This window comes from Acipenser ruthenus, chromosome 9, assembly GCF_902713425.1.
Source record: "Acipenser ruthenus chromosome 9, fAciRut3.2 maternal haplotype, whole genome shotgun sequence".
Lineage (NCBI taxonomy): Eukaryota > Metazoa > Chordata > Actinopteri > Acipenseriformes > Acipenseridae > Acipenser > Acipenser ruthenus.
In genome coordinates this window covers 22,319,745-22,391,833 of record NC_081197.1, presented here as the reverse complement: position 1 = coordinate 22,391,833, position 72,089 = coordinate 22,319,745, and the positions used below count along the sequence as shown (strand labels likewise).

General features: G+C 41.0%; 1 protein-coding gene across 1 annotated transcript; it reads right to left on the bottom strand.

Moving 5' to 3' along the window:
- Positions 1 to 22,528: 22,528 nt before the first annotated feature.
- On the bottom strand, positions 22,529 to 59,082 carry LOC117405871 (protein eva-1 homolog C-like). Its single transcript, XM_059029711.1, has 7 exons — positions 57,878 to 59,082; positions 57,649 to 57,772; positions 55,235 to 55,384; positions 27,604 to 27,747; positions 26,980 to 27,057; positions 24,697 to 24,786; positions 22,529 to 24,064 (listed from the first exon to the last, which is right to left on the bottom strand). Exons 1-7 carry the CDS (start codon positions 57,899 to 57,901, stop codon positions 23,703 to 23,705), a joined length of 972 nt encoding a protein of 323 aa, XP_058885694.1. The 5' UTR covers positions 57,902 to 59,082; the 3' UTR covers positions 22,529 to 23,702.
- Between the last annotated feature and the right edge of the window lie 13,007 nt (positions 59,083 to 72,089).

Below are 72,089 nucleotides of genomic sequence, written 5' to 3'. Positions count from 1 at the left end.
CTTAGTTAATCTTGGTTTTAATCGCATATTAAATTGTTACAATTACTACATCCATTGAATTTTAATTTGTTTTATTACTGATGCTATTGTTTTTATTGCCCTTAACTGTAAATAAAATTGTTTAAAATGTGTTTATTTATGTATTTATTTAACCAGGAAATGTACTCGGGGCAATAATTTAGAAATTACAATTACAACCAACACAATAAAATGTGCGGTTCAAGCTTGATCAGCAGCATACAGAGATCAGAAAACATAATACATAGGATATATATTTTAAAATGTGATTGGTCTGAAATAAACTAGTTTTTTGCAAATAAAATTATAAATATCTAGCTATAGTAAGCACTTCAATGAAATGAACTGTTAATTGTGAAGAGAACATACAAAAAAAGAGCTGCTAGTGTATTTTGAGAGATGAAGGCGTGTTCAGCACGCAGCAGACTAGATGTACTCGTGTTTGATACTGGAACTCACAGTAGACAAGTAGGCGTCTTTCTGTCCAGTGAGCCCGTCAAAAAAGCCCGTTGCTGCATTTTTTCTCAAAAGTCCTAAGGGAGATATTTCTAAGTGCCTTTTTATTAAATTAAGGTGCTTTCACACAGAGGAGTTATGACGGTTCAGAACCGCCACTGTAGCGGCTTATAGGTCTGTGTGAATTGCTTATACCGCCACAGAACCGTCATATTTTATGCCAACATGCCACGTCACTATAGCGTAGTGCCTAATTTGTGCCAGAGCTTGAGTCATAGTGCCGGTACCTCTAGTTAAAAATCTCATAAAATGCTTTATTTTTAAAATCTCAACACAATTGCATTAAGTTTACAAGTTCTTGCGTGCGCATTAAAGAGAGACAGTCCGCTGCCACGTTTGCAGCCTACTTTAAATTACTTTACAATTTCAGCTTGAGTGCCTTTAAGTAAGATGACACTGGCTGCAACTCTGTTCTCGTTTTTTATACACAAATAAGTTTACTTGATTTGAAAAACGTCATGAACGATACAAGCAACTTCTTACACTACTTGGTTTGATTAAATGAGTAGTATACAACAAAATATGAAAGCTCAACATTAATTTCAACAAAGAACAACGGCAACTTTTTAATGAAAAAAAAGAAATTGTAGCCTACTTCAATAGGAACATTAGCCTGCTATATTATTGTAGCGTTTTCGTCAGGTTTATGAAGCAGGACTCACGAAGACAGTGTGGAATTCTCGGTCTCGAATTTTTATTTGAATAAACAGAGAATTTCTGTCAGGGGCCGGAATTCACGCCACTAAAACAACAAACCCTTATTTATCCTCTATTGCTATATCTCTCACTTTCTGTCAAGTCGCTGTCACTCTCTCTCCCTCACAGTCTCTCATCCACCACCTTATAACCTCCCTTCATCTCCCGCCGCTGTCCGGCTCAACCAATCGACCCATGGTCTGCAGTCTCCCTTTTCCCGCTGCTAACTAACGGCGTGACGCGTTCCCCTTACAATACACAACATAAAAGATAAACAAGACAAACGGGACAGACAACAAGTCCTGCAACAATACAATTGTCCGGGTCGTTACATTATATTAAACCAAAACAATAAAAATAATAACAATCTGGTTCCCTTGCCTTTTTCAATGAATATAATTTAATTAAGAGAATAAAACATACTAAGTTAACAACTACCTAGCCTAAATTAAATTAATCGTTTTTGTAATCTACCAGCAGCTTCTGTTGCTTACACATCGCTGATAATAGTGCAAACTGTGGGTCAAACCAGTGTTCGTGTTGGGGCGTGTTTTTTCGTCAATATCGTCCTTCTGGACTTTTTTTATTTTTAATGTAGAATACGTGATTGTAAACACCTAACACAAGTACGTACAATACTCTTTCAAATAAACGTGTTATGATTTTGAATATGCTCTTCTTAGGGTCAGTATTATTGCACTATGTAACACAATTTTTGTTCCTGGGTAGTAAGTGTTATTTCCTAATTGCTTATGCCTCAGAAGTATAGAAAATGGCTATTATTCCCCACAAACTTTGCTTTTGTGACCAGGACAGTGATATTTTGAAATTTACCTATTTCCAATGAGAAAACGGGCGAATTTGTGTCTTTTCGTTCACATAAAGTCAGAAAAAAACAACATATGAATCCAAATTCACATGTATTTATACTAAAGTAATACAAAAATGACTACAAAAGATTTAGAAGTGAGTAGTTTTTCGAGATTTACGATTATACTGTAAATCACTTTCACGAATCAGCCCCCAAATGTAGTCTCCCATCATGTTCTCGTTATGGTAGCGGCGTTCAAAGTCCAGTATATCCTGGTGGAAGCGCTCGCCTTGCTCCTCCGAGTACGCTCCCATGTTCTCCTTGAATTTATCAAGATGAGCATCAAGGATATGGACTTTGAGGGACATCCTACAGCCCATTGTGCCGTAGTTCTTCACCAGAGTCTCAACCAGCTCCACATAGTTTTCGGCCTTGTGATTGCCCAGGAAGCCCCGAACCACTGCGACAAAGCTGTTCCAAGCCGCTTTCTCCTTACTCGTGAGCTTCTTGGGGAATTCATTGCACTCCAGGATCTTCTTTATCTGTGGTCTGACGAAGACACCGGCTTTGACCTTTGCCTCAGACAGCTTAGGGAAGAAGTCTTGAAGGTACTTGAAGGCTGCCGACTTCTTATCTAGAGCTCTGACAAATTGTTTCATAAAGCCCAATTTGATGTGCAGTGGTGGCATCAGCACCTTCCGGGGGTCCACCAGTGGCTCCCACTTGACGTTGTTCCTCCCCACAGAGAACTCGGTCCGCTTGGAAGGGTCCACCATGCAGAAGTAGCAGTTGCTTGAGTGGTCAGTGGGTTCCCGCCAAATTCTTGGGATAGCGAACTTCATGGCTCTTTTTTCCCCTCTGTACCATCCTACAAAAATACATTTATTTCACCCATGACTAATGTGCAAGAGATTCTCGCAACATTTTTCATATATGATATATTTTTTCAATAACATTGAAAATTGGAAAACATTTTAAAATTAAAAACTTTTACAATTTAAAAATTTTTAACAAATTTTATAACATAAAATTCCGAGCAACAATTGTCCATCTTACCTTCCAGAGTTTTTTTGCAGTGCTCGCAGGTGAAATGAGGTGCCCAGGGTTTGTCTTGATCCCCGACAGGCATGCCGAAATATGCCTTGTAGGCCTCACACATCTTAGCAGATGCTTCCACGGAGTACTTTTTCGCTCTTGTCTTGATAAATTGGCCGCAGACATAGCAAAATGCGTCTGCCGGATGCTTGCAGCCTCTTTATGCCATCTCAGAAAAATGCAGATATGTATCCACTTATGCAGCTGGAACTAAACTGAACTGGTGGGCTTAAGGCCCCTGTATTTATACTAATATTTATATTACTGGAAAGTTCTAGAAAGTTCTAGAAGTTACTCCAAGTTTACTCAGCACTGAATCATTCTGGAATGTTCTGGTAAATAGGTAAATTTCAAAATATCACTGTCCTGGTCACAAAAGCAGAGTTTGTGGGGAATAATAGCCATTTTCTATACTTTTGAGGCATAAGCAATTAAGAAATAACACTTACTACCCAGGAACCAAAAAAAAAAAAAAAATTGTTACACGGTGTTGTCATTTCTTGCGTCCCGGCACCTCTTTCTTTACAAATTAAGCACTGCGTGCATGTGTTAGATCTTGTCAGTGAACAGTCTGTTGTTGCCACGAGAACAATCTGTTGATTGACAGGTTTGAAAGTTGTACTCGCGCGTTCCCTTTCAAGTTGAAAATAACCATCAAGGTATGGGATATCGCCGTCAGGCAGTAGGAATTGGCCGAGTTTTATAGCAAAGCTGCCGATAGGCCTCTGCGCGAGCTGACGTGTAAGCCCGCCCCTCAGGAAGCTTACATTACGTAGCGCGCAGAACGCCCTTCCTCTTTTGCCTTCAGCCTTGTCACAAAGACGGCCGGAGTGGGTGGCGTCAGACCAGAAGCAGGGACTAAACAGACAGAGACTTGGAGTTTGGTGGAGCTGAGCGAATGGTTTCGCTCAGCATTTAATAAAACAGCACAGAAAATAAAAGGTTTGAAACACAAAAACACGGGACACGGCACTATAGCCAAAATAAACAGACATACAAAACGACTAAACACTAAACAGACGGTGCAGGACAGACAGACGAACACGGTGAGTACAAACAACTATTATTACGTTTAATGATTTTAACTCTCCTCTCTCTCTCTCTCACCCGTTCTCCTCTTCCGAACACCTAACCCCGACTGCATGCTACGTGTCTCTATATATACTGTTGTGCTGGGATTCAATTACTAATTAATTATTCACTTGAATCCCAGCACGTGAATTAATTACGTGAAACCCCGTGTTCACATATTATATTTTAAATGCACGTGCGTGATGTGCAATCCCGTGCCTAAATACAAATATACAATTTAAACACACATGAAACACAGACCTGTTTATATCCCGTGTACCAATCTATACACCAACATTAACATACGCACCCATACATACATACACAGAACACACAAATGCACACAGGGGCGGGGCACTTTGCCACAAGCCTATGTAGGACATTAAGCTGGTAAATTTTTTCTCTGAGATTACATCACTGATTGTACTCGTCAGGCTTTAGCTTGAGAAGCTGGCTACCGCCCCTTCTGTGAGTTGATTCAGTGTTCGGTCCTTCGGCATTGCGTTCTTTCCGCGTTGGCTCTTCGCCGCCCGTCTTTCTTATATATTAATATTTTATTAATATTGTTACATAAAATATAAATAAATAGAGTTTAGAGGACACGTTGTGCGCCTGGCTTTGGCCGCGCAATTCTTTGCAGCTTCGGTCTCGCCTGCGGCTAGACCCAGTGTGGAGCCTGCTGCCGCAGCCAATCCAACAAATACCACGGGCGGATTGTAACATCACACCGCGTGGTAGCTGCAGGGCTGTAGCCCACATTACAGCTATTTTTTGCACTATTAGTGCTGCTGCAGTTCCTCTAAAATAAAAATAAAAAAATAAATAAATAAATAAATATTTTTTTCCCCATACAATATACAAGGAAGACCACTGCCAAGTGCACTTTTCAGTTGCCCCTTTTAACACAGGTAAGTATAGCACAACACCATTGTCTTTTAGACTGAGACACTGTACTAGCACTTAGCGTCTCCACTCTGCGGGTCAGCTGACGTTTCGGCGTCTAGTGCATAGCGTCTTGACGCTCAGTACGCTTCGGCGTTTTTCAGTGTCAGCGCTTTGGTGTAGCGCTTCAGCGCTCGGCGCTCGGTGCACGCATCTCGACGCTCGACGCATCAGCCCTCGGTGCATGCACCTCAACGCTCGACGCGTCAGCCCTCGGTGCACGCACCTTGACGCTCGGTGCACGCACCTCGACGCTCGAAGCTTCGACACTCGACGCTTCGGTGCTTGACACTCGGGGGTTGGCGCAACCCATCGACACACGACGCTTCGGCGATCGGGGTGTTTAAATATGTCTGGGTTCCATCGTTACGTCACCTGCGAGGCAAAATTGCCAACGTACGACCACCATGAAGACTGTGTAGCGTGCCTGGTACCAGAGCATGCTGCGTCTGCCTTGGCAGACAGGTCATTCTGCGCACTGTGCACTAATTTTCAGCCGCACACTCTTCGCCAGAGGGCGAGGAAAGCAGTTGGGAGTCACTCCCCCTTCTCAGGGTTGTTTCACACCCTGTCTGCCCCGCCGTCGTCTACAGCGACTCTGCCCGTCAGACTGCAGATATCCAGGGGTCCCTCCCAGCTTACAGCTGGTCAGAGATCTCCAGACCATAGACATGCCCGGGAACGTTCTTGTAGCCCGTCTATACAGCCGCGAGTTCCCTCCCCTCGCAGGGAACGCTCTCGCCGGTAACGGTCTTGCTCCGTGTCACCCCTCCGTAGGGGACCCTCCCGTTCCCCTCGTCGGGACAGGCTTTACAGGGAGAAGTCGGGCGTGGCGGAACTCACGTCGAAAATGTCCCAGTTTATGGACATGATGATGGGTCAGCAGTCGCTGCCCATTTCCCTGGCAAACATGGCACCACAAGCCACTGACGCACTGGTCGGGCCGATTGCCAACCAGCCGGCGTTTCCTCCACAGCCTCTGGCCGCCCCGGTCGTCCAACAACCCCAAGGGGTGTGGGACGTAGATGCCATCTCAAGGGATGCTTCGGAAAGGGGAGCCTCTCCTTGAGGAGGACAGTGGAGGCTGAACTAACCTCCCAGCACTCAGAGCAAGACACGGACATTCACTTAAAAAAGGCATACTCAGCGGCTACAGAGGCGGTTAGGTTGTCCAACGTGGCCAGCCTCCTCTCAGTTTACCAGGCGACGCTTGTGAAAGATCTTCCGGAGCACCCATCGGTGTCTCTTAGAGCTGAATTAGCGCTGGTTGCTCAACTCCTTGTTAAAATAGCCCAGCTAAATGCACAGGCTCAAGGCAGGAGCATTGCGTCCCTAGTAGTGGCCAGAAGGCAGCTCTGGCTCTCGCAGGCGAGAGTTCAGGAGCCTGACAAGGCCCCATTACTAGATGCTTCTGTTACACCGGGGCACACGTTTGGCCCAGCGGTTGAGGAGATGCTGCAGCGTTCTGCTAAAACCCGGAAGGCATCTCAACAGATGGCAAACATGTGGCCGCATAAGCCCTTTCAGCCTAAATGTCGACAAGAGCACCAGTGGCGTAGAACACCACCACAGCACCAGCCGCGCCTAGGGGGCACTAAGATCTCTCATTCAAGTACAGCAGCGCGCGGCCAACCTCCATTTGTAAGACCGCAGCGCGTGGGGTGGCGACCTATAGGAGTGGTGGTAACTGCAGTTCAGTTCTCAGCTCTGAATGTGGAAATACAGGCATTGCTCAGGAAGTGTGCCATTCAACAAGTAGACCCTGCTCTGATCGATCAGGGGTTCTATTCCAAATACTTCCTGGTGCCGAAGGAGGACGGCGGGCTCCGTCCTATTTTAGATCTGCGAGTACCTAACAAATACCTACGGGTGTTATCGTTCAGGATGCTTACGCACAGGCACATCATCCAGTCAGTCTGACACGGCAACTGGTTCACCACCGTGGACCTGACAGATGTGTACTTTCACGTTCCCATCTGTCCGGGTCACAGGAAGTATTTGCGGTTCGTATTTCAGAGCAGGGTATACGAGTTTTGTGTCCTTCCATTCGGTCTGTCACTAGCTCCTCGAACCTTTTCGAAATGTATGGATGCCATTCTAGCTCCTTTGCGGGCTCAAGGCGTCTGACTGCTGAACTATCTGGACGACTGGCTCGTCTGCGCGCAGTCGAAGGAGCAGTTGGCACAGCACACAGTGATGGTTACAGACCATCTTCAGCGGCTAGGTCTGAAGGTCAATTCAGAAAAGAGCCGCATCGTGCCAAGCCAACAGACCGAATTCTTGGGTCTGCATCTGGACTCAGTGCTCATGGAAGCGACCCTGTCGACACAAAGAGTTGCCTCGATGGAGCAATGTCTCTCCCTATTCAGGTTGAGAGAAACAGTCAGCATGGAGCTGTGTCAGCGCATGCTGGGGTTGATGGCTGCTGCCTCCAAGCCCTTCCTTTGGGCTGACTACACCAGAGACCTCTGCAGGCCTGGTTCAATGCCTTTGCGTTGCATCCGCAGAGAGACAAACACCGCAGGTTGAGGGTATCCCGAACCTGCTGGGAAGCGCTACGCTGGTGGAAAGTTCTGTTGAACATCCGCCAGGGCGTACGCTTGGGTCCCATCTTCCGGAGGGAGGTCATCACGACCGACGCTTCCAACCAAGGTTGGGGAGCAGTCTGGAACGGGACAGCGACCTGTGGAGTGTGGTCAGGACCCTGGAGGTCAGCCCACATCAATGCTCTGGAACTCAGTCTACGGTCCCCCGGTCTTCACCGGATGGTAGCACGGTTGTTGCTATGGGCACAACCGCGGTTAATCTCTCTTCGAGCGGTTCATCTACTGGGCAGAGCCAATCACGCAGCAGATCTCCTATCCAGAGGAGGCCCCCTTGCGGGCGAATGGAGTCTTCACCCTCAGGTGGTAGAGTGCATCTGGGAATGGTTCAGCACAGCGCAGGTAGATCTCTTTGCTTTGCGAGAGACCACGCACTGCCCACTATGGTTCTCGGTGAAGGACCTCGACAGCCCCCTAGGAGTCTATGCACTGGTTCACGAATGGCCGCCATGGTTCCTATATGCATTTCCACCAATTCTGATGCTCCCCGCCTTAGGTCAGGGTAGAGCAAGCGACAGTGATCCTGATCGCTCCTTGGTGGCCTCGGAGAATATGGTTCCCGAGTCTGCGAGCGGACCTATTGTCCCAAGCCCAAGGAGGGCTATGGCATCCGAACCCCAAGCTCATGCAGCTATGGGCTTGGCCCCTGAACAGGAGCACCTGTCAACCTTAGGGCTTTCGACGGCGGTGATTTCAACCATTCAGAGTGCCAGAGCACCCTCTACTAGGTCGCAATATACGTACAAATGGCAGTTGTTTCAAGATTGGTGTCTGACTGAGGGCCATGACCCAATATCCTGCCCTATGGCAGTAATATTACAGTTTCTACAGAAACTGTTAGATGAAGGGAAATCTCCCTCTACACTTAAGGTGTATTTAGCCGCCATATCGGCTTGCCATGTACACATTGACGGTCTATCACCAGGTTGCCATTTTCTGGCATCTCAATTCCTAAAAGCGCAAGATGCCTGCAACCTCCTAGGATGACCAGTTTACCGTCATGGAGCCTTGACGTGATGCTAGAAGCCCTTACCAAGGCACCGTTTGAGCCTCTCCACAGTGTGGATATGAAGCTCGTTTCTATGAAAACTGTGTTTTTGCTATCAGTGGTATCAGCCAAATGCGTGGGCGAGTTACATGCACTTTCAGTGCATTCATCATGTACTCGTTTCGCAGGAGACAGTTCTAAAGTCTCCATGCGTCCAAATCCAGCCTTTTTACCCAAGGTCATATCCCTGTTTCATATGAACCAACCAGTCGAGTTGATGACGTTCCACCCTCCTCCTTTTTCTGCCCCATGCGGGCATTGAGGTGTTATATTGACCGTACAATGACTGTGAGGCAAACAGAACAGTTGATCATATGCCATGCTTCTATGACTTTGGGTCAGCTGTTGTCTAAACAACGCCTTTCCCACTGGATAGTGGATGCTATTAAATTAGCGTATGAATCTGCAGGCCTTCCACCACCAGGGCAGTTGAAGGCGCATTCCACTAGGGGTATGGCGACATCCTGGGCCCTCTTTAGAGGGGTGCCGGTGTCTGACATTTGCGCTGCAGCCAGTTGGGCTACACCGCATACATTTACAAGGTTTTACCGGTTGAATGTACTGGATTCCTCTGCTCCACTATTTGGAGCATCTGTGCTATACTCTATGACGCCTCAGGATGCGGACATATAGAGTGGTTGATAAGATGGTGTTGACTACTCCACCTTAGGACAGGTGTCATTGCGAGCATAGACGCTGAGGCGCAGCTCCACATATGCGTAGATGTATTGCCTACGCAGTTGCGTTATGACGTAAGTCTGTCCTACTGCCGAGAATCCTCCCTCGCGACGGCTTGGGTACACTGTTCCCATACCTTGATGGTTATTTTCGACTTGAAAGGGAATGATAGGTTGCGGATGCAACCCCGGTTCCCTGAAAGAGAAAATAACCATCTAGCCGCGAGGTCGCTCCGGAAGCCTTCACGGCCTGAAGCAAAAGAGGAAGGGCGTTCTGCGCGCTGCGTAATGTAAGCTTCCAGGGGGGCAGGCTTACACGTCAGCTCGCACAGAGGCCTATCGGCAGCTTTGCTATAAAGCTCAGCCAATTCCTACTGTCTGACGGCGATATCCCATACCTTGATGGTTATTTTCTCTTTCAGGGAACCGGGGTTGCATCCGCAACCTATCGTTCTCTTTGGCTGTGTGAAAGGGTTATGACGGTATTACACCGGCATAGATTGCGCAATTTCATGCTGTGTGAAAGGGTATTTTACACACTCGTTAAAACGTTTCAGAGACGGCACAGTAGCTGCATTTCTGTGTGAAAATGGTATTGGAATCAATCAAAATATGTAGGCTTTTATTTACATGGTCATTAATTATTAATGGAAAACATTAAATCTATTTTGAAATGTTATAGTTCAGCTTGTGTTGAAAAGAAACTACTAAAAAAGCCTACATTTTGATTTTTAATTTACAATATTCCTAGTTTGTTTCTATTACATTGTGCCAATTTGTACCCATTTTTTTCTGAAATCACATTGATTTAAACCGTTTAGAAAGTTTTTTTGTCATATATTTTCATGCATTTCTAGCTTCATCATTGCTGTCAATGTATCAGACACTTGTGGTTATAAAAAACAAACAAACTAACAAATTACAGATTTTTAAAACCGAAAAATCCGAAATCAGGAATAAATAAATCCGAAAATTCAAAATAATAAAACGGATTTCTAGGGCTCTATGTTTGGTCTAAACCCGAACTTTGTTTAGAACAAGTGTTGGGTTGTCTTGAACAAAGCACAGGTACAGCAGATGCAGATGTGATTTAAGACGCCCTGTTTACCCTGTAATCCCATGTCAGTATTAACAAAACTACTGAATGTAATCGGCAGTGTCTTGTGTAGATTTAATCCATTGCATTACATTTTTTCTGTGTGTTGGAGCCACCCAAATGTTTTGCCATTCATTGATTTTATGGGAAAGGGACTTGGTGGCATTGTAAATAAACACAATTCATCTTGAATATTACAGATTCAGCAGCACAGTGAATAGGCAGTGAACTGTGACCCCCTCACATTGTACATGAGATATTTCAATTGCTGTGACTAAAGCAGGGATATTGGAGGCTCAGAGGAATCAGGAAACTCAACGTGGTTTTAACGTGTCTCAAGTACTTCAAGAGCAGGTATATTTTAAAAATAGTATTGTTCATTTCACAGTAACGTGTCCTAGTGTTCATTCTCAAGTTACACTGTACGCAGTCCCTATGTTTTATTAATTTACTTAGCATAGCCAGCATTGTATACCAGACCCTCCATTCTTAGAAGAAAAAAAACCCATATATTTATACCTTCCCATTATTTTGTAAAAAATATACCCAGTTGTTAATGTTTCCAGTTTATTAGGCTCCAGAAGCATTCTTCATTATTACCTTTCTTGCTGATGTATTTAAATGTTACATGAACACACACTTCTTTATAATCTTATTTCCTTCTTTGGAAATGCTCAAGGTTGCCAGCTCAGTGGAGGCTGCTGGGAATATGACGTAAACATATCCTTCCCTTCCTGATATTAATTAGCACAAGGTGACATGAATGTACATGTTTGATTATATTGTTGTCTCAAACATTTGTCATGGGAAACTTTAACAATTGGGTATAAACTCAGTTTTCGGTGAACCCTGTGCATGTACTGAACAGTTTCAACTTGTATTGGAAGGAGGATGTGACACTTTTCCTCCCTTTGTCAAATTGAATTTATATTGATGGCGATTACAATCGTGGAAATGATTTTCTGTTTATAGAGAGGAAAGCACTGCTTTGTGAACTTCTTTATAGATTAAACTAGAAGCTGTACTACTCGAGTCAGTAAGGTTATCTAAACATAAGGGAGGCGATTAAAGAATTTCACCGCATCTGTGTCTGCAAAAATACTTTTATCCAAGGTTTAGCCAATTAGAACAATGTGTATGGACTCACCCTTAGCACAGACTGATTTATTACAGGCCAGTAACTCAAAACAGCAGCTTTTAATATTTCAAAAGTGTTCAGCAGATTTACCTCTGTTTTAATCCATCATTATCATGATAGACTAGTATTTTATGAAATGTGCTAGCTTGTATTAATCCATGTATGGTGTAAATTTTAAAAGTGTGTAAAATCCAATTAGAAGAAATATTTGGACAAAGTATTATCATAGTTTAGCTTTTATAAAATAGCGTACACTTAACACACACAATACATTCTATGACCCTGGACAGTTCCCTTTCAAGTATGAAATTGAGAGGAAGGGTAGTTCCTCACGCCAAGTTATCATTGAGAAGTGCCAGACTCTATACAGCAAGGATAGTTTATGTGTTTTCAGGGTATTGGAGCAGCAAAAGTAAATCAACCAAAAGCACCATTTCACTTTTAATTTGTAGTTCCCAACACACTTAGGTGAAATGCAGAAAAAAAAGTCAATCCCTGTATGGCAGGGCAGGAGAAAAGCGCTGCACATAATTATAGGAGGCAGGGCAAAGCCTTGCGTGTAAATAAATATATTGTTTGGTGATGTGAAAATATGGGGTTTATTTATTTAATTAAAACGGGTGTTTGTATTTTGTGTTGTTTAAAAAGTATTTTGTGTTTAGGTAAAACAGAATGTATTATGATTTAAAAATGTATGGGGTTGTGCATTTAAAACAAGTATATTGTTATTGGTGTATGATTTAAATGCATTTTGGGTTAATTTAAAAACACAACATTTTTTTTATTGTGTATGGCAGCGTGGATGGGATTAGAAACCCATCCACTAAAACTCGTGCAGATTGTGAGCATCTCCGGAGTAATTAATTTATTGTTAATCCGGAGATGCTCGCATGCAAGGGCGTAACTTTCTTTTGAACATTGGGGGGGGGACAATTCTTGAAACCAGCTAGCCATCCTCGTGGGGGAAAAATGCGTCTGGAATAGTATTACTAGTATTATAGAGTTATGTAATAAAGAAATTAGTATTATAGAATAGAATTAATATTACGTAATGAAAAAGGTTCAATCATATGCAGATACCAGGTGCTATGACTTATGAGCAAAACCCATATAGGAACTCTACTAACAAAATATAGTCAAGCAAACGTAAAATCATACTTCTGCTATACTATTAAAAGAACATGTTTCAATACACCATTTCAATGTTCTGAAACCCCAAAAGTGAGGTGTTAAAAGTGATAAATGGATATGTTATGGATGTGTTTCAAAACACTACTTTTGTCCAAGTGAACTTGTAAATGATGTACGAAACACCAGATCAGGTGTATGTAAGGAACTGGTGGCTGCCAATATAAATGCATAACTTTATAATATGCACATATCCCAGCATGCATTGCAATAGAACAACTGAAATGTCTAATATTGAAGTTTTTTGGGGTTTAAGTGAGTACAGGTAAACTAATGTTGTATTTGTATCCCACATTATCAGTGTAACAATAAATAGTCAAATGAAGTAGTGTTTCAGTAGTTTGCATCATTCACATCTATATGGATGTAAAGTGGCTGGTAACTTATGTAAAAACATATCCTACAATTGAAATTGAACAATAAACAAATGCATAAAAGACTAGGAGATGTTAAGTAGAGTTTAATGCCATTGCCAAGGGGCATTTTGTTTACTCAATGAACAGACTAACCTGGAGGGTTGGATGGAGTGCTAAATAATAATAAACCTCACTAATGTTATGACTGTGATCTATAACTCATTCCAATCTCTCCTTCCAGTCTCTCTACATTCTCCTCCCAAATGAGCTGTCCCACTGTTCCCTAAAATTGGCTCCTCCCCTTGTACCGTTTTACCTCAATAATGCTGAGCTAGATTTTATTCTGTTTACCAACATATTTACATAAAACAGCATTATGCAGTATGGCTCTCACAAAAGCAATAACTACACTACTTTTGGCTGTCTGAGGTTAAGTGAGTTAAATAATTCAAAGAATTGATCCAAAAACATTCTTGCAACGCTTCGTTGGCATCGATGAATCTCTGACAGATTGCATTTCTATCCAACTCATCCAGTTTCTCTTGGTGCACATGGCATACAGCCACACTGTTCAGCCGAATTTGGGTCACTGCGGTGCGAAGCCAGGTCTTCAGCCTTCTCAGGGCATTGAAGCTCCTCTCAGCCTCAGCAGAGGAGGCAGGGACGACTGGCAATAGCCTCACAAGGGCCTCAATTTGACTAAAAAGCACACGAACCTCAGGCAACATGCTCCTCATAATGCTAGCTACCTCTGTGCTAGAATTGTAGGTGTAATTTGACATGAACATGGCCAACTGCACCTGTAAGGAATTGCGTTGCAATTCAGGATACTGGTCCATAACATTGTCGACCTCTCCAAAAAGAAGAACTTTTTGTAGGTTGTGCAGGCCTTCCTGGTCAAATCTCTCTCTGAACTGTATATTAACAGTGTCTAGGACGTTTCAAGTACAATATTCTGTAGTACTCCTGAGAGGTGGGGGGTGCATAGGGCACAGCCGGACCTAGTGTTTGAGTGCTTTCTCACGTGAGGCATCTGAATTGGTTGGATGCCAATGGAATGAATTACTCCTGTTGCCCTCTCATACAATGCAGTGAAGTTTTCTTTTGTTCTTTTCCCCTCAAGGCTGATTTTAACATGTTCCACTGCAGCTAACATTCCTGCTATGGTTTGGCATCTCTTCTGCAAAGAGATGTTCAGACCCTCCAACTCCCCCATCACATCTGTAGCAAGGATAAGCCCAAGGACTGTAGTTCCCTTCTGAAATCTTTCAAGAAGGCCATTAGGTTTTGAAGCTGAATCAGAGGAACTAGATGAGGCAATTTCCTCCAAACCAATCAACACCAACTCGTATTGGTTGAGGACAGACTGAATGGCTGGGATGTGAACTGTCCACCTAGTGGGGCACAGAGGTTTGAGAGAAGTGAAATTTTCGCTTTCTGATTTTGCTACTTCTGTAAAGATTGTTTTGAATTTGCCAGACTGTCTGAATAAGCGCCCCAACTCGTGAACCCACTGCATGGAAACTCTAACTACTGGACAGGCTGAGCAGGCTGCTTGAGTAATCAAATTAACACAGTGAGGACCACAATGGAGATACATTGCTAGTGGTTGCTCTTTCCTTAGAAAAGCCTGTGCTCCTGAGCAGTGCCCAGACATATTTGCAGCGCCATCATAGGTTTGCCCATGCAGTCCTGAGAGAGGTAGATTGAGACGTAGTAACACGTCAGTTGCAACTTTGGCAATTCTTTCCCCCGTTGTTGATGATACTTCATAAAGATCCACAAACTTCGCATGGTTGCAGGTTGTCATCCACAAAGCGCAAGCAGATGGATTCTTGTTTTACAGTGGACATATCCTGTGTCCCATCTATAATCACTGAGTACTGTAGCAATGGCAGAGAAATTATTTGCTTTGCAATGTTTCTCACAATGGAGTTGCTCATTATACTCAAGATTTCGTTTTGACTCTTGGGGCTAGTGTAATCGTGATTACACTTTAGCCATGCTGACAGCTTTTGATCATCCTCTGCTCTGTTTTAACAGCTCGTGCATGTTACCCTCTTTATTTTCATGGCCTCTGAAAGCCAAACCCTGTCGAGCCAAAAACTGCACTGAGCTGACTATCTTCAAAAGGCAAGATCTGGCTGCTGCTTGTTGTTTTAAAAATGCACTAGAGAGCTGGGTGTTAACAGGTTTTACCTCCTGGATGTGTGTGGTCACTGCTTTGTGACACTGACTTTCACTATTTTTTCCAAATCTCTCAGTGACTTTTTTCCAGTTGCAAAACCCAGATGAAACAAAAGCAGGGTCTGCTTTGCTGGCCAGAGGGGATTTTTTGGCATGGAAATATTTTGAACAATAGAAGCAGAGCACTCCTTTCAACAAGGGACTGTAGTGGAGCCAGGTGTAATCTTTAAACCATCTATCTTGAAAAGTCTTACTCGATAACCTTTGGGAAACTATCACTTTTGAGTTTGGCTGATTTGGGCTTATTTCAAGATCATCCCCTTCCTCTGTCAGCTTCTGCTGATGCTCAGTCTCTCTAGTCTCACTGCTGCCCTCTCTTTCACTCTCTCTGTCTGTTCTTAAGCTATCATTAATAGCCAGCATCTGCACTTCCTAAAATACAGTATGATGTCAAATTTTAATTCAGGTACTGCATTTTAAATTTTAATTCAGGTACAATACTAAAGTCAATTCATTTGTGAGTCATGGCTACATGTTTATAAATAAACAAGTTCATAGAAAAATAGAATTAACTACATTGACCTTAAATGCATTCTTATTTAAACATGTATATAAAGGAATATTTTTACAATTACAACAGCATTTGTAATGTTCAATCAGAAATAGGCCATGTGATCATATGCTCTCCAATACTCAAAAGTGTGTGTGATGTGCATAAAACCCCACTCAAAGTGTGTGTGACGTGCATAAATCCTCACCTGAGAAACTGGACTACTGCCTGCTCGTTCATCTCTCTCTCTGTTTCTAGCATTACCGGGTTGCTTTGGTTGGTATCGGCGGAACTCGGAGCTTGCCGGTCACCCCGAGCGCTAACCGATACAGAGGAGAGTCTTCCAGATGACGTGACAACAAAAAATAAAATAATACTATCTCGTATCTACACTAAAACAAGGGGGATTTAACAAGGGTATGTACAGGGGAATATAAAAATAAATTAGAATTTATAACCATGTTGGCTATATTAGAAATCACACCTATTTCGTTACACTAATTTTTGTTTCTTCTATCCTCTCGATCACCTCAGACTCGCACTCTCTTTTCGCGCTAGTGCTCAGCCCCGCCTCCCCATACTTTCTTCGTTCTGATACACTGAGCACCAGCATTCTTTTCTCCTCTGTCTGCTCTATAATTTAAAGTAACCGTCACATACATTATTGGGGGGGACGGATTGAGCTCCTTTAAATATTGGCGGGGATGTGACCCCTCCGTTCCCCACGTAAATTACGCACGTGCTTGCATGTATAAAAAGCCTGCAGCTCTCTGTGTTCGGGGTGGGTGTTCGAGAGGAGCGAATGTGAGAGATGGGAGTGGAAAAGAAACGAAAGAGAAGCGGAAGTAAAAACAATTGCCACATGTATAAGAACATAAGAAAGTTTATAAACGAGAGGGAGCCATTCAGCCCATCTTGCTCGTTTGGTTGTTAGTAGTTTATTAATCCCAGAATCTCATCAAGCAGCTTCTTGGAGGATCCCAGGGTGTCAGCTTCAACAACATTACTGGGGAGTTGGTTCCAGACCCTCACAATTCTCTGTGTAAAAGTGCCTCCTATTTTCTGTTCTGAATGCCCCTTTATCTAATCCCCATTTGTGACCCCTGGTCCTTGTTTCTTTTTTCAGGTCATAAAAGTCCCCTGGGTCGACATTGTCTATAACTTTTAGGATTTTGAATGCTTGAATCAGATCACCATGTAGTCTTTTTTTGTTCAAGACTGAATAGATTCAATTATTTTAGCCTGTCTGCATACGACATGCCTTTTAAACAACGTCTTTCATTTCTTTGAGTACTATTGGGAGGATCTCATCCAGCCCAGGGGATTTGTTTATTTTAAGAGCTCCTAGTCCCTTTAACATTTCTGCCTCTGTTATGCTAAAGTTATTTAAAACTGGATAGGAACAGGTCGACATGTGGGTCATGTCTGTGTCCTCCTTTGTAAAAACCTGTGAAAAGTAATCATTTAATATATTTGCTATTTTTTTTTCTTCGTCTATGGTTTTGCCATTTGTGTCTGTTAGACATTTAGCCTCCTCTTTGAATGTTCTCTTGCTGTTATAATATTGGAAACACATTTTGGAATTAGTTTTAGCCCCCTTAGCAATATTTCTATCTCTCTCCTGGCCTTTCTAACTTCCTTTTTGACTTGTGTTTGCAGTTCCAAGTACTCTTTCTGTGTACTTTGTTTTTGGTCCCTTTCAAACGCTCTGTAAAGTGCCTTTTTTTGCTGAATATTTTTTTGTAATTGATCTATTAAACCATTTTGGCCATTTTGTTTTAGATTTAGATTTGTCTACCTTTGGGATGTAATTGTTTTGCGCCTCTAGTACTACATTTTTAAAAAAACAGCTATCCTTTTTCTGTGGATATTTTCTCTATTTTACTCCAATCTACTTCTGTTAGTCTCTGTTTCATACCTTCATAATTTGCTTTCTAAAATTGTAAACCTTAGCTTTAGTCATTACTTTTGGGGTTTTAAAAATCACTTCAAATGAGATCATGTTGTGGTCTGAGTTTGCCAATGGCTCTCTGACCTGGTGGAAGCACGGTGTTTGTTTAGCTTTTGTGTGCGAGTTTTATTTTTGTTTAACCTTTTATTTTCGCTCTGTGAGCAGTGTTTTTGTTACAAATACTTATTTGATTTATTTTTGTCAATAAAAATAGCGCTGCAGTGCGCTTTGCACCTGAGTACATACCTGTCTGTGGTTTCAGTTCCTGCTAGCCTGACGTCACCACCCTCAGCCGTCCTGTCAGAACCTGTCATACAGTAAGAGAAATATGTCGCCAAAGTAAGGTAAAAATGTCCTTTTTCTCCTGTATTTTTGCAGACCCCAGTCACTTTTATCCATCAATATGTATATTACAGGACATCCAAGTTTAATGACAATTAACTTGTTTTGTCAACATTGAAATATACTAGGGAACGCATTTTTTGTGACGTCTATATCATTTATATTAAATGATTTATTTCTGTTTTAAAATAGAACATTTTCATGCAAAAAATATTTTTATATAATATAAATATTAAAAAAAGGTCTAACACGCATGGGATCTGAAACTATAACCTTCAGTTTGCAAGCATGCTGTATTACGGTTACTGCTGCACGATTAGTTGAGAAAGAAAGCAGACACAGTCAGGACTGCCTATGAGATGGCCAACTTGCCCCCTCCAGAAAGCTCACTGCCCATTCCTCCAGGGGCATGGCAACTTCATGGGCTTTATTCCAGGGTGCATCTGTCAAGGACATTTGCAATGCAGCGGTGTGGGCTACACCCCATACCTTTACTAAGTTCTACAGATTTAGGTTGTGGATCCACAAAACCCTGGTTTTGGAACTAGTGTTAAGGGCTGCTTCTCAGGCGACCTTTACAACACAGGCATAGAGGTGATTATCTCCCTCAATTTTTTTGCCTTTGCTACTTGTTACTGGGATTCTGTATAGTAAAGCACAAGGCAGCCTCAGCTTAGCCTTGTAACATTCCGGTCGTGCAACAATCTTGCCCTTGCGACGGCTTGGGTATACTGGCCCATTCGTTAATGGTTACATTTCATACTTGAAAGGGAACGTTAGGTTATTATCATAACCCTGGTTCCCTCAAATTGAATTGTTACCATTAACCTTCAAGATCGCTGCATCCATGATTGCAGCAGGCTTGAAGTAGTCATGACGCTGAGGTCTGTGAGTGCTGTTGTTTTGTGCCCCCAAGGGCGGGCCATGACTGCGTCACAGGCTCTGCGAGCAGCTTTGATATATTTTATTCAAGTTTTGGGTCTTTAGGAGGTAAATACCCATTCAGTAATAGTTACGTTTGTATTTCAGGGAACCAGGGTAACGTTGTATACATTTTGTATACAAGTCTGAACACAACCATAGAGAATCTGTGGCAGGGTAGAGGACCTGCACATATGGCAAGACATACAAATATGTGAGAATGTGTTGTCTAAATGGGAGCCCTGACCTAACTGGAGGCAAACAAAAAAACCACGTGTGTAATGAGGTCAGGTTATATTTCCAATCTAACCAGGTCACCTGTATAAAGCACAATAGAACGATCTATTCAGGAGAGAAACTAAGAGTAAAAGAGTACTGTACAGCTGCTTGGATGCACTCTAATATTTGTATCTTGATTGAGCTGGGCATCTTAACTATATTTGTGTTTATTTATTTGTCAAGCATGTGTCAGATTGATTTTCTTGTTACTGCAATTGTGCTCCTGCATATTCATGAGGTTAAAAGCTTATGATTTTACTTGAAAACCCTAATGACAGGAAACCAATTCATGCAGCAATGATGGAATCTTTAATAAGTACAATACACAAAATGTCCCCAGAACAGACAGTGTTGTATTTGTGTAAACATATTTTTCATTAGTAATCTGCATCTAATGTAAGAAAAAATACTTCAATTATAATCATGAACACTCATTTTTTTAGATATTTTTTTATGTGGCATAACAAGAGACAATGATACTTAAATATAAAATACTTAAACATAACAGCGAGTGTAGGTCATTGTGACAGAGATCAAATGGTGCTGGAGACACAGCAACATACCCCACAGTCAAAGTATACTTATCGGTCAGTCCGATAAAACATCACCTTATAGTGGGGGTGGCGGAAAGGTTATCACACCCAATTATTCTGGGTCGAGACTGGCCAAATTATAGAGAATTGGTGAAATTAATGGCAGTCCCGACCGCACACGTAAACGTGGCAGAGAAAAACGAAAGGGAAATGAATGGTAATGTTTTTCCCTTTCAAACTGAAATGTTTTCTCCTCTGTTCCGCCCAAGAAAAACAAATAAAGAGAGAAGGATGCGGAAATGGGAGGGAGCATTAATGAGACAAGGCTGGGGGCTGGTGGGAGCCTGCTACAATGGTAACAAACGCCAGTCAAAGGGGGTCGGAACGCAGTGTTACCAAGAGGGCGAGGTTACTGGACCATCAAAGGCAGATGTTACTCCCGCCCCTCTCAATATACCGGACATGTAGCACTCAAGCACGGACATAGTGTGGGGCCAAAATAACGACCCCTCACTAGTGCACACTTGGGGACAGGTCCGGTCTATTGAAGGTAAGGATGTTGAAGGCGCTGGGGTGCTAGTATTTCCACATTTCATTATCAAGGAGCAATTACTGTATAACACCAGAGGGGCTGTTCCATTTCACAACCATGCCGTTTGGGCTACATGGTGCGCCCGCTGCCTTCCAGAGACTGATGGAACAGGTTTTACATCCACATCGTGAATATGCGGCAGCGTATATTGATGATGTGGTGATTTACAGCTCCACCTGGCGAGAGCATTTGGCTAGGATCACAGCCGTCCTTCAGTCTCTAAGGGCAGCCCGGCTGACAGCTAACTTCCGAAAATGTGCATTTCCCAAAAAAGAGACACAATACTTGGGATTTATAATAGGGAATGGCAGGGTGAAACTTGTTGTCACCAAGGCTAAGGTGAGGTCTCTACTGGGGTTAGCCGGTTATTACCACCGCTTATGCCACAATGGTTAATCCCTTAGTTGACCTCACCAGGAAGAGTGCACCAAATTCAATTAAGTGGTCAGAAGAATGTCAGGGGGGTTTGATATTGTTAAGCAGAGACTTTTCCAGGCCCCTGCTCTCATCACTCCAGACTTCACCAAGAGAGTCATCCTCCACACTGATGCATCGGATGTCGGTTTGGGTACAGTCCTGTCCCAAACAGTAGACGGAGTAGAACATCCCATTCTGTATATAAGTAAAAAGGTGCTTCCTCGGGAGCGCAACTACTCCATTGTCGAAAAAGGAGGTTTGGCCTCAAATGGGCTACTCACTCTTTGAGATACTACCTGCTGGGGCACTCATTTGATCTCGTCACTGACCACACCCCACTCAAGTGGTTAAGCACAATGAAGGACAGCAATGCCCGGATAACTCGATGGTATCTGGCATTGCAGCCCTTCATGTACCACACAGTACACCGTGCGGGGAAAGACCACCAAAATGCGGATTATTTTTCCAGGGAGGGGGGAGTAATGGGAAAGGTTGATTTAGCCGAGTGTTCCTTTAGCTCCACTCTGAGCGGTGGGATATGTGGCAGAGATCGAATGGTGCTTGGTGTTAGATCTCCCTCTCGACCTGTGAGGGCATTGTGTAATGGGAACAGAGTACCCTTAACTAAATGACACGACAATTTATTCCATAGGGTAGGTGGAAGTTGGTCATTTAGAAAAGCTACGGTATCCCTACTCAATGACCCAGACGGTAAACGGTGTGGCATCCGAGGATTGGAAGAGCGGATGCGCTCGTTAACCTAGGGGTCATGAGCGAGGATATAAATAGGGGACTTAGCATACGTGATCTGGTCCTTGGTAAATGGTTAGCGTTGAAAACCTACAAGGAGTCGGTGTGCTGTTTCATGAACCGTGAGTTTTGTCTTGTGTTTGTTAGTGTTTTGTTAACTGTCATCTGTTTTTTAATAGACTACCAGTTGCTGTAGTGAAAGCCAGCATAAACCTGGACATCACTTTGACCCCTGCATTTCACGGAGAACTGTATTACACCACTTGCACGTATTCACTATCACTAAGAACTGTGTTTGTATTTTGTGTTTAGTGTTGGTGTGTAAAACTGGACTTTTGGTTACGGGTCAAACCCGGGGAATTACAAATACTGAGTGATACACGCCGCTCCAACATTATTATTTACAGGTGTTTGCCATAAGGCTCTGGACATTGTTAATTAAATCAATAAACACCCTTGCACCTGGAAATCATTGTCTGTCTGTTTTGTAAACGCTCTGCACTGCACTCACCTGTATTCACTCACCACTTTGCCACAGTCATGCACTCAATGTCAATGACAAAGCATTCTAAATGTTTGAACGGCAACTGGTTATAAGCAGATTAAATATGTTGTCAGCTTTTAGTCTGCTTTTTATTTGGATTTAATAACTTATAGTATGTACAGTATGTGTTCGGTGGCCTTACTCTTGCACTTTTTGTTTTGCTCACAGGTCTTACACAGCAAAGAGTGACCAAGAAAACACTTGTCATTAGAGGCAGCCAACGAACATTTATAAACATACAAGATAGAAATGTAATTTTAAAGCTGCAGTGTCAAAAACAAGATTATGCTTATTCACATGGTATGTGATTTCATCCACTGTGGATGACACCCTCATTCCCATCTCAACTGAGATTTAGCATAGGTTTTTTTTTTTTTTTTGGCTTTCATGGATTAATACTTCCAGCTACAGCAAGCTTCTTCCCTCTTTGAACATGTTGAAGCCTTTTTGCCATCTTCCTTTGTGAATAAATAGGCACATTCTTGCTCTGAATGTCGTTTGCAAGCTCAAAATACAAAACGCTGCTGGCAATGTTCTAGGGTTTAGAATGTAGATCTCATAAAAGCCTTTATGTAACTGGAGCCTAGCTTTTTTGGCACAGGGCAGGACGTTGGACCTAGAGGCTGGGGTTCAATCCTCGGTTAAGGAGAACATGCACCTTTAGAGCAGTCACTTGCAGTGGCACCCAGGGAGTGGACCACTGACCAATGATGGTCATTTAGTGATAATTTCTGTTGTGATTTCAGTCCTCATAAAACATGAAAAACAATGGCATTGGCTAGGGTCAGATTTGAAGCTTCACTTTCCCTTGTAGGTCTGCAAGCAGCGCACTTCAAATCGACCCAATGCTATTCTCTTCTGGAACACTCAAGCAATTCTGCCTATTTGTTAGGATGACCTCTGTCCACTAGGAGCCAGTATGAGGCCGGCACAGTGATACTTGTGATCTGAGCGTCACAGAAGGAGTACAGCATATTAACCCTTAAAATTCACTGGGGTCTCTATACCCCATCATAAGGACAGCAGATGGAGATACCTACTGTACACTATAACCTGGAAAACAATATTCCAGACATGTCATGTTTTGATGCAATCTACCTTGGGAGTTACAGAAGGACAGTTTATCAAAGCAGTGAGGTTTTTTTTTTTTTACAAAAGTGTGGATAACCACCAAGCTATATTTTGTTTGAAAGAACAGTTTGTCCTTCTACAATAAATAAAATAAATAGGATATAATTTCAAAATACCACAGACAATCCTGCAATAAAGAATCTGCAGGGCTCCTCAAAAAGTATCCATGGTCTAAAAGGGTTATTATAAATATGTAAAATAATAATAATACATTTGAAAACAAAACAAAAGTTTTTTACAGTTCCAGTGTTCAATAATACTGGTTTATACTTCTGATTATTGTCCCATCTAAGCAGCTGTTCATCCAGATCTCTTGGATTATTTGTTCCCGCCTTTCTATTCTTTCTGCCAGTTCGGCTGCCTCCGCTGGGTCCAGATCGATGGTTGCAGTTCTGTAGATGCCGTTCATATGGCAGGAGTCTGACGAGCCCTCCTCGTTAGTGTCGTTAGTATCTTCTTCCCCTTTGGAGTCTCTGCTGTGCAGTAATCTCCCGTGACACGGGGTCTGGAGCTCCTTCCTGCAGGACACTCGGAGCACCAGCGCACACAAGGTGATGAACAGGCCCATACAGACACTAGAAACAAACAGCAGGGCTGTTCTTTCTGGGTGATCTGTTGAAATATTAAATACAAAGAAGTAAAAATGTTGATTTCATCTCTTATGCTTATGACCATTTACTAACTGATCTTAAATGTTTAGATTTTTATAAGCAATCTTGCCATATGTGTTAGTTGTAGTGGATTTGGTGTTCATTTTTGATACTTAATGCCTTTTATATAGAACAACATTTATGTATTAATTTATTTTTTTTACTTATACTAGTGCCAAATTAGGTATTTATCTCCATTCTCTCCCCAATTTGAAATTCTCAATTTGAATGTATCGTTGCTGCTGTACCTCCGTGCCAACCCAGGAGGATTGAAGAGTAACTAACATTGCCGCTGTCTAGCCAGTAGCCTCTTTTTAGCTGGCAAACATAGCCAAGCAACATCCACTGGAAGACAAAATTCAGCTTGGAGGTCTCCACTTGTCCTCATTGCCTGACAGGTAGGGATCGATGCGGCTCTGAGTGGTGAACTAATGCCAGCCTCGCTCAGCCAATGCAGCACTCCCTGTGGCACCCAGTGGAGCAACCAAGGGTTTGAACTGGTGAGCTCCATACAGCTGTGATGTTATAGGTAAGCTGCCGAGGACCCTGGTCTAACCTTCTGAAATTATAATTAATACAATTAGGTTCTCCTACCTTTAATATAAGCATACACAGCCAGAGAGTTGCTGACAAGAATACTATTATTGTCTGGAAGTCTTGATCCTTTGGGTTGCAAAATTATCCCTTTTTAAAAAAAGAAAAAACAGAACTGTAAAAATAATTAACACTAAAGAGAATAAAATAGAATATTGTATTTGTGTAAATGTTATAATATTATTTGAAACCTAATGGTCACTGCTATCTTTGCCAAGATGGGTACTGGATGGACCAGTCTTGACAGTCATGATTGCAAAAACACATTTTGTGGGGTAAAATAAAGATCAATATCCCACCCAATCATTCTACTTTGGTAGGAAATGGATAACATGTGGTGCTGTTGCACTTATGTGAAGTCTTGCTCTTTTGAAATCATTTCGATATCTTTGAAGGGCAGATGACTATATGCCAATATATTTAGTGAACAAGTGGTCTGAGTGGCGTGAAACAGGCAACAATAGTCTATCTCCAAGATCCACAACCCTACAGGGGAGCTTGAATCCTTTTATGTATGTCTGTAAACTTGTCAAGAAATGGAAGATGACTGGTCTACAGATGTGGCCCCATTCAAAGAAAACTCACAACTCTGCAATACTTAGTTTGTGTGGAAATCTTTCAAACAGTGCTGATGAATTCATAAAGGTTTGGGAATGATTTTTGTATGTAATTGATAACAAAGCAATCCAAATGCTAATGGAATGTTTTGGTATATACTGTATCTCTTTTAGGAATGCCCTATGCCAGACTGCATCCCTTTAACCTGGCAACCGCCACACAGCAACAGTTTGGACCCTAGTATACCACTGTAATGCTAGAATATAATTTGAGGACCAAACCTCCAGGACCATGAAATGTTCAACACGGCTTGGTTTAAAGCGGTAGCACGTTTTTTGTTTTTTTTTTGCAGTCACTGAAGTCGTAGGAGGTTCAAATCCCAAAGTGAAATGTTTCCAGCTTTAAGGAGACACTGCCAGGGTAACATTAACAAGGAAAGGCAGGACAAGCAAAATGGGAACATTTTTTAACCTAATGTGTTTATTTAAAAACTGCACATTTGAGACCAACGTACCTAGTGGAAGTGCAATGTGGGTAAGATTTATGAAATTACTTTGTTAGCTACAATTACTTTGTCTATTAACAAAAAATAGAGAATGATAAAATTAGAGAATTATCTGCAGTGTGTGCAAATGTATGCAGTAAAGAGTGGTGTTTGATGTGTGCAACTATTCAGCAAAAACAATGGTCATGCAGAAGGAGCTCTGTGACTTCACAACTGGGTATAAAACATCAAACATTTTTTAGTCCATTCAGTGTGTATTTTACCATTAATGATCCTTGATAACTCATGTGCATGTTGTTTATTTGATGGGCTGGTAGAAGTATCATGAGAATGTATATTAGGAGTCTAGATGTATATTCTGAATGAAGATGTGCAGATGCTGTGGCAGGGTGAAAGCCCTGCCGGTGCTCAGGTGTGGGTGGGTGTGGGGAATATTGGGTTGGCAGGGAGGGGGTCCAATTCCTCTCTGTTAAAACAGTCACAGGTACATAAAAAGGGTAATCACAGGTGTTAATGTCAGTGTTGGTGGAAGTATGTGTTGCTGTCCTGTTTATGTTCGTGATTTTTTATGTGGACCTTTTGTTTTGGCCCTTGTGCCTTTTTATTTTTCTCAAATAAACCTGCCTTTCTGTCTCTGAGTCTCAGGGCCGCTATCCCACCAAGTGTGACAGGGCAGTGTCACGGCCAAGAAAGCTACAAGTTTAAAGCACTAGTGCACACGTTTACTTATAAAGACTGAAGAGTACAGAGAAAACACATTCAAAATGAAAAGACACAAGGTCTACACAAAAACTGACAAAATACTTAATTAATCATTTATTCAATTTACAGCTCCAGCCACATTCCCACATGTTCTGACAGGGAGGAATTTAACTCCCTCCCCCAAACACACACACACACACAAACACATGTTTGCATGCCTGTATTTGTGGGGACTTCTCATTGACTCACTATATTTTTATTTACTATTTCTAACTCCAGTCAGACAAAACTCCACACAGGGTGAAAGTCGACAACAAACTAAATATTTTGGCACTTTTTTTTTTTTTTAAGAAATATTTAGTTCTTAAAAAGGCGTTTTACAAAGTAGGGACATCCCCACAACGTCGTTTTTTCAGGAGTTACTATCTTTGTGGGGACACTTACTCAAATTTTGTCTGCATATTGATAGTAATACCCCTTCCTCCCCCCCACACTATTTAGTACATGTTCAAACTTACCATTTTCATGATTTTGTTTCAAAGAAGGGATCAGCTTTGACAAACTTGGATCTACTTCTTTGAGTAAAATCTTTGGAACTACAGCCAATAAAGGAAAAACAGATGGTGTTAGATCACTTGACACTATTATGTATTATTAAGGGTCTATTTTAATGATCGTGTGGTGGATCAGCTCTACCTACATATTTTAATTGTCTTAGGTAATGCTAATATGGGGGTATATACATTATCCTTTAAATAAAACAACTGTATTAATATAGATTTAAAGGAGGGCAGAATTAAAATAGATGCCCCCCCCCCTCCCCCGACACAGCTTTTTACACAGTACACACCTTCTCTGAACAGTTTAACCCTGAACATTGACCAGTCCCAAACAAGTACTTTGCTACATGTGATTAATATATTTCAGGATTAGATTGTAATGGCTCATATATATATATATATATATATATTTTTTTTGTAGGAAAAACAAACCAAGACTAAAAAAAGAAATGTGAAACACGTGAGTTGTTTTGACCCACAGTGTGAACAGCATACATTTCTCTCAGTGGCTACACATAGGCCTTACTGGCCCTGATGCTTTATGTTAAATTTAGGTAATTAAGTAAGATGAAATATTTCTACCACACTTGTAGATTATTCGGAGGTACTTTCTAACTCCAGGGAAGCATGGGTCTTTGAAATGGTGGTTGTTGACCATTAGATTACATCTCTGTTTGGCATAGCACATCTGTGATACAAACTCCACAGCTCCATGGAATAAACATTCTGAAAAGAAGGCAAAAGGTAAATAGTTTTACTGTTCTTACACTGGCAACATAATAAACAAGGCTGCTGTTCATCCCTAACATGGCTGTAAATTCAAAACAAAAGCCATCAGTAAGATGAAAAAGTAGATCGCTGTGACCTACGTCCACTGTATACACAAGTAAAAATGTAAGTTTGACATACACCTGCATATACCATCATACACCTTCATACACCTTCATACACCATCATATACCAGCATACACCATCATATACCATCATACACCTGCATACATCATCATATACCAGCATACACCTGCATACACCTTCATACACCATCATACACCTTCATACACCTTCATACACCATCATATACCATCATACACCATCATATACCATCATACACCTGCATACATCACCATATACCATCATACACCTGCATACACCATCATACACCTGCATATACCTTCATACACCATCATATACCATCATACACCTGCATACACCATCATACACCATCATACACCTGAATATACCTTCATACACCATCATATACCATCATACACCTGCATACACCTTCATACACCTGCATACACCATCATACACCTGCATATACCTTCACACACCATCATATACCATCATACACCTGCATACACCTTCATACACCATCATATACCATCATACACCTGCATACACCATCATACACCTGCATATACCTTCATACACCATCATATACCATCATACACCTGCATACACCATCATACACCATCATACACCTGAATATACCTTCATACACCATCATACTCCTTCATACGACTGCATACACCATCATACATCTGCATACACCTTCATACACCTGCATATACCTTCATACACCATCATATACCATCATACACCTGCATACACCATCATACACCTGCATACACCATCATACACCTTCATACACCTGCATACACCATCATATACCACCATACACCTGAATATACCTTCATACACCATCATACACCTGAATATACCTTCATACACCATCATACACCTGCATACACCATCATACACCTGCATACACCTTCATACTCCTGCATACACCTTCATACACCTGCATACACCATCATATACCATCATACACCTGCATACACCATCATACACCATCATACTCCTTCATACGACTGCATACACCACAGATTCTGATACAAGTTTCGACACAATTGAATATTCTCTTTACTATATTGATAGGTTTGTGTTATAGACCGACATTCAGGATGCCTCTATATACACCTATATACTCTTAATAACCTGTGCCTAAGAATGTTCTTTTCAAGTTTCTTCATTAGTGGTTTTGCAGATACATGTACACATATAAGCCTGACATACAGATGGATGGTAGAACAGGCAGACAGCCTCCATATATACCCAGATTATGATACACCCAATCATGTGCGGTTCTCAATATATAAACTCTTTAGTCAAACATACTGTATGTACTGACGTACTCTGTCTCCACTATACCCACTGACGGATATATATTCATATCATTGTATAATAAAATTAATGCATTTTAAGTAACTTCTCCAATTGCTAATGTATTTGTTACTGTTTAAATACAATCCATTCAGCTCTTTCAGATAAATTGATCCCACCAACTATCAAAAGCAAAACTACAAGATGGCTACCAAGAAGCATTTGTATGAGAGGAGAAGGCCAAGGGAACCTAATAAATCCCATAAGGTTGTCTGTTGCAACTGCAATGTGGACATTTAGAGAAACAGATAGGCCTACAGATATAAGCAAGTCATTGTGTTGTAGGAATACATAAAGATCTGATTCATCAGTAAATCATGCCTAACCATTCCTTGCTACCTTATTATTATTTTAAACTAATTCCTTCATTTAGAAAAGTAAATGTACATCCTTTTTCCTTTGTAATCGTATTTTGCACAAGAACTTACAAAACACGGGCATCAGGAAGAGTAAAGTTTCCTTTTCCGTGACAAAAATAGATTACTTAATCAAAACAAAAATGATTTTTTCACTGTATCAGATTAGACTGTAATTTGAAGACAATAACTATTTGTACACATCCAACAAAGTAGCTCTTGTCCAGCAATTAACCATGTGAACAGGAATCATTTAAACAGCACTTTAAGGTGCACAGTTTCCACTGTAAAGAAAATGATTTGTGAACCAAAATAGATCCATAAAGGGAATACAAAAAAGAACAACAAATGTACATGTAAACCAGAAGGGCTTTTAGAGATCTAAACCAAGCTATTGTCACTTTGCTTTCGATCCTCATTAATTGCTGCATTTCTTAGTATGTAGTAGTTTAGCTTTGCTGAATTTTCACTTGGAAGGCTTAATACATCATGGCCCAAAAATACTGATAACTTGGCAACTCTTTCAAATTCTGCATCTAGTTAACAGAAGGTCAGTCAGATACTTCTCATTCTATACTGTTTCTTTAAAGCCTCTGAAATATATATGTTTTGCTATATGTATATACACAGGATAAGATGTACTGTAATTTTGACAAATAAACAATTAGTTGCTTTCCTATATCTCATTGATAATAGGTTTGATATGGCCTGGTGTTGCTCACTGGAGGATAAAAATAGCACTATAAGGTGAACATATCTAAACAAAATGTGTGGTAATGTAACTCACTGGATTAGCATTTCTATAACTTTATTTCACTTGTCACTTCATTAGGTCGTTAACATACCACAATGTAACAGTATTTCTCTGACAAATTGCTGAACAAAAAAAAATTCCAACTGCCACGAACAACCTGAAGTGACCCTATTTTTCAACGACTAAACTCCAATTTATGTTTAAGTCAAAAATTCCAAAAGGTTAATGTAGTAATAACCATGCAGCTCAATAAACTGAAACTGACAGACTACAGCTCTTAATTGGTTTACTTGACTTAGCCCTCAGTTCTTATTCTGTTACAAATGCAATAATTATTACAGTAATGATGAAAACTTTATGTTTGACATGTATTGTCATTGTGCAAGGCATCTTGTTACTTAAAATATTAGAATATGGCACTGAATATTGGTTGCAATATTAATTGAATGGACTAAAGTAAAGATAATGTATTTTACAGTCATTCTTTTTATATTTCAGTGTTTTTCCCTGTTGCTATAAAAATAGACAGGTCACTGCCAATGATAATCAATTGTGTAACTCATATTATATTGATCAATGTAAAACAGTGGTGTAGTGCTATATTTAGAAGCAAGGGGTCGTTATTATCTACTCCCCCTAGACTTACAGTTATTTATATTAAAGATAACTAAATACACAAATACTGTACATATTTTCACAATAATCCTACGCGTAACACTCCCCCTTCTCGTATATTGAATGTTTTGGTCCAGAATGAGCTCGTCTCACTGTCCTATTGCAGCCGCGAGCGAACGAGACTGAGGTTTTGAAACAGAAGTGCATCCGTTTGCAAAAAAAGATGTGTAAGGCCACAGGCACCCTTTATTTGTTTGTTGCGATTGAGTTTTATCTTTTAAATAAATGTTTAGCTTATTTTATGTACATTATTTTTTATATATGGATCTAAAAATAAAAACTTCCAATTATTACATGTAATTGTAAAACGCTGACACCTCAGCACAGCGTTGATACAGGTTCCCTTCACCTTTCTACATTATTCACACCTGTTGTTCCAGACCAGGCACGCTATATTCACTTTTTTTCATTATTTATCTCTCAAGGGTTTCTTATGGCTACTGTATTCTTTGCTTATTTGTATGGGTTATACACATGTATATCTCCATATATTAATAGGAGCAAAACAGTTAAATATTCTACACGTGAAGTACGGAAGTGGAGCTCTCCCTGCCCAAGAGAAGTGGGCACAGCGCATCTGATCACAGCTCCACTGAACACAGCTCCACTGAACACAGCTCCACTGATCACAGCACATCTGATCACAGCTCCACTCATCACAGCACAACTGATCAAAGCAGATCTGATCACAACTCCACTGATCACAGCACATCTGATCACAGCACATCTGATCACAACTCCACTCATCACAACTCCACTGATCACAGCTCCACTGATCACAGCACATCTGATCACAACTCCACTCTTCACAGCACATCTGATCACAGCTCCACTGATCACAGCTCCACTGATCACAGCACATCTGATCACAGCTCCACTGATCACAGCACATTTGATCACAGCTCCACTGATCACAGCTCCACTGATCACAGCACATCTGATCACAGCTCCACTGATCACAGCACATTTGATCACAGCTCCACTGATCACAGCTCCACTGATCACAACTCCACTGATCAAAACTCCACTGATCACAACTCCACGGAGCACAGCTCCACTGATCACAGCTCCACTGATCACAGCTCCACTCATCACAGCACATCTGATCACAACTCCACTGATCATAGCACATCTGATCACAACTCCACTCTTCACAGCACATCTGATCACAGCACATTTGAGCTGTTTTTTCTGAAGTCTCAATTTAGTCAACAAGAACAGTCATGCAGCAAAGTGAAACATCTTTGGGCCTGTGACAAAATTAAAATTTCAAAAAGCTTTTGGCAATGTGTTTTAAACACCACTTATTGACAATCAAAACAGCTAATAAACAGATGTATGGTGTCTAATATCTTGGACTATTGCAGTACATTAAGGTTTTAGTTTGCATTTCATTCAAGCAGCTGCACAATGAGGGTTCTGTTTAAGAATAGGTTGTTCCACACTGAAGATTTTTAATATATACAGTTGTAGTCAAAATTTTACATACCCCAATGGAAATTTATAATTTCTAGTAATTTCTCGTAAACAAAGAATTTTAGGAAACATCTTTTGTAGCAAAAGTTTTGCTTTTGTGGACGAGGAAAAAAAAGTTACAAGAAATAACAATTTTTTTTGCAAATCTCCAAAAATGCAAATTCAAAAGGATTCATACCCTGACAAGGAAAATTTAATTAATAGCTAGTTGAGGCACCTTCAGCAATAAAATAAACGATTAGAATATTTGTCAATGAGCTTTTGGCATGATTCTTTAGTGATTTTTGACCATTCTTCAACGCAAAATTGTTCCAGTTCATTCAAATTCCGAGGACTTCTCTTGTGCACAGCCTTCTAGAACTCATACCAAAGATTATCAATCGGATTTTGATCGGGACTTTGACTAGGCCATTCCAGAACCTTGATTTTATTCTTCTTTAACTATTCTGAAGTAGATTTTGATGTGTGCTTTGGATCGTTGTTGTGTTGGAACGTCCAGTTGCGCTTTAAACCAAGTTTTGTAGTGGAAGGTTTCAGATGATTGGCCAATATCTTTTGGTATGCTATGGAATCAATTTTACCATGTTTTGGAACTAAATTTCCTGTGCCATTAGAGGAAAAAGAGCCAGATGGAAGGATATTACCACCTCCATGCTTGACAGTAGGTATGGTGTTCTTTTCTTTGTACGCCTCACCAGACTTTCTAACGAATATCTCAGACTATTGTTTGAGACATTTCTAGAAATGATAAATTTCCACTGGGGTATGTAAACTTTTGACTACAACTGAATATATTATATATATATATATATATATATATATATATATATATATATATATATATATATATATATAAAGATTGAAAAATATAAAATTGAAATATAATGAACTACGAATTTGTGCTAGTATTATTACTAATACTGTACTCGTATTACACGTACATGTAGTGTATACATTTTGATGATTTTAAATGCTTTTACCATTGAGTTGTCTAAGGCTAGATATAGCGCACATTTCAAAGCAAATATAATCAACATAAAATAGGCAGAATGGATAACTACTGTTGTTTATTTAATTTTCACATGATCTGTTTTGTGCTTTGATACTGTTTTGATGTCTAAAAAGTGCCTAATGCCGAAAGTTCACACTGAAACCATGGCGATGAATAAATTAGTATGCGCATATCTCCCGCATAAAAGATTAATTCTCAAACTGAACACAGTAGGGATTCAAGGAAATGCATGCACATGGATTAGGGAGTGGTTAACATGTAGAAAACAGAAAGTACTGATTAGAGGAGAAACCTAAAAATAGAGTGAGGTAACCAGTGGTGTACCACAGCGTGAGGTCCTCTGCTATACCTAATCTACATTAATGATTTCGATTCTGGTATAGTAAGCACTCTTGTTAAATTTGCAGACAACACAAAAATAGGAGGCGTGACAAACACTGTTGCAGCAGCAAAGGTCATTCAAAATGACCTAGACAGCATTCAGAACTGGGCAGACACATGGCAAATTATATTTAATAGAGAAAAGTGTAAGGTACTGCACGTAGGCAATAAAAATGACCTAAGAGTTTATGTTGACTAAGAAATGTCTTCATCTAGACAATGTGGGGAAGCTATAAAAAAGGCCAACAAGATTCTCAGATATATTGTGAAAAGTGCTGAATTTAAATCAAGGGAAGTAATGTTAAAACTTTACAATGCATTAGTAAGACCTCACCTAGAATATTGTTTTCAGTTCTGGTCACCTCGTTACAAAAAGGATATTGCTGCTTAGAAAGAGTGCAAAGAAGAGCGACTAGAATTATCCCGGGTATAAAAGGAGACAGGCTAAAAGAATTGAATCTATTCAGTCTTGAACAAAGAAGACTACGCGGTGATCTGATTCAAGCATTCAAAATTCTAAAAGGTATTGACAATGTCGACCCAGTGGACTTTTTCGACCTGAAAAAAGAAACAAGGTCTAGGGATCACAAATGGAGATTAGATAAAGAGGCATTCAGAACAGAAAATAGAAGGCACTTTTTTACACAGAGAATTGTGAGGGTCTGGAACCAACTACCCAGTAATGTTTTTGAAGCTGACACACTGGGATCCTTCAAGAAGCTGCTTGATGAGATTCTGGAATCAATAAGCTACTAACAACCAAACAAGCAAGATGGGCTGAATGGCCTCCTCTTGTTTGTAAACTCTCTTATGTTCATATATACCTTAAGTAAAGCATCATTTGGCATGAAACAGGGAACTTAGAGAAATAATTGCTCAATATGATGAGTTACTTGCTGCTCACATGGAAATAAGGAACCATATTTACTAGGATGTCAAAAACCAACAGAATTATCTGATTTCATCCATTTCCTTTACTGTGCTAGAATAAATCAATACATAAATGAATGAAGCTCTTTTTTGCATGGCAGATTGAGTAAATGAAACAACGGGTTTGTAATTGTGCCTCTTGTGACTTGGAAGTCACTAGCTATCACTCAGTACAGTACGGTCTATAATTATTTTGTTGGTCATTTATATATGTTTAATAAATTAAGTCAATATGATGTGCTTGATTTTTGTCTGCACTTCTCCTGCCATAACAACTGATGGGGGCGTCCCTGGCTCTGCTTTTTGTATTGCAGGCTCTGCCTGCTCTTTCAATTTACATCCATAGCAGGGAAAATTGATTTTGTACTAACAATGTCTTTCTGCTGGAAAATGTCATGTATACAGATGATATTCAAACATACAGTACAGTACCACTCCGTTTTTAGTTTGGCAAATGTTGTTTGTAGCATTATAGTCATATGTTGTGTAACAGGGGCAAGATCTGTGCTGACTGTCTGGCGCATGCGTGGTACTGCAGGAAGGGGGCAGCAGCTTCATAGATCCACCTGTCAGTCATGGCAGTGACACGGAGAGGTGGGGAAGAGGGTGTGTTGGCTTTCCCTCTCTCTGAGTGGCTGAGACGAGTCTTGGGGGATTGCTGACCCTATAACATAATGCTCTGTTGTTCCCTCAGCCTGCCCCTCTAAGACGAAATGAGCCAGATGGCGGAAGCTCTGTTGCCGGACCGAGCACGGCAGGAGAAGAACGAGCACAACAATGAATTAATTAAACAGAAAACAAAAGCAATTTTTAGTAACAGGGAAAAACTTGGCAGAACCCCGAACAGTCTCCGCAGCTTGAGGGAACGTGTGAGCGTAGGACAGAGACCCGAGCTGTGCGGATAGCGACGGATGGGGTAACGCTGCCAAGTGCAGCACCTTTATTTTGTAGTTTTACTTTCCCTTTCGCCTTTTGTTTTCATTATTATTTTGAGCACCTGCGTGTGCGCTACGACCTGCCAACCTTTTTACCATTGCTGGTATTAGGTTGTGCTCTGCAGCAGTACCACAGTGCCACCTTGTGGCAAAAATAAATCAGTGCGCCTCAGCGGCGTTACAAATAAAGTTCTGTCTCCTCTGTGTCAGTGAATTGCCCACCACCCTTCCACATGTTGTCACTGCCTTTTAGTTATCTATGATAATAATAATAATAATAATAATAATAATACACGTTAAACAATAGCAACATTTTCATGGTGGCAGATGTTAGCATATTAGTGGTGTATCAACGTGATTTTCTTTACTACAGGCTTTCCTACTGTTTTGTAGTTTGTATATTTTATCCCCTCTACTGGAAATTTGACAAATCGCACACTGTGGCGTGGTCTTGACATCTAAATGCTATATTAGTGTTGTATACAGTACATTTTTAAACATATGCTGGCATTGTGTAACAGTTGTGTTTATTAGAATAAACTATGACAGGAGACGGACAAGTTGTCCGAAACAATGAGGTGTCCAGTTTAAAAAATAAATCACACACACATACATTTATTTATTTTAAATGTATAAATCATTGCGCTGAAATAATAATAACTAGCACTCAAATTAATAACTAGCGCACTTTCTTTTTACTTTACTGGCAACACAAAATAAATCATGTTGCTGATGGAACCCCTAAAGGGACATGGTGTGAATTAAAAACTAAATAAATAAAAGTTTAGTTCAGTAGTAACTTTAGAGACTTACTATCTCACGAGCACTTAATACTTGTCAGAGATTGTAGTCACCTATCATGTGATTTTCTCTTTTGTAATTTCTCTCTGTCATTTCAATACTGTCATTTTGGTAGATGAGCCATCAATTTGCATTGCCGACCATTACAGTGACTGCACATAACAGCGCTATGACATCACCGCGAGGGACATTACAGCGCATTCTGACACAAGTGAAAAACAAAAAAAAATCAATATGCAGCCCAACTACATAAAAAATACTCGTGGAAACACGCTTTTATTGCATGGAGGTTATACGTATCGTATTTACCAGTCTAGTTATGATGGAGCTGTATTGGAACAGTGAAAGAAAAACTACAGTCTTCTGCAATCAGAAAATCTGTGGTGAACCCCGCTCTGACTGCGTCGTGTGCCTGAGTTTCTGCTTAGTGACGCTTTTGTGACCTTCGCAGAGTCTTCTGGGAATTGTAGTTTGGCGCTGTGATGTTGTAGCGCTGTTATGTGCTGTCGCTGTAATGGTCGGCGCTGTAATGTCTATCGCAGTGATGTCGGCGCGGTTTTGGACTCGCTGTTATGTCATGTAATCACTACCTTTCACACCAGTGGCGACAGGCGCGTGATGTGATCGGCAACTCTCCTCTGATTGTATCATCAGCTGGAAAAAAATCACACGTATGATAGTCCTGTTACACAGCTAATAAAAATGTACAATACATAATAGCTTTTCAGAATACTTATTTCGGTAAAGGTAAACAAATCATACACACCAGCTATATCCAGTTCCCTGGAAATGGACTGCCAGATGTTCTCCCTTATTGCCGTGTCTTTATAGTTTTTGTGACCTTTATTGTATAGCTCCTTATTGGTCAGTTCCTAGCTGCTGCGACACAAAATTGCAAAAATAAATACCTATCCTAATTTTTTTTTTCAGGATTCGCACCACGTCCGGTATGTAGAGGCCTTTAGTCTTCAGGAGCTGTGAACTGTTGTATGACGTAGCCTACTGTACAATGTAAAGCACATATATGTGTGTATTTTTCTTCATGATCAATCAAGATAAATAACTTGCAAATCATGAATCATGACTCAGATTACTCCTCTCACATTTGTTTTTGTAACCAGGTGCAGACAGTAAGAGAATACAATTGTTTGCAACATAGGCAGCGCATGAGTCTTTTGTTTGGGGAGCCTATTCCACACTTTTCTCCCTGCATTTATTGAACCCAACGATGTACAGTAAGACACACACACATTATATTTATATATATATATATATATATATATATATATATATATATATATATATATATATAATTAAGACAGGCATTATTTTTTTTTTATTACTCTGTTACTAGTGAGTTTGAATACTTTTACATTCATTGTGTTGAGTCTGAAAAATAGTCAGACTGACGGACATAAATAAAAGGTAAACCAGATTCATTCTCCTGCGTCTTTTTGAGAACATGTACTTTATAATAATTTATAGCAAGAAACAGACCTTGAAGCCACTCAGGGATGCTACATATATATTTGACATTGGTTTTTTTCCAACATAAGGCGGCCAAGTAAATTAAGTTTAATATAGCACTAGCTTGTACTTTAAAACATGTTATGCCTATTTAAGCAAATTAGAAAAACAGTAAGGATAACAAGCTGCACTGTTTTTTTAAAACCTTTAAATCCGTTAACCTGTTCTTGAGTCCTACACTACCTACACCAATTTCAAACACCATTTCCATCACTTCACACCAATTTAAATCAATTATTAATACTGACTGTTAAGCTTCTAAACACGTATTTACTATCTTACTTATAATCAAGGGGCATTCAACATATTTCATAAGGTATATTTGCAAAAAAAAAATAACTGCACCCTTACCTAACACTTTCAAATATCTATAAGGGGCTCAGATCGGTGGGAAGAATGGACGTTAAACCAGCCAAGCATTGTCTCCTCGAATGACATTGAAATGCAACTAAATCCTGTATTTTGGACCTTGGTGATACTGCAACAGAGCTGTCATAGCCTTGTTTACCTGTGTATCTTAAAACTGTCTTTGGTAAGCAAAACCATTAATTTTCATCAGAATATTAAAATACGTTTTCATATTTAGAGTACATTAAGCAGGCAGATGCGGTCTTCTGCTTTCCTTGCAGACACTTTTTCAGAAGTTAAAAGACCCCGCTTTCACTGAAAATGGAGAGAAGGACTGGAAAAATCTAAAGAAAAAACTTCAGAAACATTCATAATCTGGCACCAGAAACAGTTGGCACTGGAAAGGTGGCATTTGTTCAAACAGTCTAAGGAAGTATGTTCTGACTGTAGCGTCACAGTTATCAAATTCTCACAAAACGGTGGTACGTGAAAACAAACAGAAATTATGAAGAGGATGTTCCAGGCAAGGGAATGAGTGAAAAGATTCAAAGTTTTCGTCGGCTGCCTCCTGCAGCGGTATGGGGGGCTCAGATCGGCGGGTAGAATTGACGTTAAACCAGCCAAGCACTGTCTCCTCGAATGACATTGAAATGCTAACTAAATCCTGTATCTGTACTACAGTGTTGATTTTGATATCCCAGCTGCCCTAGCGGTCTGGCGGTTGCACAGTAAGAAAACGAGAAATATGTTTGTTAGACCTGCTTTGCGCACTTGCAGGGGAAAAAAAATCAATTTTCTTCTCTCACAAATATTTTTTGTGTTGGTCAGAACAATTTCTTGTGAGGGTTTGGGCAATTTATTTTGGGGAGGCAAGCATCTTATACGTGCCACCAATGGGTTGCAATAAATAATTTATTTACATTAAAATAGCATGAGTCTAAAAGCAAACCAGTTTTGCATAGCTGTTACGCCATGAGCAGGAAAAATGGTGATTGTCTAACCTGAGAAATACCAAGTGTCTGCTGCAGTCAGCAAGATATTATCTTGTGCTCACAAGAAACTAATCTTTTTTTAATTCACACCATGTCCCTTTAGGGGTTCCGTACATTACTGTACAATGTGAAAATACAACATTATTTTAAATTGAAACTAAATGATTTTTTTATTTTTTTTATTTTTTATTTTTACCATAACCTAGTTATTACACAATTAACACAAAACAGATCATGGTGCCGCATCGACACATTATGATACTATACAGTATCTTACATATACTGCACACACTTTACAGAAATAAATAATGTTTAGATTTGCATTGAATATTTTACAGTGTACACATGGCTGCAAGTGAAACACATAGCCTACCAGCTACTTTTGTTTTCTGTTGGTATGACTTTCTCTGCAAAATCAATTAGACTTAGACAAATTAAAAAGTGTAACTGTAGACCACATCTTGTGTTTCAAACCACTGGAGTCCATCAGTATTTCTGAAAGCTTCTCACCCTTTTCCAACCGATCAATGACAGTTAGTTTAAACTCTGCAGAGTATGAGTTTATATGCCCCCTTTTAATGTATTTCTTTTTTGTTGGCTACTTGTATCTGTTCTTCTATTTATTGTCATCCTGTCTTTGGTGTCGGTTAACCCTAACCCCAACCCTGTGCATATTTTGTGTTTTATGTTGTACGTGGCGTGCTATTGTTGGTGTATATATATTGGTGCATCGGGTATAAATTGGGCGATGTAGCACAAGTGTTTTAAAATGTATATTTGTATTTAGGCACAGGGATTTTACAATCACTTCACATGCAGATAAAATGTGTATTAGTATGTGGGCAAGGGGATTGCACAAATTAGTTCACATGCCGGGATTCAAGTGAATGATTGTTTAGTAATTGAGTCCCAGCACAGCTGTATAAATAGATGCATGGATCACTCACTCAGGGTTGGGTGTTCAGAGGTGGAACGAGACGTGAGTCGTAAGACAAGAGAGTCAGTAGGAGAAAGCAATTGCTACCTGTACTGGTTTACAGCAGCACAATACTTGCTTTTGTTTTGTGTCTGTGTTGTCTGTTTTGGCCATCATGCCGTTTGTTTTGTGTAAGTGTTTTGTTTTGTTTAAACTTTTTATTTATTATTAAATCTGCACACCAGGGCATTCATTATCCCAGCACTGCTGTCTGTCTACTTCCTGGCCTGGCGTCACCACACGAGCCACCCTGTTCACACTGCTGTTTTTTTTCCAGTGAGTCTCTTTGGATCATGTACTGTAATTCACAGTGACCTAGCGTCACACTTAATTGGATATTATCGGGGGACATATGTTATGTCAGGCCTATCCAAATATACGGCATAACGGTGCCTGTAATAGTGAGGGACTACTGTACTATGATTTTTTTAGCTAGTAAATTAAATCATGGTATGACTATTAATTAGACTGTGGTGGCGACAACAATGAAGCAGAACCAGAAATTTAGACAATGATTTTTTATTATTATTATTATTTGTTGTGCCGTTAAAGTTTAGACACTATTCTGTTTACTTTACCAGCGTTTTACATACTATTGAGTGTGTAACACTTTCTCCTATAATCTTATACTGCATGTTCATTTCTCATGCATATTTCCTTCTTTTATCTGCTTGAACTCAGGTAATTCATCTTGCTTTACTTCAAATGTATTTTTTTATACACCTCCAGTTTGCTGATTGTCCAAACTTGTCTGTCTAGGCCAGGGGTGGCCAATCCATGTCCTGGAGGGATATTCCACTCATGGTCTTTGTTCCAGCCCTGTTCTAAATTGTTTAATTGAACAAGTTAAGACCCTTTCAGTAGGTAATTAAGTAGTTAATTACCTTATTTTGCCAGTTAAACCTGGAGTGAAATGGCCCTCCGTGTCTCTGATTGGACACCCCTTGTCTCGGCTAATGGACAGGCTAGATGGAATTCCTGCACTGAAAAGTTCACCTCCCACCAGCAGGGGGAACAGGAGGTACCTGTCCATCCAGCAGTCTCTGGCAACTATGAGCTTAACATTCCGTAGGCATTGGCCTGCTAGGAGGCTGGTGGAGGGGAGCGAGGTACACCTTGTTCCAGTCCCAGGTAATGGGATAAGGGGCAGAGCCAAGGTGTACAAAAGGGGCAGCCTCTCCACCTGATGGGGTAGTGTTTCTGGGACTGGGGAAGCGCCGCCACGTATGTCTTCAATGGTGAAATAAACTTTCCTGTCTTTGCTGCATACGTGCGCTTCCACCGGGGACCTGTGGAAATAATTTGTAAATAGTCGGCTGTATTTAAAGGCGCAGTACCCATTTAATTTTGACCAGTATTTTTGTTTATTTTGTTGTAAATAAAACTTTGTTTGCCATTTTATCTCAATACCTGAACTTTCTATAAGTCATTTCAAGGTCTTCCAGGTGATCTAAAGCGCCCCCTAGTTACCATGGAGCATAGTCCAGTTTTTCGACTTCTAGCCGAAATGGAACAGAGCCGTCAAGAGGACAACTGTCTCCTGGAGGAATGGGAGCAGCAGCATCAGGCACAGATGGCCCAACTCTTTGCCAGCCTGGTTGATCGGTTGCCCCAGTTGCAGAACCCAGAGGTGAATGGCCCCTCACAACCCAACATAAAACTGTTGTGAATGGAATGTGCCTACTGCCTGTGGAGCTAGACTAGGCATGGCCCGAACCCCGATGGGATTAGAAACTGTGTGGGCATTCTTCTGTCTGCAGCTAGGTAGTTGCACACCATGGCTGTGATGGCTGGGAGGGACGCTGGGCGATGTTGGTCTTCCCAAGCTTCCCATTGCTGCCCATCTCTGGCCCATAGCAGGTCGATCATCATTGGGGGGGCCTCCATGAGGTCTACCTTAGGGTTCAGCAGCCAGTCCTATATCTCCCTCGAGGGCATTGGACGCTCGTGCTCCTCCCTCGTGGGCGCTGGACACTCAAGACTCCTCCCTCGTGGGTGCTGGACACTCAAGACTCCTCCCTCGTGGGTGCTGGACACTCAAGACTCCTCCCTCGTGGGTGCTGGACACTCAAGACTCCCCCCTCATGGGCGCGGGACGCTCGGGCTCCCCCCTCGTGGGCGCTGGACGCTCTGGCCCCTCCCTCGTGGGCACTGGAGCTTGCACCGGCTTCTTTCCCTTCTTCGGAGCAGGTGGCTGAAGGGTCCCGTGCACGAGGCCACACACAATGGAATGCCCGGGCTAGGCACAGGTGAAGCACCACTCCTCCCCTTTTAGGCAAGTGAGGCAGGTGTCTTGGTCCGTCTGTGGTGATGGTACGCCCTTCAGACGTATCCACTCCTCCGTTGTCTCCACCTCACCACGATGGAAGGCCTTTGTGAAGAGGGGGTCTTCCCAGGGGCATAAGACCAAGAGGTGCCCCATACTCCATGTATTCATCCAGCTCTATTTTTTCTCCCAAAAACACACAAAATGTTTTTTTTTAGTTTTTTTTTTAAATCACCCACAGTACTGTTCGTGGCTTGCAAATGAAAACTGCATGTTGGCCCAAACAGACAGACAAAACAGACACGGAACAAAACAAACAAGTATCATACTGGTGTATAACCAGCACGCGTAGCAATTGTTATTTCTCTATTTCAGTTCTCTTTACTCACGTTGTGCCTCTGAACAACCAACCTTGTTCAGACAAATTATTGCAGATTGATTGCAGATTAAAAGCACTCAGGGAGTTCTACAAGTATTATTATTATTTGTTAATTTAGCAGACATCTTTATCCACAGCGACTTACAGGGTCAATTCCAGCGAACTAAAATGAGTGTACTAACTGGGGATGATCCCGTGGTTAGTACGGAGGACGGTACTAAAATAGTACGCAACTTAATACCAATTGCAATGAACTAAGCAGCTCCAGATAGTCCCCAGCTGAGTACTAAAAATGTTCTCAATTGCAATGTACCCAAAATTACTATGGTTGCCCCCTAGAGGATACTAAAACACTGTACTAACTTAGTCCAGCATTGTCTTTAGACTAAAGTCGTGGTATTGTACTAACTCCTGAAACAAATATGAAGAATCTCAAAATGTATTGCCAACATTTATTGAACTGAACAATTAAATATTAAATAAAGTGATTTAAGTCAAAATGTTTGCCAAAGTAGTTTCATTCTTGTTCAAATTATAGCCTAGGCCTATATTATTATTAAAAAAAAAAAGAAATATGACTTCCATATATTCTTAATTATGTCACGATGCTTGTACATTTGTAATGGTAATGAACGGTAGTAAATACTATATTGTGGATGGATATTAAAATGAGTGTAACATTAAATAGGGTGCCGTTCATATCTTATTCATTGATTGTAACGATGGCCAATGTATCTTGTGATTGTTTTTTTATTGTCCTCTTAAATCATAGGAATATTATTGTGCAGAAGTTCATTAAATATAATGATGTAATCATTCATTCAGAGATGTCCAATTGTTTTTAACAAGCTGTTCCCCTTATAAAGCGGTCTCCTGCCTTTACCTACACCTGCTTTCATGATGTGGAGCCACCACAAGAGACTTTCGTATGCTCGGCGATTTAAGAATAGTGCAATATGTTTGTATGCAATTCAGCCTATTGACTTTTGTGCTTTAATTTATTTCTGTACTTAATTTGCATATGTAACAAAATTAAATTAGGTTTCTCAATAAATAAATAAAATTATTAATAAAATTCAATGTTCTTCGAGGAAAGAATAACACTTTAGATGACATTTATAATTTATTTATAGGTGGAATTACATAATAAGCTGAAACCAACTCATATTTTGAGTACCGTACTGTTTACTAGAAGGCACAAAAAAAAATCTCAGCATAAAAATTTTGGGAACCCCTGAGATACACTTTAGCACAGCTACCATATTTATCTCTGTGTTCCTTGACATCTGCTTTGCTTTGCACCCAAGGTGAACATAATGTAATGCTTTGAGAGATCTGAAACTAAAGCCCCCACTGCTCTTTGCTATGTGTTGATTTAGAAGAAAAGGCAGTACAACAATGTTTAACATAGCATGACCTGACATTCCACAGCACTGTTCAATATTGACTGCTTATTGCATTGTTGTTAAAACATGACTTACATGAGCTCAGCTCCCATAGAATTTGAAATGGAAAAGAGAACCCGATCTAAAGGAAGATGAAAGAAAAAAGTGGGTATAAACTAGAAGCAAATAAAAGCACCCCCAGCATAGGTGCAGAAAGACAGGCCACGCTCTTTACCTGGTGCAGAGAGATATGGGCCAGTGTAAAACTGTACTGATTTTAAATTTGAAGCTCACTATTCATATTCTCTCAGCTGGTCTGTCTTTCTACACCTATGCCGCATACCTAGAGCCCCGTATTTTTCGCAAATACAAAATAAAACGAAATGCAACTTAAACAAAATAAAACAACATGCAAAAATAAAATGACAAATCATTATAAAGCAAACAGTGTAGCATTTCAGCAGGAGGCAGAAAACGAGATAGATGCTTGTTTCTTTCCAAAGGGCTTTTATTCAGGAGGCCTTTCTCTCACACACAGAGTCCACAGCTCTGCCAGCTACTCAGGTTACAAGACCAACACCACCACCACAAAATGGCGTCACAGCGCCTTCTTTTCATCTTAGCCCCGCCCCCTTAGTGGCTGCACATCCCATTGGCCCTCAGCTGCACACTAGGATCAATGGGCACTAACAAATAACAGCCAATGAGGACAGAGGCAGCAAATTTCAGTGGTTTTCCCTGGCGAGCTCACAGGCTTTCCTGCTGGACTGGAATTCCACCTCCTTGCCCTTCCATTGCCATCCTGCTGCTGTCTGTTTCTGGTGTCTATGAGCACAGGCATGAGGCCAAGTACAGTTTGCTGGTCCATACTTGTTCTATTAAGCTTCTGTTCTTCAAACGTGTTATGGAGTAAATTCACCACTTGTACATTAATGTTGTGGATTTTCCACATACAGCTAAAAGTTATTAGACTAGAAAGAATAGAATTGTATGTTATGTTCTACTTATTATAAATATTGCGGTTTGTCTCAGCTGATCAGGTTCTACACTGGTTACCCTCGAAAATGAATTGGACTTTATAGGATCTTGAAACTCAACAGCATCTTACATTTCTAGTGGCCCAAAGCCATCCAGTATAAAATATAACCTATAAAATAAGGTGACCATTTGGCTCTATGTTCACTCAGACAGTTTATCGCAATGCATTCTGGTACCTTTTACTTGTCTCAGTTTCCTTTCACTTGTTTCTTTTTATTAAGAGAAGTGATATGACTTAAAAAGCCTAAACTGTACCGAACTGTCCAGGTGAACATGGAGCAATATGGTCACCCTACTATAAACACATGTCGCACATGTCGTCATTATAATCCTAGGCTGTGGTCATTACCTGTAGATGACACTTAAGTTATCACTGTCAGTTATCTATAGGGCAAGCCCTTGAACATCCAGCCAAAATTGTGAGAGCAAACTGTAGACAAGCCGAGGTATGTTCAACAATCACTATCTATGAAAAGAAATGACAACTGTCCAAATAATGAAATACCCATTTCAGTCTTCTTCTGTGTTGTTGTCAATTACATATATTGTGAACTCTTTGGAAATGCCCCATCAATTACATGTTAGAAGTTTAAATATACTGCAACCTAATGTTTGGTTGTAATCAGGATGCCACCATTAGTTAAAGATGTGTTAACTTTAGTTATTGAGAAAACTTACTTCATTAAGTTGTTCAATTAATGGGGCTCCCGAGTGCCGCATCCAGTAAAGGCGCTCCGCGCGGAGTGCAGGATGTGCCCTATAGCCTGGAGATCGCAGGTTCGAATCCAGGCTATGTCACAGCCAACCGTGACCGGGAGTTCCTAGGGGGCGGCGCACAATTGGCTGAGTGCTGCCCGGGTAGGGAGGGCTTAGGTCGGCAGGGGAATCCACGGCTCACTGCGCATCAGCAACCCCTGTGGCTGATAGGGCGCCTGTGGTTCTGCAGTGGAGCCACCAGATCTGTGTTGTTCTCTGTGTTGTTCAATTGAGTGTATTAGCATAGCTAGAATCATGGCAGCAGAGGATTAGCATCCTTCTTTGACAATGACAAATTATTTTCTTGCTTTGTGACTCCATGTGGGACTTATAAAGTCATTGACCTATAAAGTAAGCCCCGTGGTTTGTGCATTTATGATTTACAGTATTCAAAAATGTTTTTACTAAGAAAACTACTGAAAAGCAACATCTGGTGCACAGCCTTACTGGCAGCCTCACAACATTACAAAATGATACACCTTGTACTTTATTAATACAGTGAACTTGACTAGCACTGATATATTGGATTGTATCGCTTTTGATCTTGTCTATAGGGTGAGTATATCATGACAAAGTGTCCAAGAAAACAAAATACCGCATAAAGCAATACCTCTGGTAGCCAAATACCTCTTAAGATAATAACCAGAACTGAGTAGAAGAAGCTGAGACAATACTCGTGTTAAATAACAAAAGCTTATTCATGTGATGCCTGAATGCATTCCTTCAAATTCTGCTCGTATTAAACACCACTACAACTCTCTTTACTTAACTTTTTAAACATGCTCCAACCAAATGGTCGTCAATGGCAATGAAATGGTAGCACTGGGGCAGATACAATGATGAGACAGTTTTTGATTGGTTCTGCTGGGAGAGCATTTTGATATTTTCTCATGCCAATAGTATAAGCATGTTTGTGGTCCTCAAACAAGCTTTACCACAAGGCTTGATTATAAATGTTAAATTCTTTGATATTGATAATAAATTTTTAGTCGTTGCCATAAATTTTATTATTTTCTCCCAATTTGGAATGGCCAATTATTTTATTATGCTCAGCTCACCACTACCACCCCTGCGCTGACTCGGGAGGGCGAAGACGAACACACACTGTCCATCGAAGCGTGTGCCGTCAGCTGACCGCTTTTTTTCACACTGCGGACTCACCATGCAGCCACCCAAGAGCTACAGCGTTGGAGGACAACGCAGCTCTCGGGCAGGGGTCGCTGGGGGACGGTGAGCCGAGGACACCCTGGCCGACCTAACCCTCCCTCCCCCCGGGCGACGCTCGGCCAATTGAGCGTCGCCCCCTGGGAGCACCCGTCCTCTGTCGGCAAAGGAATAGCCTGGACTCGAACTCGCGACGTCCAGACTATAGGGCGCATCCTGCACTCTACGCAAGTGCTTTTACTGGATGTGCTACTCGGGAGCCCTTTAAACTGCCTTTTTTTTAAAAAAAATTGTATCAATGTAAAAATATGTTTAATCATCTCAAGTTTATATGCAGTTCTTATGACCTCCAAAGCAGCAGTTTGACCCTTGGTGTGCTGCATGCGGCTCGCTGGTCTCAGGTAGCCCAACTCTGGTATAAACTATTATGACACTGGTAATCCATTGCAGTACTGTGGTTCCGTGGTACTATTGTACAACAACCAGTGACAGCATGCTACCATATCAGGACTTCACAGTATTTATTCCAAATTCAGCGTGTTGCCATTGCTGGTTATGTTATGGTCTGCAAATTATTTTACTCGGATTTCTTGTGTCTAATACCAGTGTATTATAATGGTAACCTTACCTAATGTGTGTTAAAGAGGAGTGTAGTTTGTTATATTACTAACAGCATATTATTACCCTATGAACTTAAAAAACATTACAGTGTAACAAAAACATATTCAAGACCTGTTTACTCTCACTACTAAAAGTGATATTATATGAAAAGCCATATTCTGAGTCCAGGCCCGTACAAAAAGCCACAAATATGATTTTCCGTGCGTTTTCTCAGAATGTATTATTTATTTTTTTTATATTGCGGGCTGCATCAGTTGCGGCCCCTTTTGAAATTCCCACTTTAAAATCAGCGCATCACTCAAACACCACAAAGACAACTGCCTGATAAGGTATTGCACCTACAATCAGAAGGAGAGGCTAGATACAGTGATTATTGTTTTGGTGTCATACAGTATATTGTTGTAATTACTTTTAATAATAATTTGCACTTCTTGTTTCAGGTAACTTAATCATAAAGCACCTAAGCTCTTGTGATGTATAATGTCACCAGCAAATAGCAACCATTGTATCACATCTCCATCTCTCTCTCTATATATCACTGAGCAGCAGGCCCTTCATTTGGCATTGTAAACACATACAAAGTCTTTGCATAAATCATAATCTATTAAATTAATTTAGCAGATTATTTGTAAAAATATCAACTGAATGGCTACAACAGAACCATTGTTTCAGGTTTATTTAGTTATATGAAAAGAAAAATACTATAGTCAAACATTTTTAAAAACTTGTAGTCAAAACATTTCTTTTATTATTACAACATAATCACATGCAACAGATTTCATCCATATATGTACTCTTCTTGTGTAAAATTGCAGTTTTGGGGCTTAACTGGTTTAACAAGCCCAGAGTCCTGGTGCACAGGACCAAGCACGAGAAGGTTAATGTTCCATGGGAAAATCACAAGTATTGGGTTTTCAGGGGACTTAATTGGTTAACTGACTATTGTGCACAGGCAACACTGTTGACTGATTAGTCACGGTAAGAAAGCTGTGAGAGAGACAAAGGGAGGTGTTCTGGAGAACTACTAGTGGGTGGAAAGGGGGCCACGCTTACTGGACTGTTGAATAGTTTAGTTTATTTTGTGTCTCCCCTATTCTGATGCACAGGAAACAAGGAATATAGCACTAGTGTTTGTTTTTACTTTTTCTCTTGAAAACTATGACCCTGCAATAAAACAATGTTCTTTATTTTGAAACTGTTGCTGAACTCTGTTCATTTGTCCACTTCTTTACAAGGCCTAAAAAAAGAATGTGTTTACAGATGTTTTCGAGCGATGGCCATCTCATTTAAGCCCTCTCATATTTGAAACAAGAACTTACAGAAGTGTTGGATGCACTAAGAAATGTAACCATGGTTAAAAATCCCAAAGAACCTTTCTTTTGACTACTTTGATGTCCTAGTCTTCTGCAATAAAAAAACAATATTCTCCGATAAAAAAATCTGCTTTATTCTGCAATTAAAATCTGCATTATTCTGTTATTGTAACATACATAAACAGTACTACTGAAAAACAGTTTTTACAGGAAGTATTTATTGGTACACTTTCAAATTCGAAGGAAGTTACAAGCTCACCAGAGTGCCATCAATCAGCATATTTTACTTTAAACATTACAAATACGTCTGTGTAGTAATAATAAAAAACATCTAGAGTTAGTCTTTGTCACCTGGATGGCTATTGCCAAACTCATTAACCCGATCTTTAGGGGTGATTTTTATCATTTTCGGCATCTTTAAACAGCTTGTTGAGTAGTAAAAATGCACTGAAGTAAACTGCAGCTACATTTCAGCATGACTGACGTGAAGGTGTCTCACTCACCAGAAGCAGTTTTATTGAATAAGTATGTTTTACTAAATTTAAAGCAAAAAAAGCCTTGCATGTTTTTTGCAAATGTAAAACTAAACATTCTCAGACAGCATAGAAAAGCTGTGTTTTTCTGTGTTATTCCGCAGCAAACAGATTCCTAGGATCCCTGGTTATAAGGATAGTTTGTTTGTCTGCAACCCAGAGATTTTTAGTGACCTGAAGTCTCCATGCCCTCTCTATGGTAACAGCCCATTACTTGGATTCCTGTGCATTATTTGTTCTTCTATGTTGTTCTCCCAAATCAGCGCCAATAGAATATCTGCCAGTGGGTAAGAATGTTGACAACTCCCATTAAAACACTATAAGCTCTTAGTCTTACACAGGGGTGAATTTGAGCAAATTACCATGGGAACCTGAGGAAGATTAGTACTGTAGCTCTTTTCCAGATTTGTGTTAATTTTACTTCCAGTTGTTTATTTTCACCTAACTAGTATGGTACAACAGACAAACATTTCTTAGAATAAAGAATGTAAAAGTCAAGAGCTGATTTTCAAACGAGTTCTAAAGTTACAGTACCTGTTCTTTGCTTCAACATATGTCCCAGAAAGCTACAAATGAACACGCCTCACCAAGAGCACAAACCTATAAAAGAAGGGTTGTTACATGACTCATTCCCTTTGGTTTTATCCTTTGCCATTATAATTATTCTATGTAATTCCATCCGCATGTTTTGGGATTTGCTGTACAGAATGTGGTCTCTCTTTATTTAACACAGTTATCTTGCAACTTCTTAAATGAAATGTTATATCAACCTTATTCACAACCGATAGAACAGAAATACTGTGTTTAGTTTGGAAGTCAAGATAAAAATGAATATTGTTCTTAAAAGACAATCTATCCTTTAAGATGTGCAAGTTGTTGCTTGCACACAGGTGGAGATAAATTGTCATGCACATTCTTTTTAAAAGGTTAGAGAGCACTTTTTTCTTAGTTAAGTTCTCAAAAGTTATATCAATTGCAAACCTGGATTCAAATTTGTAAATAACTTTTACTTGTACCTCAGAATCTCAATCGCGAAACATTACAAGGCACAGGAAATATTTGTATAATATTTTTATATGTAATAGTTATGGTATTTAATTATTAGGTGGAGACTAACACCAAATTTGGATCATCACATATTTTTGCTGTACAATTTATTTTGCTTAACAGTAGCTCTCAAAGGAAGTAAAATCTGTCAGATAATTTATCCATGAATATCTTCTGGGACATCTTTGTGTTAAGCAAATGTATTAGATGTTGGAGGTTTTAGAGTTCAGGCTGCTACCCACCAGACGTGATGCGGCAAGCAGATCTGTGCAGCGATGCATCAAAATGAACAGAACCTATACTTTTGATAAGTACCTTTCACACCACATGCAACCGGCGACACAGCAGCAGCACCAGGGTGGCACCGGAGTGGCACTGAAGCAATGCAAAATAAACAGGATTGAATCCTATTTTATGCAATTTGACGCGCGCCAACTAGGGCATTGAGCAATCAGAGAACAGCTTCAATGCATGTGGTCCAGCAGGGTGAAACCAAAATGATGGAGGAAACAATAATACTTGTCATTGAAAAAATACCCAGAGCTTTATGACAGAAGGCATCACAATTATAAAGATAGATTTGAAAGATAATATATGGCAGTCCATTTCGAAGGAACTGGATAAGCCCGGTGTGTATGATTTATTGATATATATTTTGAAATACCGTCAGAGAAGACACTCATAATTTCCACATCATGTTGTCGAATATGTACCAGTCTTGATCATAGTTTTATCAATAGCAATTTTGAACAGTTGTATAGATCTGACAGTTTTCAAACCTGTCGTATTGCCTCTCGCTTCTGGTGTTCTAGAAGCACATCATGCCACGAACAAAAGAAATTCCTGAAGACCTCCGGAAAAAAGTTGTTGATGCCTATCAGTCTGGAAAGGGTTACAAAGCCATTTCTAAGGCTCTGGGGCTCCACCGAACCATAGTCAGAGCCATATTGTCCAAATGAAGAAAATTTGGAACAGTAGTGAATCTTCCCAGGAGTGGCCGTCCTGCCAAAATCTCTCCAAGAGCAAGGTGTAAAATCGTCCAGGAAGTCACAAAGAACCCTAGAACAACATCCAGCGATCTGCAGGCCTCTCTCGCCTCGGCTAAGGTCAGTGTTCATGACTCCACCATCAGAAAGACACTGGGCAAAAATGGGATTCATGGCAGAGTAGCAAGGCGGAAACCATTGCTCACTAAGAAGAACATGAATGCTCATCTCAAGTTTGCCAAAAAGCACCTGGATGATCCTCAAGAGTTCTGGAACAATGTTCTATGGACAGATGAGTCAAAAGTGGAACTTTTTAGCCGACATGGGCCCCGTTATGTCTGGCGAAAACCAAACACTGCATTCCACAGTAAGAACCTCATACCAACGGTCAAGCATGGTGGTGGTAGTGTCATGGTTTGGGGATGCTTTACTGCATCAGGACCTGGACGCCTTGCCATCATTGAAGGAACCATGAATTCTGCTCTGAATTCTACAGGAGAATGTCAGGCCATCCGTCTGTGAGCTGAAGCTGAAGCGCAGCTGGGTCATGCAGCAAGAACTACAGGAAGCGTTTGGTTGCAGTTATTGCTGCTAAAGGTGGCGTAACCAGTTATTGAGTCTAAGGGTGCGATTACTTTTTCACACAGGGGCATTGGGTGTTGCATAACTTTCTTTAATAAATAAATGAAATATGTATCAAATTTGTGTGTTATTTGTTCACTCAGGGTCCCTTTTATCTAATATTAGGTTTTGGTTGAAGATCTGATAACATTCAGTGTCAAAAATATGCAAAAATACAGAAAATCAGACATTGGGCAAATACTTTTTCACGACACTGTATATAAATGTATTTTTGTGTCTACTTCAAACATTTTAAATGGATTTACTGGGGAAATATTGATGTATTCAGGGTTTTAATGGATTTAAATAATTTTTGCAAACTATTTCCTGTGACCTTTGGTCATTGCCCGTCCACCCTAAGTTGGGACCCACCCACATTTCCAAGCCTCGCTACGCCACTGGTTATAATTTATTAGAATATCCGTCAGAGCGTGTTTTTTTTTCTCTCGCATGCCAAATCAGTCTGTTTTTATTGTGCAGTTACACAGCGCTTCCTCCAGTTTCACCTGAAATGAAAATGCAGCCAAAACAAAGCGAACAAGACAATCTATGGTGATGTAACAGTTAATCATTAAACAGTTTTTATACTGTGATGTATTTTTTTTAAATGGCCTTATTGAGCACTATATTCTGCAATTTTGAATACTGATTTTGGAAACTGTTTTAATTCTGGAAACTGTTGTTTTTTAATCTTTTGCTAAATTGCATTGCCTTTTACTTTGTATGCAGTTCTGTGCATGGTTAACATTTTGATTTCATTTTGCTGTTTTGTCATTAACAGGGAATTTTACATACTGCTACAATACGTAACGGATTTAAAATTATGTACTATATTACTGTCCACGTGTCGTCTCTTTTGGCAAGTGATATTTTCAGATTCACATTGTTCTGAATTAAAATACTACTTCTGTTGAAAATATAGTACTGTACCAACAAAACCAATACAGTGCATCTTATGGAAGCCTACTTATTTAAAAACACAGTCCTTTCAGATTTGTATTTTTGATATTGTATCTTTTTTGTGTTCCCTGATAAATGGACAAGGGTTGGAACGGGCCAAAGTGTCACATGCGTTTAACTGTCACTGAAGTAAAAATGTTATAGGGTCGGATATGTGAGTGCTGACTGTATTTGATTTTTGAAATATATCTGGAAATGCCTATCCCTAGTTCAAACAGGATATGTTGGGGTGTCTGCATCAGCACCAGATGTCAGTTGAACGTTTGGGAAGTAGTGTCATTAACATATGAACTTGAGCGTTTTTGTAAACACGACACAGGGGTTGTGCAACGCATCATGTCCTATAGTTCAGACCAAATCCAAAGATGTGTGCTAAATTATTGGTTTTGGCGCTAAAAGCTTAGCATTTTAAGGAAAGAACAAGTGCAACAATGGAATAGTAGGATAATTCCTTTTTAGAAATAAAAAAAGATTATTCACAACAAAGATATAGATATTGTATATAATGAAACCAATTGAGGCATCAGGAATAGCCATCCACATGCAGCTTCCAAATACGTTTTAAAATAAGAAATACGGGTTTGCAATGATGTGTGTTTTTTCAAACTCCAGAATGTGGGATCTACATCGGGAATGACAATATAATGATGGTAAGATTTACAAACTTATTAAATGAGCTCTGTTACTCGCACCGCTCCAGTCCCTATAATATGGTAATTGAAGGAATGGAATTCCTGAAGATAGCGATGATTAGGTCTCAGCGTTAAGACAGGGTTCTATAACCGGCTCAACATCTGCACCTCTTTCACACAGTATTTACACAGAGCTAAACCTTACTTTGATGCAGAAGATTGGTTGTTTGGAGGGCAGCAGTGTGGAGTAGTGGTTAGGGCTCTGGACTCTTGACTGGAGGGTTGTGGGTTCAATCCCCAGTGGGGGACACTGCTGTTGTACCCTTGAGCAAGGTACTTTACCTAGATTGCTCCAGTAAAAACCCAACTGTGTAAATGGGTAATTGTATGTAAAATAATGTGATATCTGTATAATGTGAAATAATGTATAATGTGATATCTTGTAACAATTGTAAGTCGCCCTGGATAAGGGTGTCTGCTAAGAAATAAATAATAATAATAATCCCCCCCAATAGGGAGATTAACTGCAACCCTTAAACAGGCAGCCATAGTTTATCCTGATTACCAGCAAATTTCGGTGCTTCTCCCCAAGACTGCTAAATCAACCCTTTAACAAGCCATGCTTTCCGATTACAGATGACGTTTATTTTTCCACACTCTCCCAGACATCTCAGTGGTTTCTGAATTCTGTCCAACATTCCAAGATCTTTGCCTAGCAGCTGACTAATGAACAATATTTACTAATCCCTTCATTAACTGTAGTAGTTCATCAATTTGATTATCTTTTTAAGCTAAAGGCTTGGCATTAGCAGTATCAGTTTCTTCAACTTCATCCAAATCACAGAAACTCCACTGAGAACCTATTGAAAGCTCACTTTGACCCTATAGAACTATGCACTAGGTTCCCAAATGCAGACTTTCATCGTCTAATTATCCAGCAACTACAACTAGCCTTTACACAGAGCCTATACGTCTTGCACCGTATAGAAATTTCTAATTAAACATAACTGAATAAAATGTTTTCTAGGAACATATTTTTGTAATGTTATCATAACCAGAATATTTAAAATGCAGTATAAATGTACATAGCTTTCATGTGAAGTTAGTTACCAATGTGTTTACTCACCAAACTGAGGTAATTTGTCACCCAAGGAGCAGACCTCATTCTCATCCTGCCATCTACCATAGACTGCCGAGTAGATGTTAATCACTCTAGGATCCTTACACTGCAGTTTCAACTGTTCCCCTTCACACCCTACTTTGGTTTTGTGTTCCGCTAGAAAAAAAAAACAAGCCTCACTTTAATTTAAATCAAAGATAGAAAGTGAAGCATAGAAGATGTTTTTTGTAGCTATATAAAGCTGGCCAAGGTGACCTTAGTCAGATTTGTATGAAAACTGTAGTCCTCAAAGCTGTGCGGTATTGGGCCTGCGAATACTAACTGACATTATATAGAATACTGCCGACATGAGTATGTAAACTAGTATAACCTCTCTCAAGCCCTGTGGTTGTGCCATTTGATAAATATATTAAATATTGTATTTAATGTCATTTTAGTTCACATTTTGGAATACATTGAAAAATCACCATGTCCGTGACCTTATGAGACATACAGTAGACCCACGTTAATCCGTGCAGACTGAGACCGATTTGAGCCCAAATTAGTGAAAAACACAGATTAGCCAAAATTGAGTTTACTGTTTGGGAAATCCCTGTGCAATTAATTGAAAACATGAAAAAAATGAAATAATACAAATAAAATATAATGTCCCAACAACAGTTAAAATATATACTGTACATAATCAGCATTGTTCAGAGGCAGAGGAGCTGGTTTAAAAAGTCACTGATCTTGCTCCGAGTCTTTAATTGTCGTAACTGCTCTTCATAGTCACACTGCCAGGCTAAGTCTTAAGTCTGCTTTCTGCTCGCTTGTCACTGGTTTCAGTAACCACAATACAGTACTGTCCATTGACTTGCACTATACTGTACTCAGTTTAATTGAATTCAATTAAATTATGGCCATCTGCTCCCGCATAGATACGCTGATTTCCGAACTAATACAGCACACGAATACCTGCTCCCACATAGCTCAGATGATTTCTGCACTAACACATTTTGATAATGTACTGTATTAAACCGCAGCGATTATCGAAACATGAATTATTGAAACACGGATTAACGAAAGTCTACTGTAATACTCTATGTGCCTGTGGTCACTGGATTAATCGAATATTAAAAAAAGGACTACTGAAGATGCCATTTTGATGTTTAAATAGTGGCAAATATAAGATTCCTACTACTACTATTATTATTATTATTATTATTATTATTATTATTAATAATAATAATAATAATAATTTCTATATGCAGAGGCATGTTATCAGGCATCTCTTTAACCTTTGGCGTGCTTCTTATGACAGGTCTTGACAGAAATATGCTATTAAAAGTAATGATGTGAAACCTACAAATAAATATGTGGTCTCTTTAAAAATGTTTTAAGCAATACTGTATACAAAGAGGGGAAAACATACCACATCTACATATACAGCACAGGACGAAAGGTCAAAGGATTTATTATTTTTTGCTTACATTACATACATATTCATTTCTTATCTATTTTAATAGTTTATTTTTAAATTTATTTATTTAACCCTACCTACAATCTGTTTGGCTAATACAGTATGACATGACAAAATAGTTTGTGTTGTTGCCCACAAAAGGCCAATAGTCACCAACGGTCAGTAGTAAAATAAACCATTGACCTCTTACATCACAGGTTAAGTAATACAGATACTGACCAGAGTGTTCACATTACAGTGAATATTATTGCCCCTTGGGTTAAAAAAAAGAGAAATATGCCCTTCATCCATATATTACCCACTACAGAACCTTGACAAAATGTTCCACAAAAATTGCTTCTGAAAAGTCTTCCCAAGATTGTAATTGTTAACATAACATATCCCTTTGTTATTCCAGTTGTTGGGATTCCTTTATTCCAATCCTGTGCAGAGCTTGTCCTACTAATATGACATGCAACATTGACAGGCCTCTTATTGTTCCAAAACATTTCTTATGTTCTTACTGTATGTTTGACATGTATAGACATACAGTAAAAAACAGGGAAAATATGAAGCAATAGAGGAAAGATTTTACAGAAATGTTGCATATCGTACTAGTAGGTATGTACAAGTTGATTTTAACTTTGTTTGAACCTTTTTCAGAGAGAAAGGTCCATCTGCTTTTTTTGTAACGTAACTGAATAAGCAAAAAATGTAAAAGCAAAGTTTGAGAATGACAATTTTAATGCGCCCCCTCTTTAGATCTATATACTAATTATCCAATTGAGATGGATCTTGGTGAGAATTTCTCATCAACAACAGCAGAAATTCTCAGAGGATGTAGTGGAGATATCATCACTGTTCTCCACTGTTCTGAAAGCGTAGACCAAATATAACTTTAGGTTTCCTTTTCCATGGTGTTGTAATTTAAACAGACCTAAGAACCAAAAATGTACATTTGCCTGTTAAGAGTATTACTTACTTGGTTTGCATTTATATGAGACAAGAAGGTATTTAGTTACACCTGGACAAGGGTCATGTCCAAAAACATGGTTATTGACAGGAAGCTGGCAGGCACGCTGAGCCTGGCATTCAGCCAGCACTTTCTACAAAAAGAAACAGGAGAAGATGGTAAAACTGTGATGAAACTTGTGATGAAACAGATGAGAATCTATTTTTGAAAAGCCAATTTTCATACGAGGCATTATTACCAGCAACTGAAAGCAATGTCCCATATACAAGGAAACTGCAGTCTTGCTCTGAGTCTCTAGGGGGTGCTCAGGAGACAAGGAATCTGCAGTTCAAGCACTTGCGTCCACATTTATTTAAACAAATAGCAAATAAACAGGGTACAAGGGACAAAATCAAAGGGTTAAACAATAGCAATACTACATAGGCTGGGCAATCACCTTTGTCACAATACAGATCACCAAACTCCCTTCACCACACAAAGGATTTCTCCTCCCTTATATGCAAGTGACCATTCCCCAGTTAGCACTCAATTACCTAATTGGAAAATGGCCACACCTGTGATTATTATTATTTTATTATTTATTTCTTAGCAGACGCCCTTATCCAGGGCGACTTACAATCGCAAGCAAATACAAATACATTCAAGTGTTACAATATAAGTCATACAATAAGAACAAGAAATACAATAATTCTCAAGTGTGACAAATCACAATTCAATAATACAGCAGATAATAGTGAAAGTTACATCAGGATATGATTAAATAGTGATAGTTACATCAGGATATGATTAAGTACAAAATACTACAGATTAAACACTTGGCAGATTACAATATTCTGAGGTACAGGATTAAATGCAGTAAAATAGGGGGCAGATAAGAGCAAAATAAAGCATATTTAAATGAAGGGTGATAGTGTCCCAGGATACAACAGAGGAGTTCTACAGGTGCTGTTTGAAGAGGTGAGTCTTAAGGAGGCGCCGGAATGTGGTCAGGGACTGGGCAGTCCTGACATCTGTAGGAAGGTCGTTCCACCACTGCGGAGCAAGGGTGGAGAAGGAGCGGGCTCGGCAGGCAGGGGAGCGTAGCGGAGGTAGAGCCAGTCTTCTAGTGCAGGCGGAGCGGAGAGGTCGAGTGGGGGTGTAGGGAGAGATGAGGGTCTGGAGGTAGCTGGGTGCAGTCTGATCAAGGCATCTGTAGGCTAGTACAAGAGTCTTGAACTGGATGCGAGCGGTGATCGGGAGCCAGTGGAGCGAGCGGAGTAGTGGAGTAGCGTGGGCGAAGCGAGGTAGAGAGAACACCAGGCGAGCAGCAGAGTTCTGGATGAGCTGGAGCGGACGGGTGGCGGACGCAGGGAGGCCAGCCAGGAGGGAGTTGCAGTAGTCTAGGCGGGAGAGTACCAGGGCCTGGACCAGGAGCTGGGTAGCATAGTTGGTGAGGAAGGGTCGGATTCTTCGGATGTTGCTCAGGAAGAATCGGCAAGTGCGTGCCAGAGTGGAGATGTGCTGGGAATAAGAGAGGCAGGGGTCCAGGGTGACTCCAAGGTTCTTAGCTGAGGAAGAGGGAGAGAGTGTGGTAGATTCCAGAGGAACAGAGATAGAGAGATCAGAGGAGGGGGAGGAGGAGGGAAAGAAAAGGAGGTCAGATTTAGAGAGGTTGAGTTTGAGGTGATGCGAGTGCATCCAGGAGGAAATAGCAGACAGACAGGTAGAGATACGGGAGGAGATGGTGGAGTCAGAGGTGGGGAAGGAGAGGAAAATCTGAGCATGTTGGCGGGGCAGATTTAACCCCATCCCTGCCAACCTTACATTCCCCCACACACTATATACACCAGCAGGGCTTCCGTCCTGCCACATCGGCGTATTCACATTCTTTAGAAAGAGAAAGGGGGGTAAAAATGTAGGTAATAATACAATAATGGAGAAGACAACAGGACTTTAACCTGCAACTTTGTACCTGCAATGCAGTAAATGATGAACAATTTTGATTCTCCTCTCTTTCCACACATCTTAAATTGTTTGGACACATGTGGGAACTAAGTTCATTGCGCCCATAAAATGCTGACAGTATACTGATGGTTGAATGTCTTGGGCACTGCAGATGGAGCTGTTCACCTTCACAGGCATGGGCAGAATGATTCTGCAATATTCTGGACAAGTAACCTGAAAGAAAAATAAAATACAGGTTGGACAAGAAATGTTAATTCCCTCAAATATCAATACGATTTAGAGTCGGGCTACAACAATATATTTTTTTTCTTACAAGGTACAGGTATTATATACATGTACCTTGTATACCTCTAGCTTTATATCAGTTACATTATCCTAGATCATTTTTAAATCTTCACATTTTACTGGATTCAAAGCAGGGTCATACTAGCTCAAATGTTCCAAATTCTGAGGAGGTTTTCTTCCATTATTGGGTGCTGCTACAAGTGTGATTGACACAATAGTGCCGGGGCAGAGCTGTGTAACGCATGCCTGAACTCCTGTGTGAAGTTGGTAAAAGTGCCTATTTAATTGACCTTTAACCTCATTTCCCATGGACATGAGAGGTGCAGTGCACCTCATTGTAGTCAATATGAGATTCAGGAAGGTGCTGGTTGTCACAAAGACGACCAGAGTGGGTGGCGTCAGACCAGACAGGAATTCAAACACAGACAGTGGTTGTGATGAGCTGAGTGCAATGGCTGCACTCAGCGTTTATTAACAAATAAAACGGTTGTAAACAGCACAAAACAGGACACGGCACTTGCGCCAAAATAAACAGACATACAAAAACGGACTAACACTAAACAAACGGTGCACGGAGACAAACAAACACGGTGAGAACAAACACTTATATTTACGCTCTTTCTTCACTTTACTTTTACTCCTCTCTCTCTCACCCGTTCTCCTCTTCCGAACACCCAACCCTGAGTGCAAGAAATGTGCGTCTATATATACTATTGTGCTGGGATTCAATTACTAATTAATTATTCACTTGAATCCCAGCACGTGAATTAATTCTGTGCAACCCCGTGCTCACATATTACATTTAACCAGCACGTGAAGTGATTTGTGCTCTCCTCGTGCCTAAATACAAATCTACACTTTAAATACACGTGAAACACAGACCCGTTTATATCCCGTGTACCAATCTATACACCAACATTTACACACGCAACATACAACACAACACACACAAATACACACAGGGGCGGGGCGCATTGCCACATATACCCCCCCTTGTGCGCAGCACACATGGCCTCAACGGCCTCCTCCCCCCTTAAAAACCCAGCAGTCCAGGACAAAGTCTCGGGCTGGGAAGGGAGGCTTCAGTGGGCCCATGGCTGGCCATGCTGTCAGCACCCCTGCCGGTAGTGGCACGGCTGACAGCCTGTTGGTCCCGTCCTGCAGCGAAAAAGCTGCAGGGGCAGGTGGTCCCCCGACCTCCCCCTTCTTCATAGCCGGCAGCTCCCTCCTGTGGGGCTCCGGCCACAAGACCTCCTGCAGCGAAACTGCTGCTGGGGAAAGTGGTCTCCTGACCTCTCCCCCTGTCTTTGTAGCCGGTAGCTCCCTTTGGTGGGGCTCCGACCACAGTACTGCCGGCAGCGAAGAAGCTGCAGTGGGAGCAGGTCTCCGGACCTCCCCCACGATCTCCGGCAGCGAAACTGCTGCAGTGGGAGCAGGTCTCCGGACCTCCCCCACGATCTCCGGCAGCGAAACTGCTGCAGTGGGAGCAGGTCTCCAGACCTCCCCCACGTTCTCCGGCAGCGAAACTGCTGCAGTGGGAGCAGGTCTCCTGACCTCCCCCACGATCTCCGGCAGCGAAACTGCTGCTGGGGTTGGTGGTCTCCAGACCTCCTCCCCCTTCTTCGTGGCCGACAGCTCCCCTTTCTGGGGCTCCGGCCACCGTACTCCCCGTGGTGGAGGTATGGGAAGCAGAGACAGCTCCTGCTGTTCTGCTTCTGGCAGTGGCAGAGGCAGAGGCAGCTCCTCTGCTCCTGGAAGTGGCAGAGGCAGCTCCTGCTCCTCTGCTCCTGGAAGTGGCAGAGGCAGCTCCTGCTCCTCTGCTCCTGGAAGTGGCAGAGGCAGCTCTGGCTGCTCTGCTCCTGCCGATGTAGGTGGCGGAGGCAGAGGCAGCTCCTGCTCCTCTGCTCCTGGAAGTGGCAGAGGCAGCTCCTGCTGCTCTGCTCCTTCCGGTGGAGGTGGCGGAGGCAGAGGCAGCTCCGGCTGCTCTGCTCCTGCCGGTGAAGGTGGGAGCAGCGTGTAGTCTCCTGCCGATGGAGGTGGGAGCAGCGTGTAGTCTCCCCCTTTTTCAGGGGACTGGTGCTGCTCTGCCTCTCTTGCAGCGGACTGGTGCGGCTCTGCTTCTGAAGGGGAAACCAGCAGGCATTCTTCCTCTGCTGGTTGTGCTGGGGAAACCAGCAGGCATTCTTCCTCTGCTGGTTGTGCTGGGTAAACCAGCAGGCATTCTTCCTCTGCTGGTTGGGCTGGGGAAACCAGCAGGCATTCTTGCTCTGCTGGTGAAGGTGGGAACAGCTGCCTCTCAGGCTTCGGATTTCCGCGGTCCCCCCGTCTGGGCGCTGGACGCTCGCGGTCCCCCCGTCTGGGCGCTGGACGCTTGCGGTCCCCCCGTCTGGGCGCTGGTTCCTCCTCTTCATACTGGGTGGGGCATATGGCTAACGTGTGCCCATAAGCCCCACAGCCAGGGCATAACTCTGCTGCGAGGTTCTTTAAAAAAACCTCCCAGCCATCATCCTCGACCTCCTCCCTTTTGGGCTGTGGACGCCCCGACTCCTCCCTTTTGGGCTGTGGACACTCGGGTTCCTCCCACTCAGGCGTAGGACGTTCGGGTTCCTCCCACTCGGGCTGTGGACGCTCAGGCTCCTCCCACTCGGGCTGTGGACGCTCAGGCTCCTCCCACTCGGGCTGTGGACGCTCAGGCTCCTCCCACTCGGGCTGTGGACGCTCAGGCTCCTCCCACTCGGGCTGTGGACGCTCAGGCTCCTCCCGCTCAGGTACTGGAGAGGGCAGCGACTGCTCCTCTCCCTCTTGCTCACTGGAAGGCATCCCTCCCATGTCTGCAGCTAGGTAACCCAGCACCACAATGGTGAGGTCACGAACGGATGCCGGGTTGTGCTGTTGCTCCCAGTCCTCCCATCGTTTCCCATCTCGCATCTGCAGTGCGTGAATAACCATGGGGAGGTCACTGGCGAAGTTCCCCTCGGGGTGTACCAGCCAGTCCCATATTTCCCGGGACGGTGGGGAACCCGGTGGCAGTGGGGGTAGAGGGGTGGCTACTGCCCCGTTGTGGCTGTCCTCCTCCCAGCCCGGCATGCAGGATGAGGGCTGCAGCTGTTGTTGTTGCTGCTGCTGCTTCTGCTGCTTCCTGCAGCTCTTTCTTCCCATCCTCGCTTTACTATTTTTTTTTTTTTTTTTTTTTTCACAAAACCCCCTCTCCTGGTCTGACGCTTGGAGGCGCTATTATCCCACGATGACACCACGTGTCACAAAGACGGCCAGAGTGGGTGGCGTCAGACCAGACAGGAATTCAAACACAGACAGTGGTTGTGATGAGCTGAGTGCAATGGCTGCACTCAGCATTTATTAACAAATAAAACGGTTGTAAACAGCACAAAACAGGACACGGCACTTGCGCCAAAATAAACAGACATACAAAAACGGACTAACACTAAACAAACGGTGCACGGAGACAAACAAACACGGTGAGAACAAACACTTATATTTACGCTCTTTCTTCACTTTACTTTTACTCCTCTCTCTCTCACCCGTTCTCCTCTTCCGAACACCCAACCCTGAGTGCAAGAAATGTGCGTCTATATATACTATTGTGCTGGGATTCAATTACTAATTAATTATTCACTTGAATCCCAGCACGTGAATTAATTCTGTGCAACCCCGTGCTCACATATTACATTTAACCAGCACGTGAAGTGATTTGTGCTCTCCTCGTGCCTAAATACAAATCTACACTTTAAATACATGTGAAACACAGACCCGTTTATATCCCGTGTACCAATCTATACACCAACATTTACACACGCAACATACAACACAACACACACAAATACACACAGGGGCGGGGCGCATTGCCACATGGTACACAAAAGATGGAGTGAGGAGGGGGATGGTGGGTACCTATTTATTTATTTTGGTGCTCAAGGGGGTAGGCGGGAGTGTGGGAAGGGTGCGATTAGCGTGACATGGCAGGTGGTGGCTGCACTGCAAGGGGTTTTGTTATTTTGATGGTTTTCTACTGTAACCTGTATTGATAAAGCATCTTGAGTGTTAAGCAACCTGAATAAAGTGCCAGAGGCACCTAAAAGAGAACTAACTCTATCACGCATTGTATTGCACATCCAACATGGTGTTATTACCAGTGGTGTAGTAGAGCCAGAACGTGCCGGAACACCATTCCGGTACTATTTTCTATAGGCAGCAGTAATGTATTTGAGCCAGAACTTGCATAATAGGAAAGCGAAGTCACATGACTCACATCTCCCACATAACTGTGTGATTCAGTTAGTAATCCTCTTGATGCAATAAAAAGATCATTAGGAACTTCTTCAGCAGTGTGGAGTAGTGGTTAGGGCTCTGGAGACTCTTGACCGGAGGGTCATGGGTTCAATCCCAGGTGGGGGACACTGATGCTGTACCCTTGAGCAAGGTACTTTACCTAGATTGCTCCAGTAAAAACCCAACTGTATAAATGGGTAATCGTATGTAAAAAATGATATATCTGTATAATGTGAAATAATATATAATGTGATATCTTGTAACAATTGTAAGTCGCCCTGGATAAGGGTGTCTGCTAAGAAATAAATAATAAATAAATATTACAAGCTACTTATTTAAGAAGGCTAAAATGAAGTGTTGATGAAGACGACAGCAACAGTGTATCGGCTACGACTGAAGACACAAACACAAAATGCTCTTCCCAGAATGGATACAGTGAAGCAGCTAGTGTAGTACACAAATAACATGTACATTTGTACAAAAAATACATTTTTGTTTAAGAAAATTGATATTTTAGTGCCATCCGGTAACTTCAGATTTAGGACTACACCACTGGTTATTACAGTATTTTAAAGAATGTTTCAAGGGCTTTTTAACAAAAGGTCAAGTAATTCCTGCTTTTGAGCAGGAAAGACCCAGGAGTCATCTGAGATATTAATCTTCACACATATACTGTCTGACTGCAGCAACAAAGAATGCCTGAGCATTTCATTTTTAAATCTCAAGTCACGTAAAGCTGTAGGATTGCTAATGCTGAAGTACATTCAGCCTGATGAAAGAAAAGTAAGATTATGCTTTTCACAATGTTGTGAATTAAAAAATGGAGGGGACACAGCAGTATGTAAAGAAGTTTCATCTCAAATGGATCAGTTGTATATAGATATAAAGAAGTGTGATATACGGTAGGGTAGGTGGGGTAATAATATTGAAATGCTAAACTATAATCCCTTTGAGTTCAGGTTGACCGGTATATTTGTTCCCAGAAGTTCAGAAATGTCTACTATTCTGAGCTTTGGTTTTAAGAGAAACAAATCAATTTATCATCCTATCCAATTCAATTAATTGTTCTCCCCCTATTTTATATTTATACCAGTTGAATTTACACAGGTCAGTTTGGTAGCTCTTTATGTTGTCTGTTTGAAAAGCACTTAAATTACAATGAAAAATAATTTGGAGGTTAGCACGGGTATCAGAATATGGGAGTGTAGCAGGGCGATTGCCCTGCACGTGTGTATTTAGTGTGGATATAAGTTGTATGGGGAAATGGGTTTATTGTATGTCGTTTTGGAGTTGATTTGTTTAATTACATTTATTGTTTACAGACGGGTGCTCGATTGAGACTTGCTGCCTGCTAGGCTTGGTTGAGGGGAAGGGCAGCAAGTGATTAGCTGTGCTGGACCTCAATCAGCAGGTGGGCGGGTCTTGACCGAGTGTCCGTCAGTTCAAAAACATCCGCGGGAGATGGTTCGGGGCGATTGCAACGCCATTGCTGAGGGGAGCGGCGTACACTCGGGAGGAGAGGGTCCGCGCTGCAGGAACGACCGCTACACAACCCTGAGACTGCAAGCGGTGCTTGTGAAGGCAATGCCCAGCCAAGGCCGTATGAAGCAGCACGAGTCGTTGTATGAATACCGGCTCATGAGTAGGTTAGTTAGGGGATTGTGATCCCATGTATGTATAGCTAGGGTTACGTAGTGTAGCCGGTTCCTGGAGCGGGACGTTCCTTTTAGTGGGGCTAGCGCTCGTCATTTTATGTGGCAAACTTTTATTTTTAGCTTTTGTTTCTTTGTTTTTATTGCTTTATTAAATGTGACACTAGGTCTACCATCGCTGGTACCTCGGTGTTAAAATTAAATCTGCGCGCCTGAGCGGCGTATCAACACCAATGCTCTGTGTCTGTCAGCATTTTCCAGTGACTACCCACACATGTAACACTTCACCGTTACAGGGAGTATGTGAAGGCATCGCTCCATCAGTCTGTATGTGAAAGCATCGCTCCATCAGTCTGTATGTGAAGGCATCGCTCCATCAGTCTGTATGTGAAGGCATCGCTCGATCAGTCTGTATGTGAAGGCATCGCTCCGTCAGTCTGTATGTGAAGGCATCGCTCCGTCAGTCTGTATGTGAAGGCATCGCTCGATCAGTCTGTATGTGAAGGCATCGCTCCGTCAGTCTGTATGTGAAGGCATCGCTCCATCAGTCTGTATGTGAAGGCAACGCTCCATCAGTCTGTATGTGAAAGCATCGCTCGATCAGTCTGTATGTGAAGGCATCGCTCCATCAGTCTGTATGTGAAGGCAACGCTCCATCAGTCTGTATGTGAAGGCAACGCTCCATCAGTCTGTATGTGAAGGCAACGCTCCATCAGTCTGTATGTGAAGGCAACGCTCCATCAGTCTGTATGTGAAGGCATCGCTCCATCAGTCTGTATGTGAAGGCATCGCTCCATCAGTCTGTATGTGAAGGCATCGCTCCATCAGTCTGTATGTCAGTTTTTACATTCAGTGAATATAGGTCATGGTGATCAACTTTTTAATGTTACTGAAAGCTCTCATTTTAAATTTACATGATGTGGGGATGAATGTAACTGACATGCTTGATTTGTGTTGCCTCTGAAAGCAGAACGAAGCAGGTTGATCACAAAGTTTGCCCATGTTGTTCCCATTGCTTTAAAACTCCATTACAGTATTCAGCTGCAGCTTCTAGGCTCTCATCTTGATTTTTAATCAACAACATCGTCTTGTACAGCACTTTTAGTCACAAAATATTTGGTAACGTGGCTGTTGGGTGATTTTCCGTACATAAAAAATAAAATACATCTTTAAACTTTTTATTTTCAGTGTCCCATAATGTGTCCCCAGTTTTACATTAAAATATAATTTGATCAAGCGGATATCACAAGTTTTCTCCCCCTCAAATCCTGTTGGCCATTGTCAAAAAATATGCAGGCCAAACATGTGTTAGCCTAATAGTAGGCAGGGTTAGAAACTAATGCTTGCCCGTTTGCCCAAGGTGAGTTAAAACTGATGAAGACTAGTGCCTATCAAAGTGTACAGATTTACACTTACGGTCACAGGCTTGCGTTTAAAAAATGCAGGAAAAGCCCATTGTCTAACGGGGTGTAGCAGCGGGGAACCAACATTCATAATGCTTACAAAAGTGTCACTCAGAACTGAAACCTCCCTTCATCTCCCCTTGCATGCCGAATTTTGCATTATGTGAATGTGTCAGCATTTCATTGAATTTTGTCTGTGTTATTACTTACACTATTCATTGCTGTGGTTTAACTGTGAACTTTCGGTATCAACAAAATGTATTTTTTAGACATCAAAACAGTATAAAGATGGCCATTTCCTCAGATTACGTTTCAATTATGCATTTCTTTTTGAAAAAGCCCAACTGCCTGAACACAACACGCTTATTTGGTAGGTCGATCTTTAATCACTGCTGAATAATGTATTGCAGTGTATTGTACTTGTTTAAAATAATGGTGGTTTATTGTTGTTACTGTATGTATTGGTTGGGGTTATGTAGCACGGGTGATTCAATGCATTACTGTATGATTTAAATGTATTGGTTTGTGTTATTTAAACGAGTGGTTTTGTTGGTTATTGTTTGGCAGCGTGGATGGGGTTAAAGCCCCATACCTACAAACTCGTGCAGAATGTGTCCGTCTCCGGATTGATTAACTGGTTGTTAATTCAGAGATGGCCATGTGTATATAAACATGAGTGTTTCTGTGTTTGGGGTGGTTGTTCCGAGGCAGAACGTAAGGTAAAGAGAGTAAAAGTAAGTCACCCTGGATAAGGGCATCTGCTAAGAAAGAAAGAAAGAAAGAAAGAAAGAAAGAAAGAAGAAGAAGAAGACGACGAAGACAAATGCTACTCGTGCTGTACGAACAAGCACAGTACTTGTTTGGATGGAGGTAGTATTTTGTGTTGCGCGTGACTGTTTTTGTTTACACTTTTATTTATTCATCTTCCGGGTCTGTGGATGTCACCACACAGCCATCCTGCCACACAGTGTAACATAGTAAAGTGTTTAAAACTATATAGATTTAATCAATCAATCAATCAATATTTATTTTATATAGCGCCTTTCATAGTGGACCACCATCACAAAGCGCTTTACAAGATACAAATAGTACAAAAACAATGCAAATACATTACATACAGGCATAACACACTAAATACAAGGCTAGGATGTGAATTCTACACATTGTGGATGCGTGTGTCATACAGAATCATACAGATAAGATGGAGTGAAAAACCTGAAATAGCAATTTAGACAGCAGCTAATAGCAGATATCAGGCTTAAAGAGCATTGAAAGCAAGAGAGAACAAGTGGGTCTTGAGAGCTGATTTGAAGCAGGTGACTGTGGGAGCTACACGCACTAAAGCTGGAAGAGAGTTCCAGAGAGTCGGCGCCATGAAGCTGAAAGAGCCGTCTCTGACTGTGGTGCACTTTTGCTTGGGTATAACAAGCAAGTCAGATTCAGAGGACCTCAGCTTACATGCAGGGACATAGCGGGTCAGCAGGTTGGAGAGATACTCTGGACCTGTGTGATGAAGGGCCTTGCTGTATGACACCCTGCACACACAGCTCTGCTTTTACCAGGTGAGCCACTCGGGGACCCCCAGCAATGAAATGTTTAATCACAATGTGAGAAACCATTCTCCAGATATTTGCGAGTGTGACATACAGATGTACGTATAGACACCACCATATAGCCCCAGAATATGACCTGCAATAACTTATGCTAAATACCCTTATAAAAGTTTGCTGCAGTAAATTTGCACAGTCATTTTTTAGTTGTCACATAAAATGTACTTTTCCATAAATACCTCTCTGTGCTTTACAATGCTGGCCTAAGCTTTACCATGCTTTCAATATGCCTTATTACACTGCTCTGCCTTCACTATTGTAAACTATTATATGGGTAATGTTATACCAAATGTCATGAAAACTGCATTTGCAGTCCTCCAGGTACATGGAAAATTTGAAGTATGACATACATAGAGTACGTATGAACGACAACCTCCAAAATATTCCTTTCGCCAGGGCTTTCATACCCAGTCAGGGAAAATAAGAGACATTATCCATTTTTTACATGTATTGGAATGCAAAATGCATGTAATTCCTGACATACTGAGCCCGAATTTGATGCATCACATATAAGAACATAAGAACATTTATGAATGAGAGGAGGCCATTCGGCCCATCAAAGCCCCTCCTGTTCCTAGTAGCTGACTGATCTCAGAACTTTGTCAACAAAATGACTAGGTATCCCATTCCATACCCTTACCACTCTGTGTGCAGAAGTGTCTCCTTCCCTCTGTCCTACTGTAGTCTGTCTCCACTTAATTTCCAACTGTGTCCTCCGGTTCTAGTTTATTTACTGCACTTAAAGTATTGTTTAGGGTTAACTATGTCAAGTCCTTTTCAAATTTTGAAAAACACTTCATTCATGCACCCCCTAATTCTCTTTGTTCCAGGCTAACTAGATTCAGTTCTATCAGTCTGTAGCTCAGTCCTGGAAGCCCTGGTATTAGCCTGGTTGCTCTTCTTCGGACTCTCTACAGGGATACAATGTACCTTTGGCACTGTAGGGACCAGAACTGGACACAGTATTCCAAATGTGGTCTCCCCTGTATATACAATCATTTGCCACCCTCTGTAGCAATATTGTCTTTACAATCTAGCCTCAGCAGCCAACATTTTCATTTGCAATACAGATTTTCTCCATACAAATACTAGAACTCAATCTCAATATAGGGTTATTTTAGTAACCATGCCCACGTGTTTGGGTGAAGGAATCATTTAAAGGTAACCTCATAAATAATTTCTAGCTCATGGAAAGTTCTTCCCACTGCGCTTTCCTAAGAATGTGAACACGTAGTGGGACACTGTAGCTTTAACAAACTGATAAAAACACGTCTGAGAAAGGAGCACTGCTGTATTCCAGGAACACAAAAATACAAAAACGACTATCAGAGAATTACAAAATTCACACACTGATGGAGGTACAGTAAGACAATATTTTCTGTACAAAGAAAAATAAAAAACAAGCCCAGTTTTACAACTGAATTATCACTGGTCATGAAAGGAATAATTATTCCTCTTGTACTTCCAGCTGGCTCAAAGCAAATATCATTAATCTGATTGGGTATATCATAAACTTTCAAATAACATTGCCACAATATAATATATTTACAATATATTTATGGAAGCCTTCCATTGTCCTCAGAAACTGCATCTTACTGCCAAAACAGATACAATCTGACAATGTTCTTACCCTTCAACTACTAGGAGTTGTGAGAAACCCTATTTATGAGGCATTCTAGTCAAATGTGTGTTCCTTAATGTGGCTTTCCAGCAAACATACTGTATTTTAACAGGGAGTAGGTGCCCAGACCTGTTAATTTTTTGAAAAGCAGAAACTGCTGATCTCCCTGAAAACTTATGCAGACACTGCTCCCACTGACACACCTCCCTGGTTTAACAGAGAATTGCTACAGGCAGTGTACCCTGTACATACACAATCTAACCAAAAGAGATTTCATATATTCATAGTGGGTCAAGTTAGGGATAAAGGGATCAGATGTACATCTTTTTCATGTTAGTAAATGCTAAGTGAATCTTCCCCATTGTGATATCCAAGGTGTACTGAAGGGGAGGTACAGACATACAACTAAACATTCACACTTAAAGCTGCAGTGTCGCACATCATGGTCAATTGTATACCAATTCATTGGTCTGCTTTTTACAGCCATTACATTTACCCTACTGTGCACCCTAACTGTCAGAAATCAGACTTTGTTGGCTGTTCAGTTTATTTACATTCCCAACTGGTAGTTTCAGCTGCTCTATCTCTTAACATTTATTACAGTACACCTGCACAGTCATGTTGCAGTTTGCTACATTAATACTATTTTTTACACTGCCTGACCTTGTCTGGATTTACGTGGCTTACCTGTGCTTTACCACAGTTTTCCCTCTTTTACTACACTGTGCTGTGCTTTTACCATGGTCTACTACAGTAAACTAGCTCAAAGAATCAAAACAAAAAATGTAAAACAAATGACATAAATGTGTTATTTTTGTTTCAACATGTTTTATTACATTTGTAAAAACATAGTCCCTATTCCTGCTAGAACCCAAAATATTAGTCACAGGAGTTTTAAAAGGTTACAGGCTATGGGTTTTAACTTACAACTATTCTTCAGATAAGCTGCTTCAAACCTGCATAATGAGCCTTATTGCCTTTTTTGGGGCATTGTTAGAGCACAGACCATACACAATAAACACAAGATTTACAATATAGCCTACGCTAAATAGGGAGAAAAGCCATCTGAGAGAACCTTAAAAACAAAAACATACAACTTAATCTGACATCTGAGGTAAACCAACTCAATGCTTCAGAAATCAATAAGTCTGTATTGTGTTGTGACTCTTTATGTTAAGATAACTTTCCCTGCTCCATATTGGCAAAGAATTTGTTTAGCAGTCCCCTTTCATGTACTGTTGTTCTTGCAATACAATGGGTGCAGTTTTCAGCCAGGTTCCTGTGGGCATCATAGTTTTAAAAGCACACACTGTCTCCCATACTCAGAATAATAACAGCCATGGGCGTCCACAAATCGGTGCAAGGCTGGGCACTTGCCTCCCCCCCGGAATCTGAATTCACAAAAAAACAATAGTCGTAGTGTTTTTCAGGAAAATTAATAGACTGATCTTTAGATCTCTGTTGCATTTTTTAAAAATGTATATTCAGTTTTTTTTTTTAAATAAACAAATAAAAACGGACTACCTCTGATTTTCTCCGAGACATCCTCCCTCTCTTACGTGTTGAGACGAGTTATACACGCGCACACACACTAGGGCTTCTGGCTTTTGGTGTTTTCTTCTGACTTTTCAGCTCTCCTTTATAAATT

Coding starts and splice junctions, on each gene's coding strand:
- LOC117405871 (XM_059029711.1), bottom strand. CDS start 57,901: ATGGGACATTGCTTTCAGTTGCTG. Junction 24,787..26,979: donor GAAACAAAATCATGAAAATG/GTAAGTTTGAAC, acceptor TTTTTTAAAAAG/GGATAATTTTGCAACCCAAA. Junction 24,065..24,696: donor TGTGTATGCTTATATTAAAG/GTAGGAGAACCT, acceptor ATATTTCAACAG/ATCACCCAGAAAGAACAGCC.